Here is a 72,089-nt window from a genome sequence, read left to right as displayed (position 1 = left end):
TGTAGCAAGCCATGAGAATGATCACTCTGCCAAGATAGTTATCTGCTCAGATCTGAGACATAATTATGGCCAGTGAAACTCCTAATCTTGAAAGACCTTCGATTTAATTCTTTATGCTATCAATCTCCCTCTCTCTCTGGATTTCCTCCACATTGCATTTGGCATGATTAACTGTAAGTGGGGAATAGGTCCACAGAATTACATGCCATCTGAACTGGGACAAGGAAGGATTATTCAGCACATCATGTAAGAGAGACAACTTTAACATTAACCGCTTGTGTGCTGGGATGTGAGGCAATCACAGGGGCAAAAATCCATTATAGATGGCATACCAGATAGACATGCAGGGAGAGGACCAAGCGGATGCCAGTGCTCATACTGCACATTGGTAGCATTAAGCTACTTGATACTGAAGCCGTTTCTCCAGAGGAAGCAGAAACCAAATCAAGAAAGAACAACTTCCTAGTCATGTCACTGGGATCCAGTCACTGCAAGAGATAATAGAATTGTGGTAAAATCATTAGATATGGCAGTGCTACCAGAAGCCAGGCTGACGTTCCAGGCAGACCACATACCTAAGCTTCAAAATATATGCTGAAATATTTTTGGAGAAGATGGCTGGCAGTGAGGACTGAACATAAGTTCTGAGCAAGAGTTACAGATCTGGTAACTCAAACACAGCAGCAGAATTACGGATCCATGCCAGTGGGCACCACAGGGCTATAGAACTACCACACACTCACAGGTTACTAACTGTAAATAACAAACACTGTGTGAAGCTGATGTGACAAATTATATCATCGAGTCCAGTGATTAGAAACTAGGAGTGTAAACTATAATCTTTGACTATGGGATGCTTAGAATGCAGGTTGATTTGTGTTCTGCATTCTTGGTTAGTCCATGAGGTTCCAACCCTAAATCACTCAGTATGTGACATGCAGACTTCTCATGTAACAATTACCTCTTCTCTTGGATTTCAGACTATAATGGAAAAAAAATAATCCTATTGTGACATATCTCATCTGGCAAAACATATCAGCTCTGTTTGGCCAACACGACCAAGAGTTTCAGCAGATCTACATTCCTTAATTAGAGACTGAATCAAATTCTGGTGTGATCACTTAATGACCCTTGGGACCATTACTGATTTTTGTATCATTTCTGAAAGTGTCTTATTGTTGTTTTCACAGAATCATCCAGCACGCATTGCATAAACAGCTAAGATGACAGGGTGTTCTCATGGCAGAGAATTTAAGATGACAGAATGTCTTGGAGAACATAAGCATATTCCACACTATTGCCATACGGTTGTATTTTAACAGCAAGAAAAGAAAAAAAGCAAGGTTTCTTTTATAAGAAAGATCCATCTGTAAGTGGGCTATAGGCCCAGCTTAGCAAATCTGTAAACCTGCCTTAAAACACAAACTAAATTTAAGTGAAAGCAACTGGCTTGTCTCCATCTAGCTGTAGAGTGCATTTAATATAACTGCAGCTAGAAAGACAGTCCATAGGGCAACTGGAGTCTCTGATAGATGCTTATCAGCAGAGCAGCAGGAGAATTTAGGGGTACTCTGAGATTTTCCACACCACAAAACATTACATATACTAATTTTAAGAATAATTTTCAAAGGTTCTCACATCCTAGCTTTAAACACACTGGTGGGGAAGCAGATCTGAAACTCAAAAATCTCCTGGTCTTTTCTCATTTGTTGAGTCATGGAGTGCCATTGGTCTGTGATGAATTGATTTGATATTGACAGATGCTGAATTATGAAACCCTATGGGTAGAAAGAGCTTCAACATCATTGTATTTTATTAGCTGCTGCAATTCTGTGCCAGTATGAAATACTCATTTTGGCAATCACGCAGCAAAATAATCAATATTTAATATTATTACTAAAAATATTGGCAAGTTATATCTTTCAGCCATTTCAAACATTCAGATAATTCTCCTATTTACTTCTGACATAAAAAAATTTATAAATAAATCTATTTCCTTTCAATTACCAATCTGAAGAAAATTAATTTGCAAAACAATGTACTGTAGCATTTCTGAAATACTGTTCCCCAAAACAGAAATTGAAATCTCTACAGTACAGGGTTAATTACTTTGTATCCAGTGCAAGAATAGCTCCACTTGTAGTAGGAAGGTTATGATCATTTATCTGCATAAACGTGTAGAAAGCTGCATTCTATGTGCCTGCACTGCACTTGTGAGAAGAACAAAAAAACAACTTCATACTGCAGTGTAACAGGTCATTAATTTTTGAGAGCAACTATCTCCCTCTGTTAAACTCCAATCTATTTCCTCTTTTCCCCTTCCCCTCCAATTTGTCTAACATACAATATTCTTCATGTAAATCTTAATGAATTTATTGACGAAAATGTTTTGGTCTAGTGGTGAACTCTGTAATTTGCTGTGGGAGAATATTCATCCCTTGCAGGTGCTTCTGGGGGAACTCTGTTGTTTGGTGTGGAAGTGGAGCAAACAGAAAGTACAGCACTCATTAAACCAGATTGTGCAGCCAAGAATAAACCTCTACCTCATTCAGGTAGATTCTGATTTTTTCCATTTCCCTTTTTACAACACTGAGCTTAACACAAGAGAGTGTGCCAGCAGCTGCATCTATGATATTCAGATTTCTTACCAGAGCTGAAGTGTCTCAGAAATTCAGTGTTTGCTTTTTGCTTCCAAGTGACAAGGATAAAAGGTACTATCTGCACTCATCACTAAAGGCTTATTTTTGCAAGCAATTAATCTCTGTCTCAAATTAGTTGAGTTTCTCTTCATAATAAATTTAAATCATATTTAATAAGAAAATTCTTATTATTAAATTTATTACAAAAATTCTTACTATATTTCATTTATTTTCCATACTTAAATGTAAAAAAAAACCAACCAACCAACAAACAAAAAACTTACAGCAACAAAACACAGCTATTAATTCTTATTCAGATTTATTTCAAAGCAGTAAAGTTTTTTCCCTTGGTTTCAATAAACAATTCCAAGCAGGGATTTTTGATGACTTTTAATGAATTCACTACCTTATTATTAAGAACTGCGCTCATTTCAGCTCTTGCCTGCAGAAGTTTTAAGAGATGTCAGATCCTAATTCTGAAAATAATTCCCAATATTTCCAAAGTATTTCAGATCTAACCGAAGCTTAATGCTGAGGTGAAATCATCAAATCAGCCAATTGAAAGAGTAACATCCCTGACAAAGCAAAAGCACTGGATGGACACAAATAAAGTTCAAACTCACATACAAAGGAAAAACACAGTGGAAATTATTTCAGTAGGATTTTCCACTGAAAAGAGGCAAGATACTACAGGAGATAGATACAAAACAGGGGGTGACAAATCACAGGTCTGCAACTCCAGACTGCGCATCGTTAGTCCCAGGTTTGGGCTAAGATAGCCAGCACCTCCACACAGGGTCTTGCAGTGCACAAAGCCTGGGCTGTTGCCTTTGAAACCATCCATCCGCTCACAGAAGCAAGAACAGTGCAGCACAGAGGCATCAACATCATTTAGCAACAGGTTTAGATACACCATCAGTCTAGTCATTTGTCGCTGCAGCTTGTTAGTAATCTATTTTCCCTTCTGAAAGCTTTACCAGCAGAATTCTCAAGGGATCCCAGTGGCAGCCCAAGTACCCAGCCAGGTGAGGAATCCCTGAAATGCAACGATGCCACTCCTGTGAGTAAAAGGAGCCTAAACTCTGTACAGTGGGACAAACATCAACAGGATGTGGATTTCCAAATAGCCTAGTAGGCTGGCTTGCTTAAAATTAATGCAAGCTCAAAGGAAAACTAAACGCTTGGGCTAACAAAGGCCACCACGTAACTGATAAATGGGTGTTCAACTGTAGAGACAGTTGAATTCTACTCCAGGGAGGAAAGATGACACAGCATTCAAAAGTCATGGGAAGGAATACCAGAAAACGAACAAGAAAGTGGCTATGATTGTCTAACATGGACAAAGTCTTCTAAAGAAATTTAAGTCCTGAATCTGGGGACTCTGCATCCAACAGCTGGTGAGCGACAAGGTGATTGCCATACACATTGCCCTGGCAGCAGAAAACTGGCGTTGGAAGTACTCCTTCCCCAAGAGTGGACTGTGTCTTGCTCTTGAGGAGGACTTTGCTGAGCTAACTATACCACCCCACCCAGCAAAACTCAAGTGAAGGAGGTCACAGCCCTAGCCATATTTTTCTTTACCGTATTTTTCTGCGGAGTTATCAAGCCCCACCTTTTAAATCATGGCACTGAGACCATAAGGGCTGATCATTTCATATTAATAGCATACTTAGTGCTGCCTCCAGCTCTTCCATACTGAACAGGTGCCTCTAAATTCACAGGGCTTTTTGCCATTTATCTCTTTGACTCTCAGCGAAGAGCAAATTAAAAATTGCACCACTGAGTACCAAGATACCAGAAACTTCCCTCTAGGCACACTGTCAACAAAAGTGCTGAAAGTGTGCAACGAACAGACAAGAGCCTCAGCAAGCCACGTGACTCGGCTTTGTGTTACACAACCAGGTCAGAATGAAGGGATCACAGGAGCAGTTAGTACTCAACAGAATGACCCCTCTGCCCTGAGATAATATCACTGCTACCTTGGCAAAGTTCATGTCGGCAAAGCAGAAAAACTGGCTGCTAAGCAGCTTCCTGAGGGATAAGTTGCATTACCAGATCTTACATCTGGCTGCAGACAGAATAGAAGTTATCTTCTATGCACCCCAGGAAATTCCTGCAATGTTTCCTCTCTGCTGTATTGTATTTTTAGCAAATGTTAGGTATGTTGAAGTCTCCCATGAGAACAAGGGCAAGCAATCATATGATTTCTGCCAGATGCTAACAGAATGTTTCATCTGTCTCTTCATCCTGGTTGAGAAGTCAAAGCAGTCTATAGGCTCACCAGGATGTCACACTCATTGGCCATCCACCAAATCTGACCCACAAAGATTCAATATTCTCATTCCCAGCATTGAGCTCTACAATATCGAAACATTTCCTAACATAGATAGCCACCCCATCATCCCTCCTTCCTTCTCTATCCCTTCAAAAGGGCTTATAGCTCTCCACTGCATCTCTCCAGTCCTGAGAATGAGCTTAACATGTTTTGGTAACTAAGTCATAGTTTCCCTGCTGCACAATGGCTTCCAGCTCCTCCTGTTTGTTGCCCATGCTGTCTCCATTACTGCCGATGCACTTCAGCTGGGCTATCAGTCACACCCTTGACCCTGGAATGCTACCCCTAGGTTCATCTCTAGTGAGCCTGTTTTTATTCCCTTCTCCCTTCAAAACTACAGTAAGGGATTAATTTACACATGTTCTGCTATAGATCTCAGCCATTTGTTCAGTTACATGAACTCATGCACAGATTTTAAAATATCTTTTTACTTAAATGTCCAGGACACAGACTCCAGTTATCCTGAAACACAGGAGTTAAATGAAACTCATAATGCGGTCATGAAGTTTTATAATTCTTACAGCTCCTCCTCCTTTGAATGAGATTATTAATGGAACCGTAACAATAATAAAATTTAAGCCTACAGTTTAACAATTGCTGCAGTTGTCCAAATGACAGCTTAGAATTCACCTATCATCATTCATAGGTTGCAAAAAATTCAGGTGTCAGAGAGTTAGAAAACTCAGAAAGTAAAGTGTTGTAACAGTTTCAAGCTACTTCTACGTTACCACGCTATATCAGCGCTGCCCATAAAAAGATTGTCATATCAGGCTTCCAGATGACACGAAGTTATACAATTGAATTGAATATAAAAATGAAAATCTTAGTATTTATCAGGTAACTATTAGCCTAAGTTAGTTTCAGAAAAAGATTAAAGTCTAATGGACTGTCTTGATCATACAGACTTAATGTGACACCTATTCACAAATGCTTTGCAATAGGAGGTTTTAACTCTATTTTGGAAACTTATTCTGGGCATTTTGTAAGAATTGACATGAATTGCCAGTTGAGGAAGCCACATTCCTGGGCTCAGCTATAAGACTGAGTGGTTCTAAAATATCCAGGAACAATGCTACACATGCTTTAGCACCATTAATGGCACTTTAATTGCTAGCTCACAGGCTGACAAAAGTCTGAATCTTCTTCTGATTCAGAAGAAAGCAGAATATTCAAACATAATGGCAACCAAGAAATAGTTAACTTTAATCACACTCAATTTTGTTCCAGGAGCTGTTAATATCATTGTAGCACAAATATTTGATGCACCTACAATAAGCATAAAGAATATTTAACTGATTTATATTTCAGTAAACTCTGCCTAGTCACAAGCTGATAGAATACAAACAAAAAAGAGCAATGATAGAAAATGAGGAGATGGCAGAGAATAATTAATTTCTTTGTCTCCGTGTTGATCGTAAGCTGCTCAGCACTCAACTCTCCTCAATGGATTTTCTTGGTTTAACAAAAAACAGGTTGCTTAGAATGTGTCTGCAGAGACACTGAAACCCAGCTGCGGTGCACCTGCTGAAAAGGTGGTTGATTAAGCTCACCTAACTTCATGTAAATGCATCAGTGAAGAGGTGCAGAGGGAGGGGACCCCCAGATTGACACAAGCCAGCATATATGGCATTTATTCTTCTTCTTCATTTGCACTTGATTACTTGTTATTCCATTTTCATCACTTTTATTATCTGTGCTAGCTAGCTGCTATCAATACATTCACGTTTTCAATTTACTGTCAAAAAAAGCCTCCAAAGAAACAAATGTCTGGGTGAGATAATACTACTAGGTGCAGTGTATGGGAAAGAAGATGAATTACTCGGTTTAAAAACAGATTAAGAAATAGAAAAAAAACCCCACCAAACAGAACATAGGAATAAGCTTTCAATGGTGTGTCGAAGAAACACTCTGTTACAGAAACTGTTTATTCCATGATCATCAGTTATCTAGGAAATGGAACAAACATTCGAGTGTTAAATGAAGGCACCAATGGCTGATAAACACGAACATAAGTCTTCTTAAACCACAGCACAGCACACAAATCCTCAAGAGAAACATAGGAAAACAGTGAAGGAAGTCACTTGGTAAAAGACCATGGTGACAAAGTTGTATCACTCACAGAACAAACGGACTCAATTCAGAACATTTAAAATTTTCTCAGAATCTGCAATCATTCTGACAAGCTCACACAGATCTTCTTGATGTGCAATGCCAATCAAAAAAAAAAACCAAATAAGACTAACAAACACTTGTGATGTCTAAAAACTCTAGCAACTGGAGAAAGCAGTATTTCTTAAGGCTTACATGGAAGGTTTTGAGTCAACCGAAATACATCTTATATACTCTGATCAAGGTGTACCCCTGAGGGCTTTGAGATGGGAAGTGGTTGTATGTGTCCCTTGGCACTGCATCAGGACAAGACGACTCACAGCCTGGCACTAGGCTGTTCTGGAAGTACAGCTACACATTTTCAGGGAACCGTGACCCTGGAGGGGACACAGCAGACCAACATACACCGACTGCGAGAGATTTTGGCGACGTAAGTTCCCAAAGAACGTGGAAAGGGAGGAATCCTAGTATTATTTGAAACCACCCTGCCAGTAAAAGTACAGTCGATCTCCAAATGGAGTTAACGGAAGTAAAGGTGTTCTGAAAGAAAAACATGTTGCAACATTATGAAGGCTGTTGAGCACTTTTAAGTACTTGTGAATGTGTTAATAAGAGCGGTACTGAATGGAATAGCACTGTTTTTATTTCCATGAAACAAAGCAAAGGGTGCTAGACACAAAAGATAACTGTCGTTATACATGTGAAAGGCCTACTGTATAATTTATACAGCATGGACATCTTTTAGCTTAATGTTCAGTTTATGTACCGTCACAATGTCTTTATACATAAAAAATATATATAGCCATCTTTACAGCTTATGTCACAATGTTATAAACAAGGCATTTATGGCAAAGCCAGCAAACCTTTTTGGAAATATTATTCTACTTCCGTGTAATAAATATAGTGAGAAGGGTACTTTGTACCACGCCTTTACAAACACAGTTTCTTTGGCTGAGGAGTACACAGAGCAACATATTTGTGAAGCAAATAATTTTTTTACAAGGTCGAATACTGGGTACCTTAAAAATGTATCCCATTTTTCAAGAGGAGGGAAAGTTGTATCCAGGTGCCTTGTTCATCAGCAGCACAGAAGGTAAGGAGTTAACAGGAAGCGATATCGCAAGAAGCGATAGTAAAAACCTTTCTTCATGTGATCCTCTACTGATTTACATTTTAATTTCCCATTTATATCTTCCTCTAGAAGATATCAGCTTGAAAGACATTATTAAAGAGCTTCTATGCAGAAACAGAGCCTACACCAAGTATTTGAGAAGCCACAGAACAGTCCACTTCTTCTCTGTTGCAGGTGTCTACTCCTAAGGCAGTCACAGAAAACACAAGTTCTTCTCATCTACTGGCAAGCTGAAGGTCTGCCTAGGAACCTCTGGCTATATTCAGAACATCCAATCACTCCTCAGCATTCACAGGCTATTATCTCATGGAAGATACATACAAAAACCGTGTTACACTTCTATGTCACATGCGACAGAAGCACATGGTTTATAGAATAGCAAACCTGGTGCATGCAAGAAAATGGCTTTTTATTATAGCAGTAGTGAAGAATTCCTGTATATAATGATGTTTCCTCCCTTACCTAATTTGTATTAGGTCCTCAGGACAAGGGCCTACACATTGCCAGAAGACTGCACTGATAGTGTACTATATTTTATATTGAACAGGCTGTTCACTCAAAGCAAATACTAATCTCAAAAGTTGGATGTACAGGGGCAGGTTACAGTGCACATCACTAGCAAGTATAGTAACTGTTAGCCAAGCTACTTTCAGAGCCTCCTAATGAGCAGCTCCTGTTCTAGGTCAGAAACAGTACTGCATTCTCAGGTCTAAGACTGCGATCCTTGCTGCAGTCAGTGCCGCTTCCAGCCTCAATTATACCAGCACAGCAATGGCAAAATGCATGAGCATGAGGAAGACTCCAGTATGAGCTGTCAAATTCCAATGGGAAAAAAAAGTCTATCTAATACAAATACACTCTAACTAAATGACAGAGTACTTGTGTATTCATCCAAAAGCTCATGTATTTGGATAGGACATCATATTTGGATTAGATAATATATAAGGTCCTTTCCAACTCAAACCACACTATGTTTCTGTGATTCAATGATTTGACTAAGATTTCAAATTAAGCCCTGAGATATCATTCTATGTTCAAGTCACTGCAATGCAAGAATTAATAGCATTTGCATTGTTTCACATCAGTAAAAGCCTTCTGCTTGATAGTTGAACACAAAAGCAAAACAGTTGCTTGAGACAAAATACTATTATCACTTCTAATGAGCTGGTGTATTCTTATCAAGCAGTTTGAACACCCAACAGCAATAATAGAGAAGCAAACATCACTGGTAGTTTATTGACATCTGTGACAATGTGCCTGACACCTTAAGTGTCATTAATGTTTTCATCTAAATGCTTAAAATAAAAGCTGTCTATACAATTCCTTGATAGCTCTCTCTGAAGATGCTGGAAATTCACTGTAACCTGTCACAGTTCCAAAGAACCTTCTGTAATAAATCTGGACATAGCATGGGAAGGTTAACTCTGCTGATCTTCAGATCTGACTGAGTTTCCCTGGTTTATAGCACTACTGGGAGAAATACCAACATCACAGAGAAGGTATCTGGCAACTAGGCAATAATGAAAACACAAGAAAGAAGGTCGATATTGGGCAGAAAAACAAAGTTATGTTCTTACAGAAAGGTGTTGGTTTCATCTTCTATTATAATTCAAAGCTCATAACTTCTTAGTTCTTTTTTCCATCCTTTTCTTGAGGCCATCCTGCTTCCCACCTCACCACATGGATAATAACAGAAGCGCTGCAAATCCCAGAATGCTTTAGACAGTTCAGTCTCTGAAACTGGAGTTCATAAGAGAGCAGTTCTATCACTGCAAACTTTTCTCGGCTGCTTTCAGGGCATCCCTCACTACCCAGAGCAATTTCTGAATTAAATGCTAATTCTGTTGGATACAGCCCTTTCCATTCTATCTGTCTGCTGACAATTATTGGACAGCACATTAACATTCCAGAGTCACATATGCCACTAAGTAATTATCACAAGCAGCAGAAAGTTTTAGGTCCATGCTACTGAGTATGATAAAATAAATAAATGTATGATAAATGCTACATTTACATGATAAATAGATAAATGTACGATAAAATCTCAGCAGAAAGATTTTGAAGTGGGCACAAAATTAGCAGAGTTCCCCCCCACTCTTAGTTGCACAGAAAAAAAAACCAAAACCTTTTTACCTGTAGTCACAGAGATGAAAGCCATCCCCAGTGTTCAGTTAAACCAAATTAGATTTGGGGACATAAGTTAATTTTTAATAATCTTGCTAAAGGATTAAATTGTTTCAAAATTACCAAAATTAGACATTTTTATTTTGTTCAATAAGGTTGGGATTTTTTTTTTTTTTTTTTGTCTTTCAATTCTGTTTTCAAAACCATCGTACAAGAAAAAAAAAAAACAAACAACCATTTGAAGGAGATTGCAAATCATTTCACACCTGTTTCTCTTAAATCCTGTTCTTAAAGTAAACAAGCATCTTCTTTAGTGTCATTAATGTAAGTGAATTTCAGTGAATATTTCTGTGATTTCTAAGATAGCATCTCAGGACTCTACATCATAGTTGGAGTCATCTGTATGACATCTCTTGCTATCCTTTTACCAGTGCCAACCGAACATAAAGTATATTTTGTGTGACATGAAGGGAATGACTTCGCCTTTGCATAATTCTTTTGCTGCCCAGAAAGTACAATAGATCAAAAGGGTCTTAGATGGCTCGTCTATTCAAACAGAAGCATTAAATAAATGTATTACTAATCTGTCATTCCTTGTTCATGCTTCATGAGTTGTTAGAATGTCTTTTTTCTCACTGTACCTTCTTTTTTTTTCCCCCTGAAGACAAGCTTGACACTGCTTACTGTGTACCAAAAATATATATATATATATACATAGGCTTGGCATTCCCATTTGACCTCCTGTAACATCCACAGTAACTGAAAATTTCCAAGAAGGATCCCAATCTTAATGCTCGAGTCACCGAACATTTGCAAGCAAGTAAATTATTGAAAAAGAAATAAAAACCTCACGTCATAGATGATGGCACTCTTCTTCACATAAGTGTTCTAAAGCAGGACATAAAACTTCCTCATTCTTATAATAAATTGTATCTGAAACATTACTGGAAATAAGTTATATAGTAGATTTGGGTTTAAAAAGATACAATTTACACCTTGGGAGAAAACTGTTGAGCTGTAATAATATCTACAGAGATACTGTAGATAGACCTAAGTCCAGATGAAGATAATTTGATCAAGAATATCAATCCTGTTTTGTTTTTTTTTTTAATAATTCTCACTGTATCTGTATTCCAATATCTAGAATTTATAAGAGATATTTAGTGCTGCAGAACTTCAAAGTGAAAATGGAGTTCAAAAGATTCAAAATATTGGTTTTATTTTCTGTAATTTCCAAGGCAGCATTATAAAAAAAATTCAGCAGATAAAAACTTTTGCCCTGCCAATCTAAGAAACTTTTTCTCTTGGTCTGACTCCAAACGCTGTTAAAGTTGTGCATCACTGAGATTAATCGTGATGTAAAGGGAGCTGTGAATTTTATTACGAGAATGTACTGATGTATTGTCTAGGGGCAGCAATTAAGCACTGGCAAGTATTCCTATGTCCTAATTCCTGGTAACAAAAATTCAGAGCGCTTGAAACTAGTACTTGGGTAGAATATAAAGTCTGATCTGGAAATCAAGAGCCTCACACGCAACCCCAAGTCCCTCCACACAGTTGGTCTCTCCACTTGTAGCACGCTGAAGTTATTTCTGCACTCCAGTTTTACCTAGAAGAGGATTCTGCTGACATTAAAGTTTCTTTGCACAATCTGACATACTACTTTAATTTTGAAAACTCATTTTGCTGTCATTTTATCTATTACTCCAAAACTTCTTTGAGACTTAAAATCCCTTTCAGAAGTCAACCAGCTGGAAAAAGGATTTCATATCTTAAGAGCTGCAGCCACACACAGGCCTGCCATGCCAGATGGCTTATGTAGGACATCTATATTCCTCACCCTTCTACAATAACATTTCTCTATTCTAACATCCATCTCCTCCTTCACTAATATTACAGTATCACTAGTCAGGGAACTAGGGAGGAAAAATACAAACTATCTTTCTATCTGTGCACTTTAAATTCATTGTTTACTTGTTGTATGTTGCTCAGTAAATCACAGGAGAATTCCTGAGGATTCCCCATGCTTTTCTGCAGATACCAGTATAATCTGCACATATCTGGCTGGTAATATGAGAGCCTGGGACGTCACAGGGGTGCTGCACAGCACAGAGAGGTGCAGAGCTATCAGCTGCTGCAAGGCAGCAGCACGGACAGCTTCTGTGGGACAGCACACGATAATCAGTATTTATTTTGTTTGTTTTGGATCATTAGCAGTGAAGTCAACATATCCCTTGCACACCAGCTGTCAGTTGCTATCTAGAGAATGCTTCGCTGGGTACAGAACTATAGAACTGAGAAATAAAAATGAGCCAGTTCAGGTCTTCTCAGGATAAAACTGATTCTTACACAGATCCTGCCTACAGCTTTTTCCACTTGGTTCTAAAAGCCTGATAGCAATAAAGTACCTGATATTCAATTTACCTTGATTCTCTTAATTACGTTACCATGTACCACACTAATTGGTGTTCACACACGGCCAGTTCAGCTACAACTGGTCAAATTTATTGCCACACCTCACACAACTTGGGATTTCTTAAAATGCCACTTGTGCTAGTCATGCAATCCCTTATAACAGGGAAAATAGGGAAAATACAACCATTGTTTTCCACAGTTCCTTTTTCCAGTGGCCTGTGCTAACGGAAAGGCTGGGACTCAATTTGCATTTTCCTAATCCCCCCACCTCTCTCCTTGTGTCAAATAGCTCAAACTACCAGAGATGTATTTAGGCTCCACTGTAACAGAAAAACCCAATGAGTAGAGACATGCCTTCTGCTCACATTCCAAACACCAGCCAGCCACCACCTTACCTCCTGGCATCCAAGGAAAATTTGCTACTAGCAATGTTGTCTGTGCAGCTCTTATCAGATAATGATACTGCATTTCTGCAAAAAAAGAACAGTCTGCAAATTAAAAAAGCATACAGATATATGGCAATGGATTCTAAAATGAGCTATAACAACTCTGTGGTACTAACATCTCCCTCACTACTAATATAATTGTTTCACAGATTAAAGGTATGATTGTGAGCTTATATGATATATCTGCAATGCAGGCAATTGCTAGAACCCATTGTGCAGAACACGCAGCCAAGTGATGTTTCCAGTGTTCTGTGGGCAATTTGCATTAAAGCACAAATCACATCCCAAGCTAACACCAAGCCACAGACAGCTTCTTCCTCTGAAAATTAAGTTATGGAATTCTTGTAAATGTTACAAAGTGGCAAGGCTCAAAGAGGTGAGAAGTTACTCTCATACCTTGCCACTATGCTTCCAAGCCAGCACCTTGCTCTCTTCATGTAATTAGCAAGAACATGACAGTCTCCATTTTAGGATGTCAAAAGAACACAGTACATCTCAGAGAGATGCAGATTAAGATAAGGTCTATTTCACACACATCAGAGAACAGGGAGTAACAAATGTAGGTTAACAGAGCAATCTTTAAAAAAAATCTCTAAGCAAACTGACAAGAAAATGACTTTTGCCTGAGATAAGCATGTGGCTTATGGGATCTTCCTGTTACTTCTGCACCTCTCCATATTTACCTGTGGAAAGCATCTTTCATCTATCTGAACAGCTCCAACAGGAGACCAGTTTAGAAATTCTAGGTACATCACACCAGTGCAGAAAGGCAATGCTGATTTGGGGAGTACTGCATGTATTTTAGCACCACATAAATTTACAGAGTAGGTCCTGATCGAACCTAGGCTTATACAAGCACAAAGTCAGGCACAGGAACAAGGCAGAAATCCCGCTGGCAGAAAGGTGCAGCAAGATGCAGTGCTACTGCCAGGTAGTAGGCACCAAAGGACAGATTTTTACCCCAGCAAATATGGTGAAATTTATTTTTGTTTATCACACAAGGTTTCCATGGAAGCAACTATCAATGAAAAAGCTATTAATGATTTAGCAGGTTGGCGTGATTTCAGCACAAACAAACTAACTTTGTAGAAAAATTAGCTAAGACATCGGACAGGTGTCTCACCAAGCACCTCTCCTTGCCTGGCTCCCAATGTTCTGCACCAATCACTCCAGAAAATTATTTTATACAGCTGCCCACATCATTTTTTTCAGAGTTTTTCCCTTCCTCTGCATGCAAAATAAACTGAAAAAGCATGAATTAAGGAACAACAGTTTTAAATAACACTTTAAAATACTTCAATGTCCACCAGAGATCTTTTCCAGTCTGCTCTCATAAGGAAACAGCTTGTGAAGACAAGAGCTGTAAATCCACTCAGGGGGAACCGCATTGATCTCATTGCTCACCAGACACAGAGCCATGGTGCTGGTGTCTCTTTCTTGGAAAACTCCTCAGGGTTTCCCTGTGCAGGCAGTGGGAAGGTCAGGCAGCACACAGTGAAGGCAGACAGCATGGCAGCTTGGTGGTAGCTGCTCCCCTCCCCAGCATGAGCTCCAGCTCAGCTAGGAGAGGCCCAGAAGACCATCTTGTTGGACAACACAGCTCCTGCCTGCCTTGCTGAAACAATCATTTAGCACCACAAGAATGAGGTGCTCTGGTGTACGTCACCAGCAACCCCAAAGATTTACAGGGCAAATCTGGAGTGCAAGCACTGAACTGCAGCACTGCTAATTGAATAAGTTATAGGGAACGCACAGGGGAATAGAGAGGGCCTGCAAGCAAATCCCAGCAGTCTTACACATGCCAAGTACTGTGTTGCACCACAGCTCACACCCCAGAAGTAAGAAAAAATGGCAAAATCCAGATCCAAAGGACTCTACTTCAGTGCCTGTAACTACTGTTAAATACATAATTCAGCTAATCAAACACCTTCAGCACACTTGCTCACCTAAAACTGTTTGCACAGCTCTGAACTACTTGGGTGCTGCTCAAGTGTATTTAAGCGCAGAAATCAATCTGCTACTTTCATTTTTTCAAAATGGTTAAGAGATCATTTTATGTAGGATTTAATAAAATACACCTAAGGCTCAGTAAAATGCCATTCATATTTTTATGTTGTATGGTACCATTTTTATTGTGCATGAGATATTTTTTAATTTATTTCTTCATTTAAGATAGCAATGGCTATTACACATTATTACAACAGACCAAATAGTCACCCTTTTTCCTTCATGCAAATGAAGTATAACATTTCTTTACAAATTTCTGATTACTAGTAGTATTCGTTGCCATTGGACTGGATGGAGAACAAAAAGGAAATTCATCTTACGTAATGCATTCATAAATCTACTATATTAAAATTAAACTCTAGCCATAAAACACAAATATATTTCACTCCAAGAGGAAAAAAAAAACCCACAATCAAAAACCAGCAACTAGGAGGTAGAGAAGCACAATGGAATTTTTAAAAAGTTAGAAACAAGCAATAATTAAATGAATAATGCATAACACTAATAAGTATACTGGCCTATACTCATCAAGACAGTAAATAAGTTCAGTCAGCACAGAGTTGCAGATAAAGGTCATGACAAAGTTTCCATCTATGCAGACTATATGGGGGCAATAGGGACCCAAAGGAGAGTATGATTCTTATTTGGAGGACTTAAAAACAAATCAGGTGGTTAAGCAGCACAATTAACACATGAAAATGGGTAGAACAGGGAGTTCCAACTTCAGTGTTGTAGCATGATCCCAAGACATAAATGAGGAAAGCTGTGCAAAGCAGAAAGGCATCTTGAACTGCTCTAAGCTCACTGAATCCCCAGAGACAGGCACCAAGAAAATGTCTAGATGCGTGCACGTCATGCAGTTAGGTACTGCTGGTGTTTCTGAGATTGCAAAACTGCCTTGAACTACCTATTCTCATCAATACACTAACTGCCAAACATATTGGGCTTTGATTTGTCAGAGATGATCTCACAGTTTTGCTGGGGCGGATTCTTGTGCTGTGTGTATTATGGTTGGCACAGTAAGAGTGTACTTGCATTCAAATCATCTGCATTTAAAGTAGGTCTTTCTCATTCACTTCCTTGGGAAGTTCCTCTCTACAAGAGCAGTTCCAAGTACAAAGCTTGGTTTGGGAGACTCTGAGGAACTCCCCGAAATATTCAGACTTGCCTAACATATCATGATAAGATGTCACACAGGATTCAAACTCACGTTTTTGAAAAGGTCTGGTTACCTTTGTGCCAGTCCATTCTTATGTCAAGGCCCAGCCCACTCACTCGTGTTTGACCTGCAGCTCAGACACCAAAGCTGGCAGACTACAAATTCTGGTTTATGACACAGCATTGCATTTTTTCAAAAAGGCGATTTTAATTTTAAAATGCAATTTATCATTTGTTAAGATCTGGCAACAGCATGAATGTAGAGCTAAAAGAAAATGATCAGACCACATAAAGTTAATAATGTGATGGTAGCAAGAACATTTAATTGATTTACAGCACAGCTCAATATATAAGCACTGTGCTAAGAGTGAAGCTATAAGGGAGCCCATCATTTCTTTGTGGGCCTCCTCAAGAGCTTCATTCACAAGCCTATTAATTAGCTCGGGTCCTTCAGTGTCCACCATTCAGATTTAAATCACTTGTTTCCCATTATGCTGTGTACTATACACTGTAGTACAGACCCATAAATTTAGGCATTAATTCTTCTATCTGTGGGGCTCCCGAAAGTCAGCTTTAATTATCAGAGGTGAAATTCTCATAATCCTTACAAACAAAAATGATTAAACTACAAAGAAGTAGTAACTCAGGGACAGCACTAAGCACTGGGCTCTGTTATGGTCAAATTCCATGAAGTTTATTCCTCCCAGTAGGAAAGAGCATTTAAGATCAATGTACTTTAAAAAACTCCACAAAACATGGCACTGATTTTAGTAAACTTAGATACCATGTTGATAAATTTAAGAGCCTTTCAAGTTGTTTAAATGCTGCATTTTTCATCGTACACCTTCTAAACTGTGATTCAGTTCACATAAAAAAAGTACCAGACAGCACATATGGCTAAAACTGACAGAAATATTTGCTAGCTGTGCCACATGCACAAAATAATTACATAAAATTGTGTTTAATTATTCCTAACATATAGCTGTTCATTCAAATTGAATACTTTCACATAAAATGAATTACTGCATTACTTAATGTCAGGTTCCTCACTTATGTTTGAATGTGGCTTTAATTTACATTGCAAGATAATATCCACAGATTGTCAAACTCAGCTTCAACAAATAAAATAAAGCAAACAGAATAGGGTTAAATAATAATAAACAATTGCAAATTGTACATTCCTGTGGAATACAGTCCTTTTGTGTTAAAAAAAAAAGAAAATATGCTATGATTCAAACAAACTCAAAGGGAAGATAAATGTCCATGCAATGCAGAAAAAGAGCTTGTCTTCTTGGGAATAGCATAGGAATGTCGTCATGGCCTACAGGGATGCAACAAGGAAGGCTAAGGCCCTTGGAATTAAATCTGGCAAAGGAGCTCTGCAGAATAGGACCTGAGGGTCCTGCTGAACAACAGGCTGGCCATGAGCCAGCCACCCTGTGGCCAAGAAAGCCAGCAGTATCTTAGGGAGGATTAGAAAGAGCAGGGCCAGCAGACCTCTCTGCTTTGCCCTGGTGAGGACACATCTGGAGCACTGCGTACAGTTCTGGGCTTCCCTGATCAAAAAACACAAGGATCTACTAAAAAGAATCCAGCAGAGAGCCACAAAAATGATAAAGGGCCTGGAGCACCTCCCAAAGAAGGAAAGGCTGTTAGATCAAGGACTCTTCAGTCTGGGGAAGAGAAGGAGAAGGCAGGATCTCATCACTGTTTATAAATATCTGAATTATGGGAGTCGAGTCGATGGGAGTGGGCAATTTCCAATGGCAATCAACAGTACAACAAGGGCCAACAGGCAGAAACTGGAACACAGGATGTTCCATACTAACACAAGGAAGACCTTCGCTGTCAGAGTGACAGAGCTCTGGAACAGGCTGCCCAGATAGCCCGGGGAGTCACAGAATCACAGAATCACCTTCAAGGTCATCCAGTCCAACCACCCACCTATCACCAATAGTGCTCACTAAACCACAACCCTCAACACAGCATCCAAACGCTCCTTGAACACCTCCAGGGTCGGTGACTCCACCACCTCCCTGGGCAGCCCATTCCACTGCCTGTCCACTCTTTCAGAAAAGCAGTATTTCCTAACGTCCAGCCTAAATCTCCCCTGGCACAGCTTGGAGCCATTAAGTCTCCTCTCTCTGCAAAGAAATTCGAGGCCCTCCTGGATGCTTTCAAGTGTGACACTGTAAGGAGCTTGCTTTAGGAAGGGGTTAGACTCTGATCTCCAGAGGTCCCTTTCAAACCTTACATTTCTGTGATTCTGTGATATCTCCATAACAATTTGACTAAACAATTTTATAACAATTTAAAATAATGTCTGTAAATGAGTCTGACAAGCAAGGAAGAAAAAATGTTCTTGTTCCATTTCCAGTCATATTTGCTTTGCCAGACAAACAACAAAATTTGAAATTTCAGTTTTAAACCATCATCTGCCATTTGTGATACCTACAGGAATAGAAGAACAGCACTATCTTAGGCTCACGTCCAGTGCTGACTAAGGTTCACATGTATTTCACTTAGATTTACTTGTCCATTATTTAAATCTTTTTTTTTTTTTTTTTTTTTTTTTTTTTAAAGTAAGAACACTGCAGAACAGCAAAATCCCACTTTTTACCAACCTTGCTAATAAAAAAAATAGTAAAAACCAACAGCATGGAATCCTACGCCTCCCATACATAGACATAGCCTGGTTAGGGGATTCATCCTCACAAATTATCTGTCAGATAAAGATTTAGAAAAATAGATTAATAATAGATGCCGATAGAAAGAACTTCCTTATTACATTATATAAGATAGAAAAATGTACATCCTCGGTGGCTTGCATTGTGGTTTAAAGACTTCAACAGGCAGTTCTAGAATTAAAAACAAAGCATACTTACTGAGGCATTGTATGCAACGGAGAGAAATGAAATAATTTCATCACTTAAATGAACACAGGATTTTTATCACCTAAATGAAAACTGGATTTCAAATGCAATGAAATCCACAATTCATTGGGTCAGCACTGTGCTGAAGACAACTAAATCTTGCAGATGAGGAGGGAAGTGCTTATTGCATTATCGCTGAATTATAGAGGAAGCATTGCATCAACTCATTGCTGGGTAGCGTTTAGGAAGTCCTAAGAAGAGACAAATTGAAAGAGATCAAAAGCTATATCCTGCTATGAAGCTTAATGCAAAATTCCCATGGATGCCAATAGATAACTCTCTATCACAGTGTGGCAGGTTTGGGGCCAAAGGCAGAACTACTAATGATACCTGGAAGATGATGTCAGCTTTTGAGATTCCGAAATTAAAACACTTCATAATTGTGACTACTATGAGAGAACCATGAAAACTTTGGTTATATTCACAAACTGCATATAATGAGGCTTTGTAAATTAACGTACAGATGAGATGTTTCACGTGTCTGATCCAGACAGAAGGTAGTTCGTGTATGATTTCACATACTTTCCACTGTCACCTGCCACCTTCAGCAAAATCATTTATCGTCTCTCATTCTACCAGTTTATTAATTTGATCAAGGGCAAAGGATATGTAGCATGTTTCATCAGTTAATAAAGTTTATAAAGCACTGGGGGATCTACTTGGATGAGAATTATCACAAAAAATGCAAGACTTAATCAGACCAAAACCAGCTGCTAATGTCAGGGAGATGTAAAACTCATTTAGGAATTAGAAGGGGTGGCTGAGCAAGCAGACAAATTTGAAAAACTGTGTTAGGAGACACAGATACAAAGACTTCTAACCCAAGTTAAGGTCAGGTTTTTAAAGGCATAGAAAAAAAAATACTGCGAAATAAATCTGAGTTGAGTAGTTGAATGAGTACTCAGAAGCCATGAATGTGCTCTGCTGATTGTTAAGAATTTACAAATGAGGGAATGAGAGGTTCCATTGTAGAATATTTGAAACAAATTAAACCTTTAAACATTTGAGTTCTATCAAAATTATAAGCTAGGAATGAAAACAGAGGTGACAAAATTAGCAAACTTGGAGTGTTGCATAATGCAATGATCATTGAAATGCAAGCTAGTCTGAGCAGACACACTAGAGGTAAGGTTGTTTATTCAAAACCCTTCTGGACTAGTAGACACATGCAAAAAGCAACAAAAACACATCCATATGTAACAGCATTTTCTTAATGTCAGTAAAGCATTAATATTCAAGAAGAGCAAGCAAATGAAGACACTAGTTTTACTGCACGTCATACATCCACTGATTTAGGTGGTTTTTTTGGTAAGGAAAAAAAAGGGTGATGTAACCAGTGTAATTACAGTGCCATCTAGTGAAGACGAGGATTCTGAATGAAGATGGCTGATGGGAGAAACCCCTGCAGACCACACCACCACCACCTGCCCCAGGAAGGGGAAAGATGCTCCAACGGGGCCCTGGTACCTAGGTAGGCCACTCAGCTTCTTGCTCAGAGTTAGGGGATCTGGCTCAGAGGGTGATTAGAAAAACAATTCCATTCTTGTATTTGGGTGAATTGTTGCTCTGAATATCAGCAGCATTCATTTAGCACTTTCCAATACCCACACCCAATTTTCATCCACCCTGAACAAGTACAGACAGTCCAGTTTCACCAAGAGTGCAGTGGAAACATCCTCCCAGCAGGCCCATGGGGGCCTCACTCTTGCTTGCTTTACCCATCACAGCTCACTTTTTGATGTTAGAGCCCTGCAGCCTGAGAGATACAAGCAATGAATCAGACTTGCTTTGCATGAAATGAGAAAACTCCTCTTGAAACCACAAATCAGGAATGGTACATTTTCTCCCTCCTGCCTACACACCAGCACGCACCCCCACACGTCTATTTTATTTTATCAGAAAAGTAATTGATACAATTGCTACCCGCCTAACAACCATACTGTGTGCAGAAATGTTTTCTATATCAATTTACTTCCTTAAAGTTTTTCATGGAATGATAGCTACAAAAAACAATCTCTAGGCCCAACATGGCTTTGCCAGATGAGCCCAACGTCCAAATGCCAAAATAATGAAAGCAGATCTGTGTATCCTGAGCTGGTCAGAGATTTGTTTTAGGCTCTGCTCAAACTGTGTGAATGGCTCTTACTCGTGGAGATGTGCCGGCTGCCAGTGAGCACTGTGATCTGCCCTGCATCATACATGACCACTCATGGCATATTCCGTGCAGAGCTGCAGGGAGAAGGCATAGCAGTTCCAGAAGCATCTTTTCAGCAGCTGGGAATGCCCAGCATAGCTGCTCTTGGCTCCAGTGTGCCTGAATGAGCAGCACAGAGGGATAAGGACTAGCTGCAAGTCTGTGCTGCTCTTGACTTTGGCCATATCTTTGTTCCAGCTGCTCACTTGTTGGATACAAGCAGATTTATGAGGTTCATACTCTGAATGCATGTAAATTGGATTTGGGCACTTGAAACTACCCTGTCTGGATCCAGAGAAAAAATCCAGCTTTTCTGTTCTTCCACAGCTCCTTCTACTTAGATATCAGTATACAGAGGTCCCAACATAAATCCCACACCCTTTGTTTCACCACTTACGGTTCCCTGGAGTCATATTACAATAGCTTTGATTAAAATACAAGCCAAGTGAGTAATTGCAGGCTTTTTCATTTTACAGTGTCAGTTTGTCATTGTAATGGATATGCTGGAACATGAATGTTTCTTAATGAATTAAAGAAAATGCATATTTAGAAGGGCTTAAAACTGCCCATGACCAGCAACCTCATACACAAAAATGAAAGAGGGAGAACAGCTACTCTTGTCAGTGATGCAAACTCCCAATAAAAACGAGGGTTGTAGGTCCCACTGACTGCAGCTCCCAAAGCACCCGGTGGCTTCAGTGAATATCATCAAGCAGAAGTTTTGTATGCTTATTTTGAACTGGCCCTTCCATCCAAACGTCATGCTGCATAAAGATGGGGAGTTTTGAAGGTTTTTTTGTGTGCGTGTGTTTGTTTGTTTTTACTACAGTTCAACAGAAAATAGAAAGGAAAATCCACTGTTAATATTGTTTGTCCCCTTCAATCTATAATAGGAAACAGAAAAACCACAATGTCACCATTATAGTCATGCCACAGAGTATTTATGCATCCTTGTCAATACTGTTAGCTATTATTCATCAAATAATATGTACCGGATTAAATTGAATTTGAAGTAGAACACCACTTTCCCCTTCCACTTTATGCAGGAAAATTACAGGCATATTTGTCTACAAAAAGTGATAAAAGCAGAAATGAATGCAAATTTCATCCCTTTTAGGGAAGTCATTTCCAGGCATGTGAAAAGAAACAGAGAATTAAGAGGAAAGACTAGAAACATTTTTTTTCTACAAAGCAGGAGCACTTTTCCCTGTGGCCCCATTGTTTCGTGGTACAAACAGGATTCCTGAAGGCTGCTGGTTTTGGTAGGTACCACTTTGCCATGGCAAAGCACATTCTCTGGCTGAAAAAGGCAGACATAACAACACACTGAGCTGTTTTATGCAGCTGTAAGTCTTGCTCAGACTTCCTTGGCAATTTGCCACACTACACTGGCAGAATGACTCCAATCTTTCTCCTGATTTTAACTTAAATCCTCAGATGTGACAAGCACCTGCAATTCGTCATGATTAGAAAGTGGAAAATATTCACTAACTCTTCTATTCCAGCCCTGAGTTTGTAAGCTTACTCTACAGACTTCAATAGTTTTTCTTAGTGTTCATACACTGGCCTTTTAGAAGAGCATTCTCCATTTCTGAGAGACCCAGCTCTGCCTAGACATAGGCAAACAGCACAACAGGCAATGGCTGGGGAAATGGGAAATACACATTTATGCTCTGCATCTTCTGTCTGTAGAGCTCCACCTGCACAGACTAAGCATACTCCATGATGATGTCCTTCTCCTACTTTCTTCCACATTCAAAACCCTTCTCTTTGGATTTCCAGCTCTTTAATAGTGTCAACACCTCTCCACTGTAGCCCCAAATTTTACTTAAATTGCTATTTACTCACACTGATGACTAAGTTGAATAAGACTCCAATTCAGCAAGCACTTATGCACCCACTTCATTTGAAGTATGCACGTGGCCCACTTAACCTCAGTGAAGTACAGCAGCATGTGGGTAAGTGCAGGGTAAGGACTAAGGCTGAACACAAAGTGCTATTACTGGGTACTGCCATGCAATCATACGTGGTATTGCTTTACTGTCGGTGACAAAACTTAATTTGTTGTTTCTCCACAGGAACATCCGTACGCACATCTCTCACCCTTTTACGCCAAGTAAAACCTCAATGCAGCCTGTACAAATGATCCCTTCACAAACAATTATTTTATAACTCCTGCAAAAATATCTCAGTCCCCCAATCATTTTTATTTGGCAAATCATTTACAAGATATGCAGAAAAAAAATGTACTTCAAAAAAGATCTATCTCCCTTCACTTGTATTTGGTTTTCTGCTAAAATCAGTGTTTTTTGTTGTTGTGTTTTTTTTTTTTTGCAAAAGCAGTATGTTCAATAAGTATAAATTGACTCTACTTCCATTTTTTAGCAGAAGAATGTATGTTAAGAAATAAAAAAGCAAGCAATTGTTCCTCCTGCTTGGTATTCATTGCTTGAATACTAGAAGTCTCTTTATGAATAAAACGAATTGATGTTCTTGTCAGCAGCAACAATATTTACAGAATGTATGTTACATTAAAGAGGAAATTGAAAGTAAAGATGTGATTTCACTAAAAGAGACACTGAAACATGCAGACAATCTCACCCTTGCAGAGTCTGTTCACCTTTTGTCAAGATTTGTTTTGCTTAGTATTCATAAACCTTTTGTGTTTGATGTTCACTATTTAAATCAGTTATTATCTGTCAAAGTGGGTATTCACAAACGTGTAATATCAGAAAGAAATAAACAGAAATTACTGTAAAGCATAACAAAAACATGGGATTTTTCATAAGCTATAGAAAGTCTACACTACTCGACGGAGGATTTTTTTTCGTGGGAAAACAGAGAAAATGTTCTGACACTGAAATACAGAACTAAAACATCTGATCAGATTCACTGAAGTGTTTCTGCGTAGCTCAGGAACGACTACAGGCTCCATCAGTGCAGCAGCTCAGTGCCAAATGCCGTCACGAAAACTGGCGGAGAGCTGATCATAGTGCAGATTACAAAGGTCACATCAGAATCAGTGAGCACAAGAGGAAACGCCATCTGACTAAATACAGCTCCGTGATTTCAAGCTACTGATGGGGTTTTATTCATCCCAATATTCTTGAAAAAAAAAGTTCATTTCTCTTCAAGTAATTCCTGAAGTTGTGAAAGAAGAAAGATGCACTCAGCACAGTTCTTAGAGCGAGTAGAAAATGGTCACGTTGTAACTCACTTGGAGACAAAACCATAAAATATATAAATAAAATCCAGATCATGTCATCCTGCTTCCCTACACCGAAACACCATCCACCAAAACATACTAGAAGCACCCAGTTACAATCTAGCTATTTTTGGTGTTGTTTTCTGTTTGTTTGTTTTAAACAAAATCCAAACCTCCTTTCTGAGAAGCCCTTACTTGCACTCTGACCAAAGGAATGGGGCTGACAACTCCGGAGTCAGAGGCCTGCAAGCACTGCACGTGGCCAGCAGGGCCTTCTCCACCAAGGAGCCACCAACCCTCTGCAAGGAAGCAGGGAGTTGGGCTGGGAGATTCTCTGGCGGCCATGAACAGACTGCACAGATGGAGAGAAAAAAAGGAGAAAAAAAAAGCATAGAACAGAGACTTCTAAATGAAGATTTTGAAATGAACTGACTGACTTGCTGATACAGACCACTTAACAGAATGCACATGGTACATGTTAACAAGATACACTCCTGTGTAACCAAATCCCTTCACTCCCCAACACACCTAAGGCACATAACAGAGCGTAGCGAGTAAAATACATGAACGAGCAAAACCAAAAAGATAACATCAAACAACCAACCAAAACAAAACACAAAAACCAACCCACAACACTAGAGAACGAGGGAAGGTGTGTTTAGTTTTCTTTTTGTTTGCCGTACGATTTCACCAAAAAAGCTATCTGATGAAATGCTGCAGTCTTTTAGAACATTCTAACTGCAGAATGTAGGCAGAGGGGCCATGCATGAATGGAGAGATGATGCCTCAAACAGGTTTTTCTCTTACGATTACATTCAAAGCAGACAATTATGCAAATAAAAAGAAGGAAAATTCCACAGAGGAAAATACTTCTCTCTCATAGGAATGAAAACTGTATTAATCACACGGCTCTGGGGAATTTGGCACGGAGCACTACTAGTGACAAAAGGTATAGAACAAACCAAAAGCATTTCAACTGTCATATACATCCATTAATACTCTTTTCTCCCAAACGCCACATTTCTCATTTCTTTCCTCAATGGTAGAGGAAAATGGCTTATGGGGAAGAAAGGAAGGCAAAGAAAGCAAACTAAATGCAATTCTGACAGGTAGGCAAAAAGCAAGGCATATTCAAGCCAGGACAGCTTCAGGGATCTGAATGGATTTATATTATCTAATAACGGAAGTACTGTGCCGTGATTTTGGTAGATTTGCTGAAAAGGATATTCCCAGAGCTGAGAGAAAATGCACAGTTACCCGAAAATAAGGATATTGTAATAAATGGTTCTAATTTGTTCTTATGCCGTGGCTGCAAAATTCTCTATTTAACAGTGAAAACAAGACTCATGACGAGGTTTTCTGTATGTGTTGGTTATTTTATTTTGAGGTTTTGTTTTGTTTGTCTCTCTTTTTTTTTTTTAAGAATGCCTCAAAACTTCATGCTCTTCAGCAGGCACTTTCCAGAACTGGCACTGGCAGGCTTACACCTCTCTTGGCAAGAGCTGGTAAATTGAACTGATGTCTATGACACTCTCCCTTCTGGCTGCGTAAGCCTAATGGAAGCATGAAAGATATTAAAAAGTGCCACTTTTTACAATAAGTCTGCACTGCAAGAGAGTCAAATGGCCCTTGACTAGAAAGATAACTAGAATACCATCAGGAGGTGAAGGTTAAAATTCACTATTGCGTGGAACTGTTGACACCAATAACTCCATTTTAAAAACCACTCTGTTCTACCAGCACTTTTGACACTACCGTTATGGAATTCTGCCTTCATCTTTGGTTTCTCAAGCAATGCATTCTACTTCAGACTAAAGATAGATGTCTCTGTATATTCTCTCATCCTTGGCCCTGCCAATACACCCAGACCTCTGCATCAGAAGAATTCATTCTGCACATCAAATTTGGCCCTTTTTTACATCTGGTCTTCTGCAAGTAACGCTCTCATCACTCTGATAGCCCATCCCTATTGCTGCATGCATACCAATACTTGCAACTGAACCTATCATCTCCTTCCTAAAAGAGCTCTTCACATTACACTGTAAATCAGGACAGTGTTTCTTGTGTTTATATAGCCATCTCCCTTTCATTTGCAGCTTGCTTCCTCTATACTTAACAGAACTACTTACCCAACAGAAGCAGCAGAATAGCCATTCTCAAAAACTACCTAAAATCCCCAGAGACCAGTATTCTACCCAGTGACAATGGAAACACTGTTTGCAGGACTTTCCACACAGCCTGGGAAAAAATGTATGCTGTCCAAGAACAGAGCAACAGAGCTTCTAATTTAGGAACGTGTGTTTCTGTTTTATCAAAGCCAATATCTGCTTTATAAAAATGATTCCCCTCCTACCAAGCTGCTGACCAGTATATTCTGTTTCTTTTCACTAAAACTTGGTATCACACTGTGTTTTCACATTGAGATGAAAATTGGAAAATAGCTATACAGGCTTATTCAGTCATCTTGACAATCTGTCATTTTCCTGTAATATTTTAATCAACTTCCCATACTTCCAACATTAACAACTTCTGACAAACATTTCTTCTCCCATGAAGATAACATCCTCAGAAATGACCTCACACTATGTCTGAGGCTTGGAACATGAATTTGTTTCCTTTTATCACCTTATACTAAAAAGGAAGAAAATTTTTCTTCTTCTGGAAAAGAAAACCATTATTAAAAAGGGCTTTCCATCCCTTCTTTTTAATTCTCCTTAGGAATAACAGTTTCTTTTTCTTTTATCTCTTCATTCTGAACTACAGGTGCAGTCTTATATTGCTTGCTGATGCCTTTGAGAATAATATTTTTAGCTCAAACACAGTCTTTAAACCAATGAAAATGAATGAAATCAGTACATGCTGGCAGAATAAATTAAATAAAATAGACAATAAGACAATTCTCACACATTTTTCTTTGTACAAAACCATCCCTATTCCGTGTCTGACATTCAAATAAACAATTTTATCCCACTAAAATAAAAAGTGATACTTTCATTTTTTTCTGTTAATTTTTTTCTCAAATGACAATATTCAAGAAAAAAGCACAATACTCTATTTTCCCGAAGAAAAGGAAAGCAGAGGATTCTCATTTACAGTTTAAAGAACTGTACTATGTTAAAAATATTTTCTAGCACTGCAAACTGAATTTCTTACCCGTAAACAAAACAAAGTCAACTGTGAAAAAGCAACTCACAGTGCTGCACAGATCTGTTTCTGCCTTGACTGTGGTATTTCTACGAGTAGAAGTTTGCACACATTCTGACTAAAACATGAATAAAGACCTCCGAATTTCCGATAAACTGAGTAATCCCCAAGAACCAAAGCTGAGCATACATACATTTAAAATGAGACACTGACTATTCAATAACACTGCCATTCGTTGCCATTTGCTTTCATTCTAGATAAAATTGGGCTTCGTGCCAGCTCTTACTGTTAAGCGTTCAGCATCGCCTCCAGCATCCTTGCTTATAGATTCTAAAGTGTGTTATGAAGCTTTCCCAATTGACCCGCAATAAATAAAAAGCAAGTTGACTCAGAATAAAGGTCAAACTGCATTAAAACTCCTTAGACAGATAAATAAATTGCAAAAATGAGCTTTTTGACAACTACTATTTCTACAGTACCACCAATCCAATCTGTGTGATAGCCATAAATCCAACTGAAATCAGGTTCTTTAGGAACAGTAAGGTTGCACTACTGCCATTAATGGTAGCACACACCAGACCTAGGTCAGGCAGTAGTCCCAAAGCATTCTCTACTGCTGCCTCTCTCTTCTGTCAAACAATCAGAAGGGAAGGGGGGTTGTGTGCCTCTCAAGAACTCAGTTTGTAATTGGGGATGGGGGGAGAAAAAGAAATGTGGGGATTAAGGACCAAAAAAACAAGGAAAGCTTTCAGAGCTGCTTTCCTTTGCTCCTTGCTCCCTGCTGCAGAGAACTGGGGGCTCTGTGCTGGGTGCTGCTGCACGGCGTTCATTGCTGCCAAGTAGGTAGCAAAAACAAACCAGGAAATGTATCCCAGCAACAAGATCAATGGCAAATGCATGTTCACTTGTAGGTCTCTGAATAAAACTCAGACCTGAAACACATCTCCTTGTGGATGGTAAGTAGTGTTTGTGACAAGATTTTTATTTTTTTATTTTTTTACTTTTTGATGGTAGTTGTCCTTACAAAGACCCATAAGAAGCATCTACTGTTTAAGATGATGTTAAATATGGAACATGAGTGAGCCTGTGTTTTCCTCCTAGGACTTAAAACAAATTAAGAAGAAGTTTTGTCCTATTTTTTGTTTTAATTATAATCGTCTACCCAGCAGGTAGAAGGACACTGCCTGCAGGAGCCTTTTTGTTGGCTAAAAAACTTGTTTTATGTAATAAGTTTTATAATTAGAGAGCTCTTTGCTATTTAAAGGAACTCATTACTGCTATGTTTCGCTGATTGATCCATACTCTCGAAGCAATTTAAAATTTTTAAATGCATTTTGTGAACCACATAGAATAAAATTTTCAATATGAACATTGAGAAAATGTAACAGTTGTCTTTAAACTCCAGTCCGTAATTCTTTTTTATGCAAGTTTATGCAAGTCTACATGGAACCAAAAATGAAAACATCAAGTCATCCATAACACTCTACTGCTTGTTAGATTTCCAATGCTATCACAATGGAAGGGGTCTGTTTGATCTCATAAGTACTCATCTCACATTCTGTGATGCTTTCACATGGTCTTGCAATCAGACAAACACGTTCTACAGAAGTTCAGGAGGAAGGAGAAAAACAAAAAAAAAAAAGGTGAGATTCCCCTGGATGACTTCATCTCATGCAGTGCCACTGCTCTTCTCCCTGAGGTTTCCCAGGTTGTTACATCCACGAAATCCCACTGCTCATATGGAAAGATTCTCTTCTGATATGCAGTGGAAAAGAAAATCATCTTTACTAACTATTAATGATTAGCACAGATTTGAAACTACTGCAGAATGAGTTACTACTAACTTTGTACTCTCTGCCAAGTTTTCTCATGCCTCAAACAGAACTGATAAGTGATCCAACAATTTCTAATAATGAAATGTGAGGAGGAGGGAGAAGAATGAGAGAGAGATGACAAAAGGGTGGACACATGTCAACTGCTCAAAGGAGTTTCCCTTATTCGGGTATACCTCAAGCGAAATTCTGCCTCCAGTGAGGTCAGCATACAACTCAATGAGCTCAGCAGTGTCAGTATTTCAGCCTTGACCTCCATCCTCGTGTGCTTCTAATAAGCAGTTTGTCCCTTTTTCTTTGACCAGCTCAGGTGCCATTTAATTTCCAAGCCAGCTGTAGCTCATAGGCTGACCCCATTCTTCTACATGTTGGAAACAAAATTGATTCTTGCACTGCTACAGCAATCCAGTCTGGTATTTACAGGCTCTATTACAGTGCCAGACCATTTTACAAACTGAAATGACATCACCAGTAACTGAAACTGATTTATTTTTTTTTTTAAACAGAAATCATAACTATGGCTGGTCCCGTTCACTTGGCATTAAAGTACAAAGTAGACCTCAGTGAAAGCTGGGTCAGGCCCTAAAATCATGCAGGATGCTTACACAATACTTACAAGGAAATATGTATTTCAGCTTGGACATTTATAAGCATAAAGGCAGGTCACCACACCAGAAGGCATGAGGACTGCTACTCTGCTCATACACTTTTGTGAACATTTGATGGGAACTTCATGTGGACAAGTGATCTCTTCAATTTATTCAGAGAATACTCATGCTATGCTCCTATCCTATGTCTCCTATCAGCATCAGCACAACGAATGCACTCTTTCTGAGCAATTCCTTCAAGATAATGAATATTTGAAGGTCTGTTTCCCTACTCTGTTCTTTCCTATTTCCATTTTTTGAAGAGGAGAGGATTTTGCTATTTCAGCATTTACTCAATTTTTTCAGTGCAGTAAGTATTTTAAGGCTCCTCTTTCCTCCTTCCACACAAATGAGTATTTAACTTACTTTGCTTTAAGAAATTTATTCCCTGTCTCTAGCTGTGGAAACAACTCCTTTTGAGAATTATTTTTACCCTTCTTGGTACCGGTGATTTATTTTTTAATTGCTTCCTTAGGTCAGGATGCTGCCACCAGCATGCCTACATTTACCATGTGCATTACTTTAACCTTTTTTAAGAAGTTATATGGAAAAATACTCTTTTTCTGCTGGAAGGGGAAGTCAAGATAGATAGAGAAATCAATTATTAATCAGTATTAACCTGAAATAAAACAAAACCAAACCAACAAGAGGCATCTTAGAGACTCAAGTGTTCTCAAGTGAATTAATTCATACCAGCTAATATTCTTCCAACAGACTCTCTCCCAGATAAATGAAACCACACGGAGATGGACACCCAAGTCCTCAGAGCTACTGAGGTCCTTCATCTTCACGATAAGAAAAAAACACACTGGAGTTGTCAGAAAAAGGAAAAAAACATCTCCAGTGTGACACAGAAAAGATCTATATGACAACAAAGATGATAGCAAGATCTGCCAAATGTTAAACTCCAATTGATCCCAACCTATTGGTCCACTCCTTCAAATTTCACAAATTATTTACAAAAGTAGGGGACTCTAAGCACGATAGAATAAATACAGACTTCAGTAGGTGCAGTAAATGCACACTTTGTTATTCCCTGCATTTTTATTAACAAATTTGAAGAACACACATGCAAAAACCCTAGAAAAAAAACCACTAGTTCTCAATCCTACACATTTATTACACAGATAATAGGAGAGAGCTCATAATCATCCATAAACCGATTTATGGCATCTGCTAAGAAGCAACATACTGAGAAAAAGTCAGCCCAGAATTGCTGTGTAAAAGTGATCTGCTGATGTTATACTCACTGTGTTTTATGTCCACAAAAAGGAACCGACCAAAACAATCACTGAGAAAATGGCTGATCTCCTAAGCACCCCATGATAACTTTGCACTAGAGGTCTCTTTAAAAAAATTATTATTATTTTAATAACTAGTTCAGGCGTTATTGCAGAGTAATATGACTTTTTTCTTTTCTTTTCCTTTTTTTTAACCAACTCTGCACTGTCAGTTGAAGCTATTTCCTCTTTCACTCAAGGGCTTTATCTCATGGGCTTGACCTTGCAGAAAGAAGTCAATCTTTACCACCACAGCGAATGTCAGAGCTGATTCCACTGTGGCTGACAAAGCACTAATGCAGCCACTAGGAGCTGTAGCTTATGTTGGAGAGGTATTCCATTATTACAGCATAGTCAATTTTGCTGCAAAGACAAACCCTGGAAAAACGTCAGTGAGGCTTATGTTGCTCTTAAAGTGGCTTATGTTGTTCTTATAAAAGCTTCTCTGCTCACAGTGCCCCCAGGGTGTAACTCTGGAAACATAAAGCAGCATTTAATCATCACCATTTTTTTCCTGTATCCATATCCACCAACCTTGCAGATAGTTCCTGCATCTGGCATAACACTGCCTGAAATTAACCTAGACAGAATACAAGGCAACTTCCTGTTCCAAAGTACTATTTACTTTTAATTTAGACAAAGAATTAATTACTGCTAATCCTGCTACACCACGTTCATGCTCTATTTTCATTCCATTCTTGGAACAAACAAGGCTGGTGTTACTTTTTGAAAATTTTAGATGGAAGACATGAAGGCACCCCTCATAAGCTAACGATGGCAGAGGGACATATCAATTTGAGATTAGTGGCACTGATAGTTTTAACCCTACACTGCTTTCATCCTTGACTGTAAAACGTCTGCCACCATTCTGCCTGCTCCTATGGCACCTCTTTACGCTCTTTCAAAAAGAAAGCAAACAAGGCTCCATCACTAAATTCATCAAAAGAACAGGTAGGAACAGGAGATTATTTCCAATTGAAGTATCAGTTATCCATACCAGACATACTGTGGTAACTGAAGTCAGTGTTCTCTAAGAGATTACCTGTATCAGGAAGCAAAAGGAACTAGACATTGTGGCTACCTAGTTTTGCAGGTGTGAGTAGCTGGAAGAATAAGCAATAGCGTGCAACAGTCCTTTAAAATTCTCAGCGAGGGTGCATGCCAATAAAGCCCTAATTATTACCCAGTCCAAAAGTTAATGGCCACTTCTCCAACAGTAAGTCAAGCTGCTATCACAATTAAAATTGACTTAGCTTTGGGAAAGCTCCATCAGGCAAAGTCAGCTAAGAGTACCAAGACACTAAAATTAAATACAGGAAATATCTGCAGCTGTTGTGGAAAGTAAAATGAAGACATGTAATATGAAGGCTCCCCAGGAGACCATGTTAAGTTTAAAGACATCAAGGATCCCACATCTCAGACATTCGAAGCAAGAAAATTAACAGGCAAGAACCTTGTCATTTTTAGGAAACCCTTAAAGAAGTGCTGGGTGAAAAACACTGTTTCTTAAAGAACTGAAGGTCAGATTAATTTGGGAAGAAACAAAGTGTTTATAGCGAGGGATAGGATAAAAAGTCCAATGCTCATTAATTTTTAAATACAGGAAACTGTCCCACAGAAATATGCATGTAATTAAGTAAATGAGAAACAGAAAAAGCATAGCATACTTCCCAGCTGTGATACAGTAGCTCCTGAAGTTACACAAACAGAGATGAGGGAAATGCAGATCTCCCCTCAGAAAGCATGCCTTCAGAACATCGCCATGATAGAACGTGTCCTAAAGGGAGAGGCATGAAAGAGACCCGCTCTAACACAGACACAAAACCTGCAAGTCTCAAGGTGATGTGAGTGGATATGCACCTGGATAAGGACCTCCTACATCACTGAATCTGCAAATATTTTTCTCACTTTGCCTAACTCAACTTTCAAAACAGTTCAGTTCTTGAATCCTTCTTTTTACCTCTAAAACCACATTAATCTCCAGCCTAAACACATTTAAGTGCACTTCCAATGCATATGGTATTACCATCTTCTGTTCATACATCTTCTCCCCTTCTCCACAAGTCCACATTCAGTAGACCACATTTACCATAAACAATCCTAATAGTTCCTGTGCTTCGTTAATCTAGGCAGAACGAGCATCTTACAGAGCATGTCCATGCAGCATGTTCATACGGAGCACTGAGCAGAGATCCCAGAACAAGTACCGAAATAGCTTGCTTCAAAACTAGGCGATGTGCAACCACCCAGAAGCAGCACAGAGCCTGGCCCACAGCAGGGAAGTAGCTCAGCATTCGGGGAGCAAGCTGTGCTGCTGCTGCCCAGCCCATAAATGCAGCTTGCCCTGAGCAGGCTGGCTGCTCTCAGAAACAGTGCTGCACTGCACCTCCTCACCCCGGTGTGCTCTCCTCCTCCTAGTAGCTCTCCTCATCATTTCTGAAAGTTTCCCTTAACCTTTCTCAGATGCCTTTAACCATCAGTATAAAGTGTAATGCACTGGGACTTTGTATAATAAAATTAATACTACACGCATCTTCTGAAAAACTTCGTGTACCCCCACAGCCCACTGATCTGCTTAATGGGCACAATTATAATCTTATCAACCAGCACATATGCAGATCTTCTTCCTTCTCCTGTTACTTCCTATAAGAAATCTAAAATCCACAGTAAAATCATTTGGTACGAATCTCTAAATGATCCTGTATGACCTTGTGCTTCATTACACTGAATCTCACTCTAACTATTGAAGATTTCTAATTCTTTCCCTACTACATTCTTATGTTTCCTTTAGTAGACAATGCCTAAGTTTGTCCCAGCAGTTTTCATCTGTACATGTCTACTTATTTCACTACAAGTCACTAAACTTGAAAATATAAAATATGACCAAAAGGCGAAGTCAAAGGAACTCCATTATGGACCATTAGGAGCAGCCACAGCAGCACAATTACTTCCTAATTACACATAAAAGAACAAGAAAGGCCTCTTATTTATCATTTTTACAATGAAGTACAGAGAAAAAAAGGTGTCACATTTAGAAAACAATGCATAATACAAATCTTTTGCATAATGGGAAATTTCCATGAGGTACTATTGAAGCAAAGTTTAGTAATAGCTACAATAACATTTATATAATTAAGACCACAGTGTGCATTGAGCTCAATTTGAGTACACATTATACGTATACGGTTCCCTATTCCCTGAGGCACATACAGATCAATACTACAGTTTAAGACCAAGGCCAGCTTTTATTTATTCTCAGTGTGATATTTTTAATCAGGATGCTCCCCACAGTAACACAGATCTGAAGCAACCCAGCAGAACGCAAGAGAGAAGCGCACACTACAAACTAGTCATCATTCACTTCAGAATCAAGTCCTACAATTCAAAATAAACACTCAGACAGGTAAAGGCTAGAGAGGAGGCCTCTGTATGCCTATTATAAGGGAATAGAAAGGGGGAAGAAAAAAACTGTTTTGCCCTTTTCTGCCTCTTGCTCATTATAACCTGGTGAGAAGCCAAGGTCCAGCAATTTGCTTTAAAGAGAGGCTTCCAAGAGCATCTGATGTTGATCAAGAGCTGTAATATGCACCAGAAAACTGAGAAAAAGTTCCTTTGTAATCTTTTTAATTTCATTCTTCTTCTGCTTCTTCATCCAGCGTAGGTTTCATAATGGCTTAGATATGAACGCAGTGAGACTTTGCAGCCCTGCATCAAGCAGCATGCTTAGCTCCACTGCTACTTCTTCCTTTCTCTACTACTTAGAATCACAGGGATCTCTATTCTGATTAATCAACAATTTAAGGATCTCTGACATGTTACAGATGTTCTCTTTTTGCAAAATTTATTCTTAATTGTCCAACATGAGATTTGCTGGTAATGACGCAATGGTGATCTGTTCCAGTACTTACAGCCAAAGTCTGAACCATTTTTTGTTTGTTTGTTTGGCCAACCAAACTGTGGAAGTACCACAATGTGAAAAGCAAAGAATATTCAGCAGTGCAGGCAGCTATGAGTCAAATCCATGCCCTTCAAGAGGTCAAAGTGCAAAGGATTTTTCATGAAATGAGGACAGAAAGCAAAATAAAGGGACAAGATATTTCACCTTAGACCAGGTGTATTCATATGCTCCCAGCAATATCCACAGCATTCCTCAGCGTTCAGCTGCTGCCCTGCTGAGCAGCCTTTGATGCTGCCCCAGGCAATTATTGCCATTGACTTCTGCTTGGTTGGACACTTTTTGTTGCCATTTCTGATTTGTGTGATCAGATTTTACCAATTTCATATACAAATGACTCTCTCTCCATCTGGACAATTATGTAAAGCTTTGATGTAAGCCGAGGGTTGGTATTTTTGCTTTTATTTTATTCACTTTAATGGTTTTATTTTCTTTCCTCTCTACAACGGACTCCGAAAATCTCATTCTTCCTGCCCAGTAGAATATTTCATCTGCTTTGATTTCCCTATTTATTTATTTATTTCTGCAAAGGGCAGAGGGAAGACAGCAAAGTATGCTTTCTTCCTTTTTATCTCATTTTACACTCAAAAAAGTTGAAAGCTTCTCTGCCAGAGCTGGATGTTCCACGCCCTTCTGCTCAAGGCAATGTATCTCAGCCTCATCAAACAGAGATGTAAGAGATTTAGAGTAAGATGGGTGCTGAAGCTGCAAACTCCTGCCTATTACTTCCGTACTAACAGAAAGTACTAAAAAAAAAACTGCTGCCAGATATCTTCTTTGCTCTTGATGCTTGAAATAATTTCTTCCTTGACTGGAAAAAAATGATTTAGATTTATACACTGGCAGTGAGGTGCCGCCACTTCAACTAGTGGGTCAGTGGGAGAAGGATGTTGGACCAATTGACTGCTGGTAGATTTTTCACTTATTTTCATTGTCCATTCTGGATCCCCATTTTTGTGTGTACTTTCCTGAATTTCTTCTGTATTTCTTCTGAATTTTCAAAGTGACAGACCAACAGAAAGAACAATTACATATAACAGTCAAAAGATCTCCATAAGTTTACTTTTCAAACACAGCTGTACACACCACTCTTGATTTAACAGCTCCCCAGTACCACACACGACATCACTGTGAGGAACATTCTGCAGAGGATCTAACTGCAGACACTGGAAGCCACTCAGTCAGCAGTGTGAATGAATTACAAGGCTCCATCTAATGCTGACAGGCTGTAGACCCCAGCACAAACTTTAGACATAACCCTGGTTTGGAAGATTTTCACAAGAAAATTACAACACAGCAAATGATAACAAAGAAATATTATTTTGAAGTAAACAAAGAAGTACATAGTACTCTTGCAAAAAACTGCCTCTAAAGAAAAGGCTATTTAGTGCAAAGAACCTCATAACTTCCTGAAAGTACTCTTGCTCAGTGTGCTCCCACACTGTCAACACATACTCAGCAGTGGCACCATGAGGACACCAGAGGAGGGCCTTGCCATCAGCCCCACTCTGCAGATCAGGGCAGCAATGTCTGCACTAGATTTCAAGAACGTCAAAAAGCTTCTGAATAATCAGAATTGTTTAGTAAACAACTAGCATAAACGTCTGAATCTTAGTGTCATAGAGTCCTTTCAGTTAGAAGGGACTTTTTAAGATCAAGTCCAACAAGCAGGGTCAGTGCCGCATCATCTGCGCTGTCCATCTTACAAATGTGAGATGATGGCAAACAACATGGCTAGGGAAGAAAAAGTAAATAGCCTAGGCCATAAGGCACTTGTTCACAGTCATCCTCTGCAGCACAGCATGAAAAAACTCATCTTTCAGTGTGATGAAGCAGGGTGTACCTTCTGCTTTGCTAGCAATGCACAAGAGGGTTTTTTTAGATCTTTTCTTTCTGAATAATCTTATTCAGGAAAAATGATCATCAATGCAAAACCAAAAAGCAAATGCAAATCCTGCAGTCTCCAGTTCAGAGAGCATAAAATAATACAATATAGGAAAAAACTCAAAAAAATATAACCTTCTGGTAAGATCACGTTGCCCGAGGTGACCGACCCTTTAGCAAATAGCCAACAAAGTTCAGCAATTAATATCTGAAAAACACATGAACGTAAGAATAAAATAGTATGTAAAAAAAGGTACTGAAAAACAACTGCACATCCCCAAAATAATTATGGCAATTTGCTGCAGCTATTGCATAATATTGCAGCTTTGATATACCACAGCACTTGTATTTATGCAAAAGAGTTTTTAACTTATTTTGGAATGACAGAAGCATTAAGCAAAATACATTTTCATAAGTCTAACACATTTGTGAATGCACAAATGCAATCACAGAGGTCTGTTTAGAGGGTTTACACAAAACCACACTGACATTTAACTTTCAGATTTGCTGGCAAACACTCACTTGGTATTGCTGCTTGGGAACATAATCCTAACAACACTTCTCAAAGAAACACCTACACACTGGAGTACGCTTAGTCATTTGAAAGTTTAAATTAACTCTTCTTAGACACAGAAAAAAGACTGCCTTCTTACTGAAAAACATTCATATTTTAATCATCTTCTGATCACGCTATATCACATCAGTGCTAAGTCTTTAAAACACTCACAGTCACGTTTTCCAAACACATCACAGCTACCTCATTTTGTCAGAAGTCTGCAGAAGAACAAGCACGTGCCAGAAGTCTCTCAGAGTAACCCAGACAGAAAGACACGCTGTGAACCCCCTCAGCCACATCCCAAACAGCTGAGCTGGGTTAGCAATTCCCAACTTCCAATCTTTAAAAACAAAGACACCCAAAACAAACAAACACACAGAAAACCCCACAGCTGGTAGCAAACCTTTCTACAAGCACTAGGTCAGATCCTCAGTCTCATGGTGAAAAAGCAATTATGTAGAAAGCATGCTAAAATCCGATGGTCTTAGAAGAACTTCATTTTAGCCTATTATTACTAATGTGGTTCTGATCAAGTATTTATTATAATTATGATACCTTTGTAATCTGATAGAGAACTGAAAATAAGCTCATGTTTCTGTAGGTCTTTTCCTGTGAAACGAGGTTTCTAATACTTGTTCTGTTAAAACAGCAGACATATGGATCCTTTCTAATTTTCTCTTTCCTATTTGAAAATCGTTTATTTCCACTTGTACATTGATCCACAGCCCCAGTGGTTTCTAAATATTATCTTTCCTCCAAAATAATACTACATTGTTCTGTAATTGCTATTTCACAACTAACTACAGTTACCAACAGTACAGTGCATTTAGCTGGCTAAATCATTATATACCTAGGCTTCGATGTGAAAAACTTGCTGGGAAAGAAATAAATTATAGATCAATACTACTGGAACAGGAATGATCCATCCCACTTAATTAGAAGAACCATATTTCAGTACATTTCAGACACCAGATAAAAAGACTCAGTGAATTACTTATATGAAAAAGTCACACCCTTGCATAAATCTCAGTAGAGCCAGTCCCTAAACTACCAGTCCACCCAGACAGTTTTTAAAATGCACAATTATAGAGTAATTTAGCCATAGCATCATTAGCAACAGCAGAATTTCTGAACAGAACCTCCTGATCAGGCCAGTATGAAATGCTAAAGCTTCACAACCTTACATGAATATTTCAGGTTGGATATGAGGAAAATTTTCTTCTCAGAAAGAGTGGTACAGCACCGGAACAGACTGCCCAACAAGGTGCTGGAATCACCTTCCCTGGAGGCTTTCAAGAAGGGGGCAGATGTGGCACTGAGGACACGGTTAGCAGGCATGGTGGGGATGGGTTGATGGTTGGAGTAGATGATCTTCATGGCCTTTTCCAACCTTAACGATCTGTGATGCTATGAATGGACCCTGTAGGCTAGGTGAGAAACTGCAGTTTGAGTTCTAGAAATGGTTTAGCTCAGATCTCTTCTTAACTTATCTCTGAAGTTTTTTTTGAATTTGGGAATATTTTACAAGCTTGAACTGGGGAAGAGACATGGCTAGAGCAGGGGCGCACCTACCAGCACCCTCACACACAGTTTGAGCTGAATCTCGTGACTGGAAGCTGTGACACCTCAAGTTCAAGGTTGGCGCTACAAACAGAACCAGCCCGAGGGAAGGTGAAAATGGGATTCCTGTGCCTCCATCCCAGCTCATCTGACAAGGGTAGTTTGGGATCTGAGGAGGGAAAAGTATTTCCAGCAATCGCTTCGGGTTAATTATCGCAATTCCGGGCATAAGAGCACGCAATAATCCCTAAAGAGAAAATGCTGTGGCTGTGTCCGTGTCTGCCAACGTGCCCCACCGCCTACAGACCGCACTATACCACCCAGCCCGGCTCACAGCCCGCAGCTCCACAGGCAGCAGCAGCAGCACCACAACCCTCCCACGCTCCCTCAGCGCCCAGCCTCGGCACGCGCCCCCTCTCAGGCCTATGACGTCCGTTTGCTGCGACCCTGCGGCGCCGCACCGACGTCATCGCGCCCGTCCGCCCGCAGGTGACGTCAGCGCGCAGCCGCAGCCGCCGGGAAGGTCGCGGCGGTGACCGGCGCTCCCGCATCCGCCATGTTGTCCGTGGCCGCCCGCTCCGGACCCTTCGCGCCCTACCTGTCGGCCGCGGTGCACGCCGTGCCCGGTCCGCTCAAGGCGCTGGCGCCGGCGGCGCCGCGGACCGAGAAGGTGGTGCTGGACCTGAAGCGACCGCTGCTGTGCCGGGAGTCGATGAGCGGCCGCTCGGCGCGGGGGGATCTCGTCGCCAGCGCCAGCCTCAACGGTGCGAGCCGGGCCCGACGCCCTGGGGGTGGCACCGGGGCGGGGAGGGCGCGGCGGGCGGGAGCCGGGAGCCGGGCCCGGGGCTGGACGGGGGGCGGCAGCCGGCGCCGCTGCTCCCTCGCCCTCTTTCCGTCCCCGTGGGCGCCCTCGGGCCGGGCCGTGAGATTTGCTGCGTCCTGCAGGCAGTGCTGGGCTCCCAGCTGCGGGTGATGCATGTTTACTGCTGCAGAGCTAAGAGCGTTGAAGGCTTGCTCCGTTTTGATGACTCTTAAACGGGTATTTGTCCTGCTTTTGGGGAGATACAGGAAAACTGTATCATACAATACGGCTTTTACCCTTTAATTGACGTAAATCAGAGATCTGAGAGCAGATGTGCTTTTCAGCTGCATGAGAAGAGTTGTAAGAAAGAAAGTGGAGCAGTCACTGTTTTCTCCCCCCTGTTCTCAAGGTGTGAGCCAGATCAAGTCACTCAGTAGTTCTTGCAGAGTCTGCCTACGGCCAAAGAAGGACAGTGACCCTCAGCAAGGCACGCACTGCCAAGTCCCTTATTGCTACAGCTCTATGTCTGTGTCATTTCATCACTTGGCTACTGCATCTTTTCATGTGCTCAGTGCAATGGAAGTAGTTTGCTGACAGGCATATCCACCAACAAATGGGACACCCAGGTACTGGCCTCAAGGTGTATCTGACAGCAGCCAGTTAGGCAAGGCTTCAAGACTGCCTAATGCTATGTATTTTATATATTAAGGGACGTGATGTTGCCCACACAACAAAAGCAGCAGCCTTTTGGAATGCAGACTGCATGTTTACAGCAGGACATCTAGTCTGAAGTACGTGCCCTGATGGCAGCGATCTGTGTCAGGCCTAAATAGGCACATCAGGGAACGAAGGATCTGCAGTCACTGTGGACTGAGTATGAAATGGAAACATTTCTGAAATGTTACTTTAGTCCCGAAATGAAGAATCTTTTGTCCCCACTGTATATACCACTTTAAATGAAGCATGAAGAATACATACAAGTACATACAAGAAGTATGTACTGGAATGAAAATAAGCTTCCTTCTGATGGTGGCACGTAGCAACAGTTAGCATCTTACTAACCATCAACTGTAAAGGACACATCCAGATATAAGTTCTACAGATCTATCATTAATGTAATTGACGTGTAGTCTTATTCATAGCTTCAATTAGTATTATTCAATGAGAAGTGTAGCAGAGAATTTTCAAAGTAGGTGAATTATAATGCCTGCTAGCTTGCTACTGAATGAGAAATGTCTTCACATTGAAATGAGTAGTTTGCTCTCATAGAATTTTCAATTTCAGTTTAAGAGTAAATACTTTTTCTTTCCTAAGTAAATTGTAAATAAATGCAAATATTTCCCCATTAGATCTTATTTTGAGTACTTCAAGAGAATGCTTTCTACTAACCTATTAACTTTGTGCCAACTGCTAGAAAAAATTAAGACTAAACAGGTTTTGCCAACTAACAGACTGCATTTTGGCAAGTCATGTCCTTAGCATGTCCTTTCTTTACGTTTGTGTTGAGGGAGGTAGCTTTCATATGCTGGAGAAACTAATGGGCTGCCCCTTACTTAGCAGCCACATCTTGTCAGGTCAGCACATGGCTTCAAGTGAGAATCTCACAAAGTTTGGGAACTGGATATTTACTAAATTTTTTCCTAAATTCTTTTATGATACATGTCTGCAAATAGAAGACCGGAGTTTGAAAGGTTTAAAAATCATTTCCTGGGGCAGTTAGCTTTGATGTCAGTTTTAAGTTCTATAAAGGAGGGTGTCTGATCTGGTATTTTTAATCTTTGAAATGTTTACCCAGACACTTAAGATTGTTAAGGGCATAGAGGTTACTTAAGTCAGAGGAGATAACATTTATTCAAACCATTTTTTTCAAGGAAACATCAGAAAGGAAAGCATGTCTGACTTGTGTCAGCTAGCTGTTGTATTCTGCAGCATTTCTGCCTTGAAATTTCCAACAGATCACTTCAAACCCAGAACTTTTTGCAGGTCTTTCTATACCCTTATTAGGCTTCATTCAGTTTTCACAGATAAAGTGGAATGACTCACCAACCTTGCTCATCTACTAGAAACACCTTCTAATAAGTATTATTTTACAAGGTAAAATTGAAATGTATTATTAGAGGAATGCAACCAAGACTCTGGAATAATGTACCCATCATTCATAGAACATGATCTAGAAAAGCCTAATATAAAATACATCCTAATACATTTTGAATGAAAGAGTTGCCATTTCCTATTATTTTTCTTGCAGCGCCTGCCAGTGTGCGGTATGTCCACAACGATGTCACGGTCCCTGACTTCTCTGCCTATCGCCGTGAAGATGTGCTAGATGCCACAACGTCCTCTCAGAGTAGCAGTGAAGAAAGAAAAGGGTTTTCCTACTTGGTGACTGCAACAGCATGCGTAGCTAGTGCATATGTTGCTAAGAATGTTGTCACCCAGTTTGTTTCCAGCCTCAGTGCTTCTGCTGACGTGCTAGCATTGTCAAAGATTGAGATCAAGCTATCTGACATTCCAGAAGGCAAAAACATGGCTTTCAAGTGGAGAGGAAAGCCCCTGTTTGTGCGTCACAGAACCCAAGCAGAGATTAATCAGGAGGCAGAAGTTGATGTGTCTAAGCTGAGAGACCCACAGCACGATTTAGACAGAGTAAAGAAACCGGAATGGGTCATATTAGTAGGAGTCTGCACTCATCTTGGCTGTGTACCAATTGCTAACTCTGGAGATTTTGGTGGTTATTACTGCCCTTGCCATGGGTCCCATTATGATGCCTCTGGCAGAATCAGGAAAGGTCCTGCTCCCTATAACCTGGAGGTTCCAACCTACCAGTTTGTTGGTGATGATTTAGTTATTGTTGGCTGAATGACAGAGTGCTCGCTCGCTTTCATGTTCTGGTGAATGTATTCGTAAAAAGGTTAACTGATATTCTGGAATACTGTCAAACCGGAAGATCCTAAAAATACATTAGCTTCATCCTCAACCAGAAGTATGTTTGAATACTTCCTTGTGTTCAATTTTAATAAAAACTTGAAGTGAGCACTTGTTCCCGACTTAGGAGAATGTGTATTTGTTTGTATACTGAGTCAAAGAGACTCTACAGCATACAAAAAATACGTTTATGCAGCCCTGCTGAAAGGAGGCATACTTAACACAGGCACTGAACTACACAACCAAGCTTTCTCTGTACCACGTTTTCATTATTTAAGTTTTGCTGCGCTATGGGAAGAAACTCCTTTTAAAAACTCGCAGCAGACTTAAAACGTGTTTGGAGTCAGCTTCAGTGTAGAATTGTATTAAATGCAGTCCTTTAATTTCCAGTGTATTTTTATGTTTGTTCGTTTTCAAGGGAAATGAAAGAAAAGGTACACAAAAAAGAACCTGGGAAAAAATAGTTTACATTGTTCAAGAGCAGCTGGTAACTACTTCTCTCCTAGGGAAGCAGTGTAATTTTATGATGATGAGGACAAAATGTAAACATGACATAGCGGAATTACACTTCACATACTAATTACAGTGTACAAACCTAAATGTTTGATCAGTTACTTAGGACACTGGAACATCTATGACAGTTTTCCAATAGAAATAATTTGAGAAAGAAGCAAAAAGGGAAATTCAAGTTGTACACAGCGTTGCACAATAAATCATGGGAACCACTCAGTTTGGACAAATCTCCAAGGTAAACATAGCAAAAGGTTGATATATAATCAAAGAGATTTTAGGACTCAAATGATTTGAGTAAAAATTAGCTTAATACAGGCTAAAACTTTGAAGCCTCTCTTATTTCAATGCAGATTCTGAATCTATGGAAAAACAAATGCAGCCCGAAACCAGTAGGTTTTTTTACCAGCACTGGTCTTACCAATTGGTCTGGCAGTTTCTCACAAGTGACCACAATGAAATCTTGAAGAGTTCTGGCACAGCAGACTTAAATGCTCATACATAAAACTACTTGTACAGGAAAAGCTGCTACTTATTTCAAACTAACTCAGTGACAACCGACCTACCAGTGTAGCACCACTACATGGCACACGTGAGGATAAATCAGCTTTTGCTATAACTATGAGATACAGTACCTTTTTTCCACTGTTAAGTGTTGCTTCCTGGGCCATGCAGATGTGATAGTTGCCCTCCTCTCTTTGATTAAAGGCTTTGTTCTCTTCACAGTTGCAAAAAGGTCACTTATGATGAGACAAGCATGCACTGGAAAAGAATGGGGTTTTATAAGAATCCGAGAAATAAAGAGTTTTTTAAAATCTCCAGAATCTCACATATAGAATCTCACAATTTGGGTACAAAATAAAACATAAAAATAAAAACAACACAAATTTTCATCTGAATACACTATAACACTTCATAGAGGTTGTGGAGTATCCATGGAGATGCTCAAATCAAACCAGTCAGAATCCCAGGCTGCAATGCTTTGGGCAAGAGGGTTGGACTAGAACATCTCACCCTCTGCTTTCCAACCTCAGCGACCGATTTGCAAGGAGTAATGTGCAGTTACTGATGTGGTTTGTCAGATGGCCCAAACTCCTGACTGGAGCAATGCAGCTCAAACAGCGACAAACCTCCCTGCAGTGATGTGCTCATGGCCTCAACTTCCTAACTACCTTCTGGGCTGACAGTGGTAACTTTGCCCTCCTCATGGCTACCGTACCCCATGTAGATGGAAGAACAAGTGTCCCAGTACACAGAAAAATACTGATATATTTTACGAATTTCTGGGGAAATATTCATTGTATTTACTAGAAGCAATGTTTTGCTAGCTTTGCTGCTTCTACATATTTCCATTTTGACATCCTCTTCAGTAATGGCCGTAGCAGGGCTTTCTGCTCCTAAAAGTACACATCTAGTGTGTAAGCACCTTGAGGAACTGCAACGTCACACAGGAACCACAGCACAAGCAGGGATAGCACACACATATCTCCTGCCCTTTCCCCTGCAAGCAGGTAATTCAACCCAGTGCAACATCAGCACCAAACAAGGAGGAAACAGCTTCCAAGAACTATTTTTGTACAAAACAGTCTGCTGCACATTGGCAATGATTTATCATTATTTTGCCATTTTAATAACTACTGTATAATTCAATTAGTCTCTATTCTTGATGAAAATGTTTAAAGTGTTTTTAAGAAAAATACAAGAGCTTTCATGCACTAAATAAAGCAGCGGGAAAACACTTCTGTGTAATTGAAATGCTTTGTCATTACATGATGTCACATGAAGCCCACAAGAAAATATCAGCATTTAAAAACGTTTCGGTCTGTGATTTCAAAGCGTTGATATTCTCCTTAAGTTGCATTTACTCTGTTGCATTGCATTTCTAAAGAAAACAAAAAATACACCTGTATTCTGCTTGCAAGGTTGCATCCTTGCCCAAGATAAAACAACTCCCTTTCTGCATTGCCAGACTCGTGGGAATCAAAGGGGCAGAGCACACGGCCACATCTCCCAGGGAGAGCTCTTTGGAGCCTCCTTGAGCACTCGGCTGGGCCAGATGGGCTCACCATACAGCCTGCTGGGTTTGCTTCACACTCCAACCCACTAGGCCAGATTGAACAAAGTCCCATCCAGCCCAGACTTGAATCATGATATTATCTTGCTCTAGCAACATATATACAAAATATAATGTACTATATTGTTTATTACAGGTGCAAAGGCTTTTTCTAGCATTAAAAAAATAAGCAATTTTGGAATTAAACTGTGCTAAAGATATGTACTTTATGTGGTTTTTGCTAGTTTAAATAGCAGCTAGAAACACAAGGCACAGGAGAGACTGGCTCTTCTGCCCATAAATGATGGCAGAATCAATATGGGAAGGAAACTTCTATGTTCAATATTACTTATTGCTGATGGCTGATGTCTTTGGTCAGCCAGTTACAGAATTGGTAGCTACTAGGACTTCATCCTCCCACATGACAAAAAGAAGTTACATCCAGAGGCAGAAGGCAGACTGCACAACTGAGGTTGGTCTTGTTCCAGCACTCCTTGCAAGCCCATATTTGAGTTATCTTTCATGAAAAATTCTATAGCAAAGTCACTAGTATGCAGATGTGCAGTGTATAATTTCCTACAAGCAGTCTAATAGCAGTGTCAGGCAGAACTGGTTTACTCCCACCATGTCATACAGTAACAGAACTCCAAATTTTCCTCTGTGAGCAGTCACGTAATTTGGAAGTAATTACAATACACGTCAGCCTCCAATTCCTATCACAAATAAGAAGTGCCAGCTTCCTGCAGAGATCTATTGGTTTGCACAGCTGTAGGACAATCAATACAGCTATTGAGAACTGCATCATTTCCAAGCAGGTCCGGGGAATTTTATGTTCAAGGGTACTTAACAGTTAAAAAAAGGTACTCAAAAATGTGATGTAAAATTATTTAATAAAAGCCCATTTATGCAAGTGGAAAGGCTTTGTGTATACAGAAATTCTCCCTTTTTTTTACACTTTAACAGGTTGAAGGAATAACAAGAAGCAGACAAATAAGATCAGACATCTCTCTTAGGTTAGAGGCATTGGGCTTTCTGTCAGTCTGGTGTTTGGGGCAGGAGGGGGCAGTTTATTCTGCAACCGTACTTTACAACCATTCTGTAAATATTTTGCGTAATTCATGTATAGTGGGCCATGGATGACAGCACCACTTAGCCAACATTATTATTTGAAATAAAATAGAACTCTCCTTTTGAATTGCAAAAAGTGTGATAGAGCATTTCAGATGTCAGTCTGAAATGTCACCTGTGGAACATGTCAGCCCTGCGAGCAAAAAGCCTCTCAGTTTTGACAGGCTACTGCTGTGTTTTCCTCCTCTTTTCAGTTCCAACTGAACAGTAATTTTGAAATAAGTACCAAAATACCTGGAATTTCAGGCATTATGGTTGTTTTTTTGTTTGTTTTTAGTAGTCTGCTTGGAGTTGTATACCCCAAAGATTTAAGTACACTGGGGTCTTGTACAAGTGAGAACCAAATACCTGCAACAAGATTTGGCTCATGGATTGCTCCTGAGGTACCTGATACCCACAGCAGCACTGCAAATTTTGACCTAGCAATTATTCTTTCGTCTTAATGACACCAATTTTGACCGCCTGATTAAAAAAACTGAATATTTATGGTAATATTATTTTCTTTGTATAGTTTGAACAATGCTTTAGTTTAAACGTTCTTATTGAGCTTTAATGTTTTCATAGCAGAAGCCACTATTTTAGCTTTCTCCAATTTTTTAATACCTCTGCTTCAGATTACAGCACAAAACAAAGATATCTCTCCCTTTGCTGCTGTACTTGATACTGGTTTGCAAGATGAATAGCTGCTTCAAAACATTTGTGTTGCTTCTAACTAAATAAAACATTGCACAAGGCATATCTATATCGTATTTCCTGTAGGCAAATCCTTGCATTGTAGTACTGAAAAAGGTACTGAAATTGCAGTACTGAAAAAACCTACAAACATACGTATGGACTTGCAAGTGAGTACATGTCAGACTCTTACAATCAAACAATTTTATCTTTACTAGGGTATAATCTATACCAGATTTTGGAAGGCTGGCCATTAATCCAATAATTTTAGGCCATAGTTATAGTGTTCCTCGGCCTGTCCTGCTCCCTTCTCTTAACCTACTGGAGGAGTTTTCTTGATCATTTCATTTAATTGAATGTGACAAAGAGCTTCTCACCTTGTGCCAATCATTTTTCAAAAATATTTGTTTTCGAAGACAGTTTCCTATTTTGACAGATAATCTGTCCTAACTTATAACTCATACCCATAGATATGGGCAATTCTGACGTACAGTCTATAAATCATCAACCTTTTCCCTCCTGAATTTTTTGTCATCTCTGAGCTGCTCCACTGAGGTCACTAAAGGTTGCTACTACCAGAGCTATTTATCTTTCCAATTTTTCTCCTCTCTGAATTTTCAGTTGATCGCAGTTCCCAGACAAACATACTTCCTCTCGTGCCAGTACGTCACCTGCCTTGCAGTCAGTGACACATCCATCAGCTTCTCTCAAAGGCCCCACTGCACCATGAGCACACTTACAAACTCTGGGACATTCAGCTCTCTTGCACCCGTAACCCTCAAGAAAAAACATTGAGTTCCATCAATAGTACATTAAAAGAAGTCTGGAAGATTATCGATAGCATCCTGGAATCAAACTATAGCTCTTGAGTTGAGGAAGCGAAAAAAAAAAGACTTTTTTTAGTAAGGATTTTGTTGCTGTGATCTTCTCAGCAGCAACCAAGAAAAAAGCATAAATGAAAGCATGGGAACTGACTGAAAAATTGTCCTCAAGTAGTTGGTGATCACAGCCAGACACACATTGCTTTCATTGGATGAAACAGGCAAGTGGGGATGAAACAGGCAAGTAGGTTTGGGTCCTAGCTATACTCAGTGCTTTCAGTAGCGAATCGGGTAGTACACGAGCATGCTTGTCAGACTAGAAGAGGAAATCAAAGTAGCAAAGGACACCAATATCTTAAAATACACGACTAAAATGCAAAACATATTCAATTACATTTGCCTGCAAACTAAGAATGAGTAATATAATCATATAGCTGTGGGGAAAAAAGTCAAATGTCTGATTGGGATGAAAAAATAGGAACTCCATGTTCTGCATTAGTTAGCATTCATGAAAATCCAAATGGAACCTGACAATTCAAGGAAGCTATGACACTGGAGAGAGTCCAGGAGAAGACAACAAGAACAAGTAAGGGTTTAGAAAATATGAGCAACAGAGAGGGATTGAAGGAAATCATACTGTACAACCTAATAAGCACTGAGAAGATATATGAGAACAGCCTCGGCTGGTACAAGTGAAAACAATCAAGTATTCTTCACATTCATCGTGAACAGCTAAAGCAAAAGCTTTGAGTCATAATAAAGGCAACAGAATTAGGATGTGAGAAAGAGAAAAAAATGTGATAATAGTAACCCCATGAAGAGTCAGAACATAATTGAAACATAAGAAATTCTTTCAACTAGATTTTAGCTGTTTGCACAGAAATGAAGTTAGATCAGCCAAAGACCCTATGTGTTCCACTCATTCCATGTGTTCTGTTCTGCATCTTACAGCATTTTAAATGTTATATAAGTTGAAGCAGGCTTCATGCCCAAAGCCTATTAGTCTATAAATAAATATTGTTTTAATGAATCCGGTATTTTTCTACAAGGAAAGTACAAATATCTTCAAAGACATCTAAGTCAACACAGAACAGATTGCTGCAATCCAAGCACATACGTACACAGGTACAATGGTTGCCTACATCCATCTCATTTTAGGCGCTAAACTGGACGACGCTGTGGGGCTTCAACCTGAGGTGGCAAAATAGATGTGCCGTGAAACAGTAATGAACAATTTCCTGAATTCCAAAGGCCCACTGTTCAACACAGCCACAATCACAGCCTCTGCTCCTTTGGTGGACTTAGCAACAAGCAAAGAAAAAATTCTCTCGAATCTTCCCATCATGTTTATGATATTTAAGTCTTTATCCCTTCCATTCACCTTCCAAAAAGCTCAGAGACAGTAGAAAACTGTCCCATACTGCGGTTTTCAGCTGTGTTTCATTTATCATACATCAGTATGTTTCTCCCAGGTGAGACACAATCTATTAACATTTTTGTCAGCTTCTTCTACACTGAGTTTTTGCTGTCTTTACCTAGATGAGCTTTAAAGGATGTTCTTCTAGCTGTTTTGTGACTGCCTGGGCTACACAAAACTGTTTTGCCCATTTCCCTTCTGTAATTAGTTTTATTAGCATCAGTTTGATCATCATGAGAGAAAAAAGATCCAAAAACATTGCACATTTGCCTCTGTGTTAGCGTCTTTACATTTCTTTGCAAATCCTCCTCCTGTGTAGCTTTTGGAAACATCTACATTTATCTATTAATATTTCTATTTTGAAATGAATTGCAGCAATTAAATAATACTGAAGTCCTTGACTAGAATTATCTTTAGCAGTTCAATTAACTGATGTTTATAAAAATACTTTCATCTAAGGATCTTAAAGACTGCCATTACTATTATCTTCTAAGCTGCATCCCAGTTGCACTGTAGCATGTATCCCTGACTGACGCATTGCTTTGAAGTCTTTAAACTACACAAGAAAGTCATGGCTTAGGGATGTTTTTGACAACTAATTGTAGTTTTTGATAAAACTCTTCCAGCTCACTCTTTGAGAACATAAGTCTTAGTGCTTTCATTATTCGTGGTTCATACTTTATTTAGGCCAAGATTAGCCTGTCACTCACACACTTCCAGTCTCTGGCTCCCCAGTGACATCTTTGAGAGTGACCACAGAAGCTCTGTTCTATTCACATTACTTATTTCTGGTTCATTTGTGTACTAATCTTTTATATACTCAATTCATTCTGCCTAATAGACTTCTACATTGTATTTTTCATGTGTGTTGGTTAGTGTAAAGTTGGATTTTCTTCCAGTTTGCCTGTGAAATGCAATTTAGGTATGACATATCTATACAATTCTAGATACTTGAGAGAAGCTGTTGTCCTTTCTCCCATGACCTGTTTAATCCCAGCAGAAAGGCATTCTCTGATAAGGAATGGCGATGCTCAGAATACAGTTACTTGTAGAACAGCATGGATAACTTGAAAAACTGACTCAAGGGGTGTAATCCACCCCCAGCCAGTTCAATTTACAGGATGTAGTGGCTCATGTTCTTTGCAGATTCTTCATAGACCCCTCTCCCATTGGGCTAATACATTTGATCAGTGATTGATCTGAATTTAAATTCTTTTAAACTGATGTATCATGCACCAGAGGAGAATGGTACAGCAAGAATTGTAACCAACATAGATCTTAAGGAGCAAATGATTTTGACAACATCTGTTGCTGGTGTGGTATTTAGGCCCGTCCCCTTTCTCAGTTTGCAAGTTGTAAATGGATGAGCCTTCCCACACAGAAGGGGCACAACCCAGGGGGAATATGCTCAGGAAACATTTTGCACCTCTGCAATCACACAGGAACCTGCATAACACTGCTCAAAACACTGCTCTCTGAACGACATTTAAAAGCAAAGGATTCTCTGGTTTCAGGAGGAAGCTTGCAGTAGCTCACACAAAGCTAAGCTACCAAGGAGAGCTTTCCAATGCACCGTTTAGATCATCCTTCAAATTAGTAACAAATAAAAGAGCAAGAATGAATGAAAAGCATGCAGGGAAATCAAACAATACACATAAAATGAAATACAGGAAATAATTATATTATTACACATGGCTTTGCTTCAGAATATGTAGAAGGTGGAAAAATAAAGGTTATTTAGATGTGGAGCAGAGCAAAGCTCACTTGCAGCTTTTGAATGCAGCACTCCAGGCTCAGTCTGTGGCTCAGGAGAAGCCCCTGGGAGCAGAGGCTGTAAGCCTGCAGGAAGGACAAACCTCATTGTGTGGTTTCTTGTGCTTTTCCTGGAAGCATTTGCCACTGCTGGAAGCTGTAGATAGGGTGAGCCTGTGGTGATACTGAGCACTAGTATTCACGCTCCGTGGAGAACTTATTCAGCCAGGGGTGTCAGCAGCACTAGTAATCACCTCTCACTTAGTTATAGTAATCTGCCCTCCATTTTATAATGTCTGTGATGAAGCAGCGGACTTCTATGACTTATTTAGGGCTCTTTCAACACAGTAGCCTATATATACTGCCTGATGTTAACTGTAATATTATCATTATTATTATTACTGTAGAGAAGATTTCAGTATAAAAATATTTATAGAGCCAATGTTTATACAGACTGATTTCACATTGCATCACCTACACCAAAATACTCCACTGAAGAGAAGAACACAATAATTCTTATACACACTGAATCCAGGTTTGAATAGCAACCCTAATGGCTCCCTCAGAGCCAAACCAATTCCAGAGCAAATATATATATAGTTCACATTTCATCTCCAAAATGAGACAGGCAAGGGCCACTGAGAACATTCCTCATAAGCAAAAAGGTTTAAAACTTGAATATAGACTTTTAAAACTTGCATATGTTTTAGATTATTGGTACTTGGCTGCTCTGTAATGAAAGCTATGGTCAATAAATATCTCTGGGCAAGACAATGATGATCTTTGAGTTACCCAACAAATAGAAAGAATATCTCAGCATAGGATACTATTTGGGATAGCATCATTTCTTCATTTTTACTCCTCACTTCCTCTTTTTGGATAGTGTTCTGATTCCTGCTGCTCCATGTACCTCTGGTAATAGTTTCATAAATATTACAAATTTTCTTTCAAAATTTTAGCTCCAGTAATGAGATTGACTTGTAGCCACCACAATTTACTTTTATGTCTTCAAATATTCCGTTTTAAACAGAGGCTGCCAGAACTATAGCCAACATGTAGGCCTTAATCAAAGTAGGTATACAATAATGCATTCATTTACTTAATAACATTTGTTGTAAGCATCACCTCCTGTTGCACCACTTCATTTCAGAATTAGCTGAGTTAGGTCCATATATTACATAATTTTCTTGTGAAAATGATTAAACAAACTTTGGACCAATCATACAAGACAGCTCCAACCTCCAGATTAAGTCAGAACTCCATCTGGTCATTGCAGGGCCTGGTCCAGTGTTTTGAAAACATTTTTTTACACCATTCATTATTTAACTAAGCCTATTTACCTTACAGTGATTATCTCCTTCTTTAAATCTTGTAAATACTGTCATTATTCTTCAAGTAATTACAAAAACAAAACAGGTAAACTATCTGGTTGCTGTAAGTAATATATTAATTAAATTTTCTTCACGTAAAACACTTAATCCTGAACAGCAACACTGCATTATAAAATAATTCCTACTAAAACACGCTCTAATTATAATTCCAAAGCTCATATTATTTTTGGAATTTGTGTTGGCTTTTAGATAGATTATAACAAAAGCAAATTACTGTATGTTTTAATAAGTTAGTAGTCAAATAAAGCCATAAAGCTCAAATGATGACTAACCACAGTGTATAATTCCCCATAAAAGCTAATTGACAATTGATTTTCTTGAATACAGAAAGAATTCATCATGATTAACACTATTACAATGAAATACAAAGGAATTAGAAAAGATTTATCTCTAATTGAGTATTTCTGCAAATATTAGAACTACTGAAGAGAATAACAAAGTAGGCTAGCATCTTCAGCTGGGACAGAACTGTTTTCTTCATAGTGTCTGGTACGACGCTATGCTTTGGTTCCAGGAGAAAAACAATGTTGATAACACACGGATGTGTATATCTGCTGCTGAGCAGTGTTGTACAGAGCCAAGGCCGTTCTCAGCAAAGGGCCAGGAGCTGGGAGGGAACAGAATTTGACAGCTGACTTCAACCAGACAAAGGGATATTCCATACCCTACGGCATCATGCAGCAGGCATTCTGTGGAAGTTCATCTCAATCTCTTCCACTGCTTGATAAGCTGGCTGGGCACTGACCAATTGCTTGTCCATCACTTGTTAATGTGTACATATATATATACATATATATGTATATATATATTTGTAATTATTAGCCTTTTTATTTTCTCTGTCTTAATAAGTACTTTTATCTCAATCCACAAGTTCTACCTTTTTTTTTTTTCCCCAATTCTCTTCCCCATCCCACTGGGAAGGGAGGAGGTGAATCAATGACTGTGTGGTGCTCAGCCACCTGCCGGGTTAAACCACCACAGTTAGAAGCACAGCGTCCACCTCCTTACTTTATACACAGAATATGAATTGCATAGATGTAATTAGAGGGTTGCTGCTTTTCTATAGGTGCAGCATACTTTATATGCACCGTAACAGCACAGCACTTTGCTCTCTCTGTCCTCAAACCGAGTTCTGGGGTCATCTTCTTGCTTTTTACAAATCCTCAACCGGATTTGATCTCATAAAGAACATTTTTCAAAAGGAAGAAAACAGGAAAATTATGGAAGACAAGAAGATGAAAACAAAAGTAGTTATGAAGATAGTCTTTCAGGGCAATGCAAGGCCACAGATGCCTCACGGCCTCAGAGGCAAAGAGAGATGCTATGGGGCTGTGCTGGAAGAAGGTGTGCCAGGACACAGAATGCTGCAAAGTAGCATGCAATGGAAGCTAATGAGGGAGACAGACAAAGATCCCTGCTGCCCTGAAAAGTGGATAATTGGTGCGATAAATTTTTTCATGTCATATTAAATACAAAACAGTAAAGTGAGTGAACATAATTACTATGTATCAGCTTGTGCTAGGAACTTTAAATAGCAATTAAAATAAAGAGACACTTCCCTGCCCTGGAGAGTTTTCAGTGTGCAGCTTCCCAGCAGCAGAGTGAGGGGCAATTCACAGCCTTCACTGAACCTCAGTGGGGCTCCCATGAGAAACTTCAAAAAGTCATCACCCTGGGACATGTCAGAAGGTACAAGTGACACTAGGATATAACAAAAAGCTGAAACACTGTTGCTGTGTAAACGTAACACTCAAGGCAATTGGGTTCAGCCCCAAGTAGGGCAGCCTAGGGGAGTGAGGATACCAGGCTGCCTTCTGTGGTTCTCCAGCTTCTTGCTAATGCTTCAATACCAGAAAAGCTGCCGGTGTCGTTTGGATAGCTTCTCACCTATCCAAATATTCAGATCTTCCCTGCTATTCAAGTACCAATCTTTTGCTTTGCACCTTTCACAGTGTGCATTTCATTCTGAGTTACTGTAATATCAACTTCTACGGTAACAGATCTTTTCTACTTAAATCTAAAAATAAATTAGGAAGGATGCTGCTTGTATTAATAATTTTTTTTTTTTAAAGACAATTGGGAACATGCAAAAGGCAAGCTGAGTCTGATAAACTAGCAGTTTTGATAGAGATCTCTCAGCTTAGTGCAGTCATATGAAATTAAAGAGGAATGTACAATCACATAACGGCCTCTACCTAATTAGTCCATTCACAGTTATCATAGCTGTACTGTACAGAGAATAAATAAACTGCTGTTAAAATGACATTTGAGATACAACAATATCAGTTCAGTAGAATAGAAAAACAGTAGGATTCTCTTTAGTACTTTTCTTAGCACCTTGTAAAGCATCCCAGTCCTGCACAGGTGGTCTAGGAAATCCTGTTATTTATCTATACCCAGTATCATTTCCCCTACACAAAATAACAGAAATAGCTTTATTAAATAAACACTACTCCAAGCATTCAGGTTGTAGGGTTTTTTTCTTCTTTTTTTCTATCCATTGCAAAACTGCTGTGGAATTACTGATTTCCTCAACAATTAATGGGAATGACCAAAGATTTGGGTTTAATGCTCCAACTTCCATGTGGCAACTCAGTAATTTAGCACCCCATTTTTCATCTGCCTTTGTGCAACTAAGTGGACTCTGGTAATGAGTCTAATTTGGTCCCTGGGTACTTTATCTTTTCCCTCATTCAGTCTAATTGCACACCCCTGTAACAGCTCTCTTCCTGTGCCCGTGGCATCATCCTTCCTATTTGTTCCTCTGCATTAAGGCATATTAAGGCATCCATTGTCACAAAGCTGGGAGCCTTGAATGCAAACTTGAAGGTAGAGTTTTGATCCCAGCACAATGGCTCAGCCTTCCTGGCCCCAGCAGGCTGGAGCACAGAACTAAAACACTTCTGGTCAGGCAGGCCAAAGCCTAGAAGCCATGTTCTGTGTTAGTATGTGCACATATCAGTCAACAAATTCTGTATGTAAATTAATCAGTTTTGTAAAAAAAAAAAGAAAAAAGAGTGCAATTATCCAGGAAAACCAACCTCAGCATGCAATTTTGAGACAATGGGCTAAAATGTAATAGAAAGCACACCACTGCCCGTTCAAAAGCCACAAAAGACTAACAATCCATTTAGTGTCCAGCACCCATGAGGAACAGTTAGAATCACCAGATCCTTTGGGAAAGAGGTACAGGACTTCATACAACATATGTTACTATAAAACCATCATCCTGTTTACCATTTTCCATAATCAAGATTGAAATGCCACATGCATGTGAGCTGTGCACAAGTGGGCAATGAGAGCCAGATTTCTAGAGCTCCCTTTCCTGAACAGTTCCCAAACTGCCTTTGGCACACAATGCACCAAATAATCCTCCTTGTTTTCTCTTCTTTACGTGTACTTTTGCATCTGTCTGTCACTGGATCAGAGGAGAATGATGCCCGATTTAAATCTATGATTTTTGACAAATGCTGGGAAACACTTAATATAGCAATACAGAATACAGAAATTGCACATGGTTATCACTGTCAGGAAGTAGTGAAAGTAACAGTTTATTAAGTTTAGGTAAAAGGCAGCCAAACACTGACTAAGACTCCCATTCGTTTAGAATAATAGTAGGAATCTATCATTCATCATATTTCAAACATATTATCAAATGAAATTGGAAGGGTTTTTTTTACTTGGTAAAAGAAAAATGGTCCTTCAAGTAACAATATTTCCCACTGTAGGACCCAGTGTTGGGGTCACCTTTCTGCACCCCTATACTGGAACCAACACACTGACCTTGCTAGAAGGACAGTGTGATTTTCCACAGTCACACCAGGAATATCCTAGATTTACGTTAAGTTGGGTGCCAGTTACAATTTGTGTGTATTTGCGTGTGGCTGTTCATGCACAAGCATACACGCATTAGAAAAATGAGTCATTTACCCCAAGCAATGCTCATCTGGCTCTCATACTGGGGGATAAATATGGGTCCAAATAGAAAATTCTAGTTTGTGGACGTGATTGCTTATTTGTTTTACAAAAGGAGAAAATCAGACCTGCTATGTCACGTGAATCATGCACTTGACAGTCCACACTCACGCTTCCACATTTAGATTTTGTTTTCATTGTTCCCCATAGGTTTTTTTCTGGCTATAATTAGAATTAATCGCATTTCAAAGTACCAAGATAATTATCTCCATGTCAAATTAGCTATTTTCAAATGAAAGACTATTTCTTCTTAATTTTTCCCATCTTGAAAGCAAAACAGAGATCCCCAGATCTTTTATGCCATTTTTTATGAACATTGGGTTATGATAAGCTCCTTTCTGAACCACTGCTTGAATGCAATTTATTTTACATAGCTTTGCATAATAAAATGGCATTTTAGATAACTTATTCAAAGGGCAGAATAATTCTCTGTAGATTTCATTAAATCACTCTTTTCATGTTAAATTAATGTGCCAAGTTAATTTTGGAATAAACAAACCAAGGTATTTAACTGCTTCTTGACAAATACGCAGTACTTAGTTATAATTTTCTCATGTAGCTTTGTGTTTTAGAAGTCTGTATATTTCTGTACATCGTTAGGGAGATTAAAGTTTATAGACTTATCTGATACACACAATTAGATGTATTTAATGAACCAGTATCTCTATGTGCAAATCAGACATAACTTCCTCTTTTATGATCTTTTTCTATCCTGTTTTTTTTTTTTTTTTCTAAAATAGGAATAAATTATGGAACTTTTCATGGGAAAAGTCAGTTCTGAACATATTAATGGAAAAGCCTGAAAGATAATGATCAACTTTTGTATTTGTCATTTTTTTTGTTCCCATTTGTAAAACGCATGAGATCAAGACAGATGGAACTCAGAATTGAACACTGCTTCACTCTACTTCAGATTTCAGAATGCACTCCTCCTTTTCCCCATTAACCAGACGTAAAGATGTGCTCTGAACATGCACCACACAAAATGTAACTGGCTGGAAACTAGCTCAACTGATTTTTGAGTTTTGTTTTCAGAAGACAATCACCTTTACGTGCACAACGTCAAATCAAAACACAACAGAACCCGCGTTCCCAGTTCTTATGAATTTTAGCACACTCTGTGTCTGTTTCATGGCTGTCTATGCAAGTGCGCCTTTCAACATTTATCACTGGGTGAAAAAAACAACCCATGCCAATGCTGTGCTTAAAAAGCTAAGTATGCAGTGCTGAACAGAAATTAGTGCAGCATCTTTATCAAGAGGGAGATTTCAAAGAGCATTACTTGTTCAAAATAAGCTGGCAGACCAGGAACAGTTATTTACTCATAAGGAAGAGAAAGATCTGACTTGAGATTTTAGAGCTGTAAGGTATTTGACAGCCATCACAAATTATTGTTATTGCTGTAACAAGATGACTGGATGCATATTTTACTTGATTTCTTGGTAATATTTCATGTTGTTTTTAAAGGATACAAAAACACGTTGAAAGACTAATATTTCATACTGATTTATGCAAGCATAATGTTGGAACTAGGGCTTTTTGATGTTTTCTTCTGATAGGGTTGTAAAATATTCTTGGAACTTATTTCAATCTTCTTTCTGTCTTTTAAAGAAAATTAGACTCATACTCCTCTAGAATAAATTATTTTGTTTCTTCAGTTACCAGTGAATAACAGTTCTTCTCATTTAGGCTTGTTTTTCAGCTTGCACTACAAGCTGGGGAAGGAACACCCAAGTTGAACTGACTTACAGATACTGGTAGCATGTTTTTAATTAGAAAAATGAATTATTTCATAGTCTTGGAGCTGAAATGACTCTAATGAAGCCTCTCTAAGAAACAAGAGTGATACTGTTTTATATTTATAGAACAATTTTTCAAGCTTTGGAAAGAAACTACTGTTGATCAGTTGTTGGATTGATTCTTAATAAGTGTAAGGTCAAGGAGAGCTCCCCTTCCCTTATATATCTACATTTACCCAGCTGGTATTGCTGCAGCTCCACCCCAGTTATGGTATGCACAAGGCACAAGGAAGAGGGAAACCAGACTCACCCTCCTCCTGAGATGCATGATGTCTTTATTCTGCCATGGTCTGCCATCCTGCTGGTAGCTGATATATTCAAACTATCCATTTTCTGTGCTTTTTTTATGAGACATCCACTATGCTTTAAGAATGCTTACTGCACTAAAATGTGCAGGGAACATCTAACTTGATAAATCACAAACTTACTGAAGCATGATCTTTGTGCTCTGCTCTGGGCATTTTAAGGTATATTAAAAAGAGCAACGAGTTTCATGACTAATTGTCTTACATTAATAAAAGCACTCTAAGGATTTGTGAAAGGTCAGTGAACTTTGTTAAAAGGACAGAAGGAGAGTGGAGCAAAGTCATTTTATACTTGTTAATGGGATATTCAAGAAAAAAAGTTAAGTTTTAAAGCTCTTTCAGGAACAAATATCATCAGCATCATCATGAATAGCAATCTTCTATGATAAAGAATCAAAACACATTTAATACTAAGCACAGACTTTAAGCCTCTTGAAATCCAGGAATGCTAGAGCTCACCAAATCCAGACAATCAGTAACTAACAATTCAGCATAATCTAAACACTGCTGACAGTGAAGTACCTGCCAGAGTGCTTCACTGACACAGGCTGAAATAACCTGTGTGGGGGAGCTCCCAGCTGATAGCAGCACAAGTTTTTACACAAATATTTGTACTTGTACTCAAAGAAACAAGGATTTGTCAAAATATTTACCTTTCCAGTAGCAAAAATGTGTGCATACATGCTTAAAATTTAGGGAGTTTGTGAAAAAGCAAAACCAGCTTGTTCTCCATCCTCCACAAATTAAAGCAAGCAGTGTGGAGTACAAGTGGAGTACACCTGTGGGAGTGCAGCTTATTCAGATGAGTCCTTAAAGATTTAGGCCCCAAACCATTTTCAGTGCTTTAAAATTCTTTTCTCTTGATAATAAAAAGTCATCGTTTATCTGAGTGAAGAGGAAGATGGGAGAACAGTGGTCAAAGCAAGAGCAGGAAAGCATACATGCTAATGTGTGAACAGGTCCTGATCAGCATCCAATTGTGAGCACCAGCCTTTCTGAATGGGATGAAAATTTGATGATAGGTTGCATGTGCAATTGAGCAACACAAATACCTTATTTTCAGCTGCTCTAAGGGCCAAGCTGCACTTCTGAAAATAATTATTTTTTCTGAATACACAATTTTGAGGGTCATTGCCCATAAATTGCTGAAAGTGCTCTCTCTGGGAATCCAGACTTATTTGTTTGGCCATGAGTTTCTATTTCATGGTGCAAGATAAGGCCTATTTACTGCTATTGCCCATCACAATGTAATCAGCTTCTGTTATTATCGTCAGTTTATTCATTCCTCTGTAGCATACCGTGCTGTGCTCGAGTTCAATCAGGAGAGATTTATTGTAGGAATGACTTGCTTGTTGATTTGCTTGCCTCCCCCTTCTCTGGACATGGCAGGTACGGAGGCACGGAGATGCACTGCAACATCTTGATGGTTTCCTAATACTAAATAGATATCACTTCTGGAAAAGTCTTTAAAACGATGACCAACTATACTGCCTAATTCTTTCTTTTGTAATGTAGGATTTCTTGCAGCTTCTGCCTCTTCACATGAACCAGGACAGGGCTGAAGAGAAACAAAGATCTCCTGCAAGCAGTTACCCCAGAGGTTAGCTGTAACATGGCCTGGCTGAGAGGGCTGTGATTTTAGCCTAAGTGGAATTTTCTGCTGTATCTGAGTTTTACAAAATACTGTTGCCTATATTTACAGCTACCCAGTCAGTTTCTGCTATTTCCAGAAGTACCTCAGGGATTTGCTTATGCACTGGGAGCATCTTTCTAATAAGCCCATGTAAATAGGTACAGCGATAAATCAATGGGCGTCATGCTGCTCTATGATGTGAAAGAGATCATTTCATTATACTTATAAAAAATTTGAAAAAAAAGCAATGCACATTATAATACTATATGAAGGTGCATTTCTACACACAGAGAATCTGAGGTATGTTGCACCACAATAGGAAAGGGAAATAATTACAGCATATGCTGCTCACAATAGACTAGTTAGCGTAAGTTGCATTAGAAGACAATATGCTTTATGGGGAAGAGGGAAGCATTATTAAAATATAATGCACAAGCAGAGCAATGCAGACATTACACAGCGACAACCTCACACTTTCCAGGTGAATATGCAGTTTATTTAATTCCCTCATTCAAGTGTGCAAAGCTCTACCAAGCATCTCCTCCAGAAAGCTTAAACAGACCCTTCTTGTACCTAGATCATTTGGTAGCCCCTATTTAATACCCTCCTGCCTCCACAGAAATAAAAGCTAACAGCATTAATCAAAAATTAACTACATCAATTAACAGATGGCTTGTTTTTTAATTTCTCCAATAAAACTGAAATTGTGCTTGAAAATTTGGACCAACATTTTAATAGTCCTGCATTTCTTTATTTACTTGGTGCATTTGTTCGATAAAATCAGTCTCTTCCTTTAATTAAACTCATTTTATACTTTTATAGTCCTTGCATCAAGTCCAAAAGACACACCAGGGAATATGTTATTGAGCCATTACACTCTTTCCAGATGACTGAAAGCACTTAGTTTCACCTCAAACATCATGGTGCTCATGAGGAGATTAATACAATGACAGTTATTAATATTAACAATCACTCGGTGTTGTGCATTTACACTGACAGCCTCCCAGTGGCTCCAACCAGCTCCAGACCCTGCTCCCATCTCCTGCAGCTGCAGCTCCAATGGCAGCACGTCCCTGTGGAGGAGTGTTGGGGTCAACTATCCAGAGCAGCTTCCCTCCAACAGTGAGAGCAGATGGGTTTTGGCAAGATCTAGCACCAGAGCCAGGCTTTGGCTCCATAGGATCTTTAATCTCGAGTAAATGAAGTACTAATGGAAAATGTACCTTCCTTTAACTTGCACGAGAATACTGTAGATGTTTGGATAAGTAAAAGAAAATAGCATTTTCCCAGTCACATCCTTAGTTCATGGGCTGACTGGGAAACACAACAGAAGGAAAAGGAAGGGAAATAATTTCATTCAGATTGTGAGGAGTTGGTTTTGGTTAAAAAAAGAATCTCTGAAAAATTCCATATCAATTATAATTTCATCGGATTTGCAATCATTTAAAATTCCATCCAATTAAGTTAGTTTTTGCAATATGCCTCAAAAACTTCCTCTGTGCAAAAGTTCCCTCTATTTATGTTCCCTGTATCTAAAAGCTGCTGCTGTATTGATTACTATAATTCAGCCCTAATTGCACTTTTACAAAGCAGAATGAATAGATTACAGTTGAGCTAGGAGGAAGCCAAACATCAATTATTAATACAGAAGATCTGGCCTTTACCATGTCTATATTATTCACTTTGGGGACTTCAGGAACCTGATGAATAATACTTATTCTTGTAAATTAACCACTTCAAAATATTTGTTTCCGTTAAGAAAACCAACCATACTAATAAAATACAGTTCCAGCAAATGCAAACAAGCCCTCAGTGTCTGTAATGATATGTGGAAAGCCAAGAAACGTTCTCAGAAGGAGGCAGACTCAGTATTTCAGAAAGCAGCCTATATATCCTTCACCAAGAATAAACACAGCAGGTTGATCTCCAGATTAGCAGCACAGGTTCTCTGAATTCTGTTTCAGTCATTGCTATTGTTGGTAGGATCCTTTCTGCTCCAGCAAGGATCCAATAAGTGAGATCTGTTCGTGAACTGTTACCATAAAGGAGAAAAGAATGGTGGTAGAGCTGCTGTTTCCTCCATGCAATTGTTGTTATTTACAAGGCAATTACACCACGTTCTGTTTCCCTGACCAGCTTTGGGCAGCACAGTGCCCATAAACCCCTTTCTTTTTGCTGGCTCTCTCCTTCATCCCACTGCCCACCTGCACACCTTCTGCTTCTTCGCCCCAGCAACCCACGTTTCCATTAAAAGCAGTTGATTTTGTCACAGCTTATACTCTAACCTTACGGCCTATAGCTCTGGACAATGATTTGGCTGTTTCAACTTTTATTTTCCTCATATATATATTGCTAAGCAAGTAAGAATTAGAATTACTCCTCTGACCTTTCTCTCTGGATACTTCCCCTGCCCAAAGAACAGTCATCCCTTTTTCTACTACACATTTGGTCAGCTGCAGAACTTCCTGGCTTGCAGCAGAACCAAAAGCACTGAGGTTGGAGGCTTTGCCACTGCGTGCACAGGCCCAGTAAGAACTTCACCTTAGGAGGGAATCTCAGAGTTTTCCACAAGCAGATGGTATCACCTCTTCAGTGTTTAATCACTGCTTTGAAGGCAGCTCTCAGAATGCACTGTGCTTGTTCTGTAGCTAAATTTCAGTGAATAAATAGTTTAAAAGCTACGGTGAATGTTTTTATTCCAGAAACAAAAGTTAATTCTGTAAAATTCCACTGCCTCATAATCAAGCACTCACCATGCAATAATTAATTAGTTAGTTGTTTGCAGCTAGGGATGGAGGCATTCATCATCTTTCCAAAAGCTTGCATATTACCATCTGTAACATCCACTTTTTATTTTGGCTCTGAATATAAGATAGTAAATTTCATACATTGGCTGCTACAAATCAGTAGTTTGTTACAGAATGTGAAAACGTGGAATCCTGTTGCACTTCTTTGAGAGCACTATCCTAACATTTGCCATTATGGTGTAGTCTCCCACTGAAAAGCCTGGAGGGAACCCAGTGAGATCTATGCACAGTATTCAACTACTGTTCAACTGCAAGAGTATTAATCCAGCCGTTTCTCCATCTAATTACTCCCTGTTCTATCCATTAGGCACCTTTTATCTGCTCCTGTAGCATACATGTTTCTATTTCTTTCAGTTCTTGGAAATTGTACTGCTGCACAAATAACATGGTAACTCTTCACTTGAGATAACAACTCGGGATTGGATCCTACCTGAGAAAGTAGACGCCAGAGTGCTCGTCCTCTGATTTACCCAGAGCAGTTCAGAAATCTGAGCAACACAATCCTTGGATCTAAGGAATCCCACTGAGAAGCACAGAAGACAGATGGCTCTGGCTGGATGTGAGCTCTCATGGCTCTGTCCCACACAGGGCTCCTGGCACCTCGCAGCCTTCAGCTCCCTGCCCTCAGGTAGCAAAGCCAGGAGAGAAAGCACTGATTGCCAGTAATGCCGGCCATCTGCATCCCCACAGTGTTAAACTTGTTACAAACAGCTTCCTGGGGCTGAAGAGACACTTATCTTATTTCAGAGCTAGTCTGGAGTCACCATTGTGCAGACAAAACTGCACGGCTTGCTCCTAGGTGTGTGACTGAATTCAGCTGGGCTAAAGATCCAGCACCTAGCCTAAAAAGCAAGCAGCATCAGTGAGTGCTTTGTCCTCATTCTCATGCATGTTGATCTTGGGTCAGCTGCAAATTTTATCATTGACCATTTTGTATCTACTTCAAGATAATCTCTAAAAATGCTGAATAGCATTACCTTTGGTACTAATTCTCTAAAACACCCATTCATTGATTCCTCATTAACAAATATTTGTCATGATCAAAGGGTTTGGCAGTTCTTAAAGCACCGACGCCTGTTTTAACAAGGTTCCATAGTGCAACATTTTCCCAAGAAATCAAAGCTTAAGCTATCACTCCATACATCACCCCATTTCTTCAACTGTTTTTCAAATTATTGATGAGCTTCACAGATATCTTACAGCGCTAGAGATCTGAAACATTACAATCCTACATTAGCAGTAAACAATCCTAAAACTAGAGTAAAAATAAAGTGTTTTAGAAAGCCTCTCAGTGAAAAACGTGGCTCAGGGACAAAATCAAAGAAGTGATCAAGCTCAAGGTGAATTCATAAGGCTGGACTGTACACCAAGTCACCTGCTGAACTCCAGTACCACGCAGTGCTGAGCCAGTGGCCACCAATGGGACATTTAACTGTACAGCTGTTTTGTCAACCAATCAAAGAATGAAACCAGATCTATTGGAGAAGATCTACTAGAAATGCAGTGTAAAAAATCACCTGTGATCAATATAATGAAACATCAACAGTTAAGATGAGTAAGCTAGAACTTTCTCTGCCAGATCTGTGTGTTTCTGTGTTCTACTTTTCTTGCTTCTCTGCTTTAGGGAGGCATCATTCATTTACTTGATCTGGGTACAATCTTTCAAGGTAATTTTCCTACATGTTCTGACTTCTCCCCATTAGCCTGTATTGGTTCAGTGTAAACTTTCCTTCAAGAAATGGAGATCAAATCCATTCAGACAGAAGAAAAAAAAAAGAATTCAGTCTAGATATATGTCTTTGCTTGGGCACTGAGGGAAATACAACGTATAGGGTCTTTAAAGACACTTAATGAGAATATTCACTTTCTCGTGTGGGGGAAAGCACTAGTTTTGCAAAATACCAGTACCAGCCTGTTATATCTTGAGCAGACATAATGATATTAATGGCAAATTTCTCCTCCCAAATGAAGTCCTCACATGAATATTTATCTGCATTCAAACAGGAACATCTCATCTTTGAAAAAAATCATGAACTTTAATAGCAACTTCAGACAATTTGATAGGTTTATATTTCCTCAAGTAAACAGCTTTGCATTAGCATATGAATGTCAGCATCTATCCTTTAACTTTGTCAGACATTTACTGACCACTTTGTTGCATTTTTAATAGCTTAGCCATGAGTTTTTTTCATTAAACATTTTTGATCTAGTGGTAGCTTTGATGTCAGCTTGAGAAAGAATTTTGCCTTTTTGCATATCAGTGAGCTAAAAGTTACCTAGAAACACTTTATTCCAGTCTGAAGTGCAAAAGTCTTTACACAGCTAGCCTTACTTGTTTGTTATAACAGAGGTACCTGAGGAAAACACATTACGTAGTACAAGAGTATGAAGATATCAGAATCTGTACTGCATATAGCATCATCTTCGTTCATCTTCACCATCATCTTCATCCTTACTGCAGCAGAGTTTTTTTGAAAATCAGAATGTCCAATTTGCAGAAAATGTTGGTACTCCAATGTGTTTTTTTCCCAAAACCTCAGGGCAACTTAAATTACGTATATATTGTGAACTGAGATGTAGGGGGGAGAGAGAGAGAGAGAGAGATCTCATTGATATCTATGAAATGAAATATTTTTCTATATCTTTCTGTTATCTTCGCTATTATTAACGAACAATGCATGCCTGTCACCAGGAGAATGGACAACATTTTTCCTGAGTGAATTATGGAGAAGATCTTGAGCACGATGATCGCCAAGGTCACAAATGCATTTCTTGTTTCAACCCTTCTGGATTTCCATGTAATGTTTATATTGAGTTTAACTCTAATTTTGACCTTGGATGACTCATACAGAAAGCAGCAAAACATGTGGCTTTGATAGGAGAATATCTTTGCCATTAACTGAAGGCACAGCCATGCAGGACATCTATCTTTAATCTAAATTAATGATCACTCTTGGATTATAATAAAGTATATATTTTTACATGCTTGAGAAAACACCTCTAATTCAGTATATCAGATTCAGAAAGGATTCCTATTTTTTAGGGTGCAGGTTCTTACTTAACACACTCTTCCTGTGCTGCACTGCTTCAAGTGTCAAACTAAGAACTGAATGGAACTGATTCTTTCTCACAAGAAGAAAACTCACCTCATAGGTCTAAGTGAATGTCTCAGAAGGTTAACAGCAAATAGATAACCTACCTTGATATAGGAAGGAATTTGCATGGATTTGTTTTTATACCCACTGTGACAGCTGCAGCCCCAAAGATTTCTTGGATTAATTCAATTATTCATCATCTGTTTATCATCCACAGGTGGCTGAAATGATTTTCAGGGTAGAATAAAGCAATAAGGAATTTGAAGCAGTTGCAAAAAGAACAGTCCACTAATGTAGCAATTTCTAAATTTACACAAGTCAAACAGGAATTGCCACGTGGGTCAAGCTAATGGTCCATTTCATGCTTTCTCTTACAGTGCTGTAGAAGGGGAAAAAAAGATTATACAACTGGAACTGGTAGATAACTAAGAGAGGCAAGTTTCTTTCCTATCCTGTTCTTCAGCTGAGAGGTTGCTTCCAACCAAGTGTGAGTTTACATCCCTTCTGGAACAAAGGCAAGAGTTGAATTGCAGTGGTAACTTGGTAACTGTTGTGACTTAGGCTATGAGTGAACTGTAGTTCCTTTGGAAAAGTTTCACTCTTGCCAGCTTCCCCTGTCACACCATATTTCTTCACTGTTATTTTCACTGCTCATCTAGAAGTTAACCTTGCAGGATGTAGATCAAGCAGTTGGTCACTGAATTTTTGCTGGTTGTTCAGATGCTTTGATATTATCCTTAAAGTCAGTAAAAGTCAAAGTGAAAACTTGACAGAAATTCTTGCTGTTTTCCTCATTAGCCACATGCACACATTCTGCCCCTTGAGAGATGCAAAGAGCATTCAGCTCTCATAGATATCACCAGGCTTCCTTAGTTTCTCTTAGCAAAATACTGCCCTCCATTACACACTGATAGTACAAAAAATGATGCAGCTAAAAGCTGAAGTCTTCTATAGCGATTTTAATTAAGAGTCTGTCATCATCTGAGTTATTATTACTGTTACTTTAGGAATTAAATTTCAGCATAAATTATTAATAAAGAAGTCTGGCAATCACGATCTTAGCCAAAGTGCCTGAAACAGGTTTTGCTTGCATTATGCCTTCTGGGCCACTGGGGACAAAGAAATACAGAGATTGCTTCCATTTGGAAGAAAAATTGTGCCAGTGCCAAATACTTCCATAATTAACTGCTGTTTAGCTTACGGAGGTGATCGATGCCCTGTCCTTGCCTCTCAAGCATGCAGCCTCCCCATGCCGCTCCCACAGCTCCTTTCCTGGGGCCCACGCTTGCTCCATCGCTGTGCCTCCAGCTCATTCCCTCTGTTTGTGCTCTTACGTACATATCTTAACAGAATGAAATCCAGTGAAAGCACCACACTTTCCTTGTATGCCACAAATACATCTGCTTAAAACATGAGAGGCTCCTGTTTGGGGGCTGAAAGTAGCAGGTACATAGCTAGTTCATGTAATAAAGCAGCACAAATATCAACTATTTGAAAGGGGGGGGGGGGGGGGGGGGGAAAAGCATGTAATCTCCACCCATCACTGTGATCCATGAGACCATAAGAATCAGACAAAGGCTAAACCAGGAGCCTCCAACACCCACATTCTCCTGCAGGAATGTAGAGCAGGGTTCCTTCTGCTTTGTCTAATACATGTGGAGGGTATCCAGCTGCTTTGCCAGCTAGGGAGGGGGAGCCTGACAGGCAGCTCACAGCACTGCTTGCAGCCTGGTTGGAGGGAAGAGCAAAAGGAAGGTGCCACCACCAGCAAGCACCAGGGGAGGTACAGCACAAATGTCCATGCAATGCTGTGACTCAGCTAGCATGCTGAATGCTCACTGCGTGAGGAGCTAGAACACTGCCTGCTCCCTGCCTGTGATACACCAGGACAGCCACATCGCAGTGTCAACAACCTTGCTCACTGCAGTGTGCTGGAAGCATTGGGGTCCCTTCAAGGGAATTTAGGGAATTATAAGCAACAAAACTAGAAAGAACTGGCTTACAGGTTGTACCTAACTACTTGCATGGCTTGCTGATAGCAGCAGCAGTCTCAGACTCCATTTAATGAAAGACTCAGGAGAAATGAAGTGGTGCAACAAGCAGAACTGGACTGTGATCCTTAAGCTCCCCCTGCCTGCATTTGCAAGTGTGCAGTAGTGCTTGTTTAGCTAGAGGAAACCAGAAAATTGCTTTGTGTAAAAACCAAACTAAAAAAAAAAAGAGAATTGTTTCCTACTTGATTCGGATTTTCCTTGTATGTCTGAGTTGAGATTACTTTCCCTCTGCACCAGAAAACTGTTATTCAATTAAAGAAGACATAAGTGTCGTCAGATGGAATGCAGATGCAACCATCTTTTCAGCAAATGCATACAATGTATTTTACTGTATCCCTAAGGGCAACCAAATCTACAACACAGAACAAATGACTACAATACAAAATTCAAACATTAAACAGGAGAGAAACAATCCTGGCAGCAGCCTATGTGGAGCTGAGTGACTAACAAGAACGTGGAAGTGTACATGCCTTTTATGGATAAATGAAGGTTTGTTTTCACATCTATAATCTTATTACCTTTGCTAAGCAGTATGCAATTATGCAGCTTTTCAAATTCTGGTTATGAATTTTAAAGCCCACATAGGATAAGTTCTCAAAAACAGCAGTTCAAGTCACAGCATTTAATTCCAAGTTGTCAGCAATGCAGCCTTTGGGAAATGCAAAGCTCTCCTGGGAAAAAAGTATGACTGCCTTAGGATAGGGTCAGAACTTCCTTTTTGCATACAGAAATCAAATAATTTATAGGTCTTGTTTCAAATTATTATAACATCAGAAAGCAAAGAGTATTAAAGCAGACTGATTTTTCCATAAATACAAGTATAAAAAAAGTTGAATCTCACTGCATTTTTCAACCAGAAAAAAACTTCATCCTGTTTTAAACAATTTATTATTATTACTATACCCTTACTACAGCTTTCCCTTAGGTCACTTATTGTCCAAAAAACAATCCATTAACACTTCAGATGTCTGGGATCTGGCTTGCATTACTTGTGCTTCATTCTAAAACTGCCAGCACTATATGTTGCTTGGAAAGCATACAGGATGGCTTTTATACAGGTGATGTCAACTTTCTCCAGAGTGGGCCTGCATAGTTCACACTCACCATCATCATCAATTCACAGCTCTCTCTCAAAAACTTGTCTGGTAAGGAGAGCTTGAAGCGTGTTTAGAAAAAAATAGAGCAGATCTTCACCTTTCACAGTTGGGTCTCATCCACTAGATCTGATTAATTGGGTTGGAAACCACTCCACCAGAAAGCAACATGCACAGCATAACGCAGTGCTACTCCACAACTTTATCTGAATGTAAGTCATGAGAATGTTTGCAGATACTCAGAAAATGATACATGCTCTTAGTCTTCAGTTCAACTTTTTTCAAACGAGCATTGAAATAAGGGCAGTTCTCTTTTCTGCAGACAGACCCTGGCGCTGTTAAGCCTCAGCCATAAGAGTGAAATTCATCTCAACCCAATGTTAAGGATGCCTTTAGAGATTCTTACATACAAAATGTGGCCAAACCCCTCTACTTACATCAACTGTGTTTTCCAAGTATGCACCTCAGTATGCAACTCTTAGCATCTATCACTACTTATTGATATACTTTCAAAGGGCATCTCAAACCATATTATAAGCATGGGCCAATTTTCCCAGGATGGAAAATCCATCCACTGGAAGGATGCTATAGCTTTTCCAGGGCTCGGCATAGCCATCTACCCTCAGCACTTCTGCATACCTTTGCAGCAGTGCTAGCACAGTAACATTTTTTTCCAAAGACTTTCACTTTCTACTCATGGGTCCACCTGACAGGTGAGTGAATCAGAAAAGACTTGGTCATCCATGCTTAGCCCTTGTTCATTACTTGGCTTTATCAAAACCTTTGGAAGGTAGGAGGTCTCTGAGTCACTGGCTTCAGAACCATTCTGGAGAACAGACAAATTCGGTGGGACATCCATCCCTTCTGCCCTCAGCTTTCCTAGCTCTTAATGTGGAGCCACTGATTGGTGTAACTGCTTATATGTTTCATAAAAATGTTCAGTGACTACTTCCCTTTGGAAGTTTACTCCTCTTCCCCTGTCATGTCCACTTTCTGCTCCCTCTGAGCCACTCTCCAGAAAGCTGGCAGTTCCTTCAGAGGGAAAGAGCTGTGGCAATCATGTCTCTCTAACAACACTTAACAACACTGCATAAATACTTGGAAAAATATGGAAGAAGCGTTTACAGTAGCTGCATATCATAAGAGAGATTTATAGGCCTATTAAAAAATTATTAGGCTTTATTTCTTCAGTGACAAAGCTGCTTTCACAAACTGCTCTTGACAACTTCACATCCAGAGTCTGTAGGATGTTTACTTTCACATTTTCAAAATGCCATATTTCTTTCACCACCAAATTTTTTATTCTGCTGTTTAAAGCTGCAATTTCTTCTGATCTAGTACTTCAGTTTAAAAATATGTATGTTACTGTGGAAACACTTTCAAATGGACAGCATGACTGCAGGGACTGTTGTAAGTAATGTGGTAAAATGTTAAGTGTCTGAAAAACAAAAAATGTATGTGTCACAGATCGAGGCATGAAAGTTAGGCATTGATTCCAGTTTCACATTCTGATACACATCGGGGACCTTATTCACAATAGAGAAGTCTTTGCCTCTCAACCTGGCAAACAGAGGCAAAACAAAAACATCAGAGGTTTTCACACTGCCTTTAATGCCTCTCACTCTCTTACTCTCCGATCCACTAAGAAACAGGAGGGGTAAGTTCTGTCTCTCATATCCTGATGACAGCCAGGTTGTTTGGCAAGTGCACATTGAAATCTTTTTCCTTCTGTTAGCGCTCACAGACCAAATCCCAGTCACTATAAGGACAAGCCCATAGGTCTCTCTGCTTACCTTACAACACCATCATAAGCTCAGATTTTGCTTCATTTTATTAAACTGACAATGAAATCAATTACAAATATACTTTGTTTTAGAAATCATAAAACTTGAATCACGCCTGCTCTACAACACAAGTCATAGATGATATGACTAGACAAAGATAGTTACATTGAGGAACACTTTTCATGATTTTATTTTAATTTGCTCTAAATTGATAAGAGGAAAAAAAAAGCTCAAAATTTGCAGATCTTTTAGCTGAAGTGATAGACTTAATTCAGCCTACTCCCCAGGTTTCACTTGGGTTTGCCTGGGAATAAATCACATCAAAACTGGCACGGCACAGAAAGACCTTTGAAATGGGCTGTCTTCTACTGACAAAGGCAGTCCTTTGTGTGAAGCAGACTTTTCAATGTCATTTTGTTTGCTGTTCAAAATGAGCTATGTCTTTCTGGAACCTACCGCTTGCTTCTATAAATGATAACGAATCACAATACAGTTGCCAAAAGAAAGATCATTTCTA

General features: G+C 39.3%; 1 protein-coding gene across 1 annotated transcript; it reads left to right on the top strand.

The window, feature by feature from the left end:
• The first annotated feature begins 40,087 nt into the window (after nt 1-40,087).
• On the top strand, nt 40,088-43,404 carry LOC122161679 (cytochrome b-c1 complex subunit Rieske, mitochondrial). The gene is made up of 2 exons (XM_042821251.1): nt 40,088-40,319; nt 42,606-43,404. The coding sequence occupies exons 1-2, from the start codon at nt 40,112-40,114 to the stop codon at nt 43,214-43,216; spliced, it is 819 nt and encodes a 272-aa protein (XP_042677185.1). The 5' UTR covers nt 40,088-40,111; the 3' UTR covers nt 43,217-43,404.
• Nucleotides 43,405-72,089: the final 28,685 nt, after the last annotated feature.

This window comes from Centrocercus urophasianus, unplaced genomic scaffold (genome assembly GCF_019232065.1).
Source record: "Centrocercus urophasianus isolate 14NV4802_14NV808 unplaced genomic scaffold, USGS_Curo_1.0 seq_2, whole genome shotgun sequence".
In the NCBI taxonomy this organism is placed as follows: domain Eukaryota; kingdom Metazoa; phylum Chordata; class Aves; order Galliformes; family Phasianidae; genus Centrocercus; species Centrocercus urophasianus.
This window is presented reverse-complemented; position numbering and strand designations above follow the sequence as displayed.

Excerpts from the sequence above, each read along its gene's own strand:
- LOC122161679 (XM_042821251.1), top strand. The coding sequence starts at position 40,112 with ATGTTGTCCGTGGCCGCCCGCTCCGGACCCTTCGCGCCCTACCTGTCG. Across the intron at positions 40,320-42,605 it reads CGCCAGCGCCAGCCTCAACG|CGCCTGCCAGTGTGCGGTAT; the intron begins GTGCGAGCCGGG and ends TTTTTCTTGCAG.